We start from the raw sequence: 72,089 nt of genomic DNA, 5'->3' as shown, positions 1-72,089 counted from the left end.
CTCAAATAAGTTGCTGATGCTGATAATATCCCCCCTTTTATATTTAGCTGAAAGGGAATAATAGATCGCCCAGTTTACGGTTTCCTCCGTGTCTCATGCAAACCGCTTTGTTAGATTTCATAAGCTCTTTCAGCTCTAGTTACCAACACATGTATACTCATAAAATATTCATTTGGCAAAAACACATTGGGGAGAAAGCAGATTTACGCAGGTCCACCGAGAAGAGGGAAAGGAGGTATTGCAAAATACATAAACGCCACTGAGCTATACCATAAATAACAGGGGTGGGTGGGAAGGGGGGAGCAGTAGTAATGATTTTGTGCAAAGCTCTGTAAATCTTCTATTAAAATCTATGCATGTGCTTCCATTTCCTTGAGATGTAGTCTTCCAGCTGCTACAATAGTAGCCCAATCCTATAGCTGGGAACCGGGAGCGCAAGTTTGTAGTGCAAACTTCTGCGTGTCTGCTCAGATGTAAGGCCCACTGGGGGGCTTACTGTTAGATAAATTCAGCTCCGGTCGTCTGAGCTGATACGGCTCTTCTTCGCTTGAGCCCAGCAGAGTAGTAAACATCCTTCCGTTTGCGGACTCTGGGTAGCAGAGGATGGTTTCGATCGATAGCTGCGATCCGTTCCTCTGCCGTCCGTCATCTTGATTCCGTCCATCTGGGCCCATAACCAAAAAATGTTAGTAAATTCAGCTCCGGTCCTCCGAGCTGATACGGCTCATCTTCGCTTGAGCCCAGCAGAGTATAATATACCCAGAGTCCACAACAGAAGGATGAGGCAGGTATGACTACATTGCTAAGCTATGCAGAGAGCACACAAATTTACATCTTGTCTCTGTGAGAAGCAGAGAGCAACTCCTCCAAAGAAACAACAGTACGAAGGAAACAGGAAACCAGTAAATGTCACATCCCGTCTCCCTTTCCCATGGGAATCCAACAGTATCTGGAGTGTGGAATGAAAACATAGTCCTGTGACTACCAGCAGCTGCTCAGTGAGGGAAACAGAAACCAACACTTACTGCCAGGGCAGTGGGATTGCAGACTCCTTCCTGTCACCTGGAACATGTGTCCCATGTGCAAAACATCAGAACTTACATTGCCACTGAAATTTCAGAGCAAGGCTGGAGATTCGTCGCTTCTGAATCACCAGAGGAAACCCTACAATTTACACCCCAAAGATGATTCAGTCTGAGCTCACCCATCACCGTGCTCGCTTTGGTGATGTGCATTTTGAAGAATCTTTGAATTAAATGCAAAGAGCTCTGATAATGTAAGTCATATGCAAAAGGAATTGGAATAAGGGCAAGGCTGGTCAGTGTACAAAGTTCAATTGCTAGCATTACTGCTTCCCCACCCATTTAGTGCTCTTAGAATATAAACTTGATGGAGGACTCTCTTTGACTTTAATGGCTTTTAATGAGCTGTTTTATTCATCGAAAATCTTTTAAGTTACTGTATGCCGGTTCCTTCCATCTATCTTGATTGTCTTTTGCTCAGCTCACTCTCTACTATAATCCAATAAGCAGAAAAGAGAGAGATGATTAAATTTCCTTATTTTTAAACTTACCATTGGGGCTTAATAGCTCCCTCCGCCCTTTAAATTCGTATTTTGATATTCATTTCCTGGCTACTATGAGTTACAGATTTAATACACACTGATCATGCAATTTACAGCACAAAACGAATGTTATATATAAAGGCCTATTCACAGAGCACTCTGTATTTGCTTTTCACTCATGAATATTGTTAGTCTCGTTTCATGTCCTATCGGAATAAATTATCAAAGCCTAGCATATGCTGGGATTACAGGACGGCTGCTGAATTGCCACACCAGAATCACAGCTTTCATTGACTTGGAAATGCAGATGAAAACTATGGACATCCCAGGAATGGCTAAAACTAGGGTTGCCACCCGTCTTTTAAAATACGGATTTGTTCTGTTTTGTGGGCACAGAGTCCGCTGTTCCATTTGAGATGCTTTTTGTCCCGTTTAAGTCATTTTTTTAAAAAATAAATAAATAAAAAGCTTGCTTATCTTGCGCAGCCTAACTTGCTAGCACTTCGGAAGTTGAGCCCACCCTCCAAAGCTGGCTGATTGGTGCTCCAGGCTAGCCAATGGAGCTCACCAGTCAGCAGGCTCTTCTGGGTTGGGTGGAGCTCTTGCCAAAGGCTCTTGCCAATGGCATGGCCAAACTTGGCTATCCAGCTGTTTTGGGACTACAACTCCCACCATCCCTAGCTAACAGGACCAGTGGTCAGGGGTGATGGGAATTGTAGTCCCAAAACATCTGGAGGGCCAAGTTTGGCCATGCCTGCTCTAAGAGAATAATAATAATAATAATAATAATAATAATAATAATAATAATAATAATAATTTATTCCCTCCCATCTGGCTGGGTTTCCCCAGCCATTCTGGGCGGCTTCCAAACCAATATTAAAAACAATACAGCATCAGACATTAAAAACTTCCCTAAACAGCGCCTTCAGTTGTTTTTTTAATAGTTGTTTATTGCCTTGACAGGGACGAGGGTGGCGCTGTGGGTTAAACCACAGAGCCTGGGACTTGCCAATCACAAGGTTGGTGGTTCGAATCCCCACGACGGGGTGAGCTCCCGTTGCTTGGTCCCTGCTCCTGCCAACCTAGCAGTTTGAAAGCACGTCAAAGTGCTAGTAGATAAATAGGTACCACTCTGGCGGGAAGGTAAATGGCATTTCTGTGTGCTACTCTGGTTCGCCAGAAGCGGCTTAGTCAGGCTGGCCACATGACCCGGAAGCTGTATGCCGGCGCCCTCGGCCAATAAAGCGAGATGAGCGCCGCAACCCCAGAGTCAGCCACGACTGGACCTAATGGTCAGGGGTCCCTTTACCTTTTATTGACTTGACATCTGCTGGGAGGGCATTCTACAGGGCAGGCGCCACTACCGAGAAGGCCCTCTGCCTGATTCCCTGTAACCTCACTTCTCAAATCTTCAAATATTTCAAATCTAAGTCTCACTCTCTCTCTCATGGGTGTTTAAGGATTCTCTTTGCTTATTTCCACCTCTAGAATGGATCGGGCGGAGGCTGCAAAGGAGGATTTCTTACGTTCAGGGTTCTGTCGTTGAAATTGCCCAGATGAAGGGCGGCATACAAATTTAATAAATAATAATAATAATCTGTCCATCCCTGGGCATCAAAGCATCATAACCTTCATATATTGGAGATCTCATGGGGATGAGGGGTTATGTGAACCCTCTTGAGATGTTGGAGGCAAAGCTCTGTGAGTAAAAGAAGCGGAATGTGTTGCACTCTTTCTCCCCCTTTCTTTTTTTGGCTGAGTTTCCGGGGTCCTCACGGGGTCTCTGCCATAGGAGCGTATTCACCCAGTGCTTTTCCAGCTGCACTGGCTCCTGGTAGATTTAAGGTGCACTGGCTCCAGGGTCAGATTTAAGGTGCTGGTTTTGACCTTCACGGCCTAGGACCCTCGTACCTACGGGACCGCCTCTCCCGATAGGACCTTAAAGTCCATAAATAGCAACACACTAGAGGTCCCGGGCCCTAAGGAAGTTAGATTAGCCTCAACCAGAGCCAGGGCTTTTTCAACACTGACTCCGGCCTGGTGGAACGCTCTGTCTCATGAGACCAGGGCTCTGCAGGATCTGATTTCTTTCCGCAGGGCCTGTAAGACAGAATTGTTCTGCCTGGCCTTTGGCTTGGAGTCAATTTGACTCCTTCCCCCTCTTTCTTTTTCCTTTCTCCTCCTGTGATGAGGCTGCTTTTTAATGTTTTAATGTTGTATTTTAATCTTGTTTTTAAGTTGTATTCATTCAACTTGTTTTTATTATTGCTTGTTAGCCGCCCTGAGCCCAGCCTTGGCTGGGGAGGGCGGGGTATAAATAAAAATTGTTATTGTTATTGTTATTGTTATTGTTATTGTTAATTTGCCATCCTTCTGGCAGGCAGAAATTCATCAGGTGGGGAGCATTTCCTTTCAGTTTTCTAGTTGGGATGTTTGCAGTTATTGAGAGCTTCCATTTGATCATCATAATGGATTGCTTTCAAGTCATTTCTGCATCAGGCAGAAGTAATTTTAGCCTCCTAAATTCCCCCCAACCTGTCCCTTTTTTGGCCCCACCAAAGGTGACAACCTTACCATAGCTAAAACATATACTGGTTCAGCAAAATGCTGCTTGAGTTTCCTTTTGGAGGAAAGTCAACTCAGATGGAGGGACCATGAATCCAGGGAATATTTTGACATGCCCTTGCTCATGGAGCTGCAACATCTCCTATTAGCCTTAAACTGCTTACATGTGTCGCAGGAACCACTCCCCTCCAAAAAAATCATTCAGTTTGTACAAACTCGACACACACACACTCACACACGACATATGCTACGCTTCTGTTATAAATCCATAGAAAATCAACCATACATCGGATTTGCACTGTTCCACTTTTATTTTACTCCATGAAGGAAGGACTACAAAATGGGGAAGGTTTGATACAGGCCAGCCCAGCACATCCACAGGAGCCCTGCCCAGTTGCTATGCCAACCCTGATGGTCCTAGACAGAAGACCATCAAGGTCACAAAGGACTTACATATGGGAGTGGATTCAACACGGACTGGAACAAAGGACAATGATCAGATCTTCCCTCTGGGGGCAGGAAACTGCCAACTCCCCTTTGTCCTCTGGAAATGACTCATGGGGAGGGGAAAAGGAGGAACCAGCCAGGTGACAAGATACTCAGGTTACCTCCACAACTCCTCCCTCAACCCCTCCTTTTTGTGATGTGTCAATGATGTAGTCATGATGTAGTTGTGATGTAGTTCTAGGGGTGTAGTTTGGGGGATTAGTAACGAATAAAAGTTGGGGTCTTCTTTTGTTCTGTACTTCCATTTTGCTTCATCTTGTTGTGGGTGGGAGTCCTGTCGTGACAGTATCCAATAAAGGCCAAGCCTACAGGCTGCTGTTTTGCTCCAAGTTATCCTGGTTGGTGTCTTTGTTTTTGTCCAAGGGAGCCCTCGGATTTCTCCATTAACAGTTGTTTAATTGTAACCTGGGTGGGTATCAAGTCAGTGGGAGGGGACCATTAGATTAGGTCTAATATGCAACAAGTTCTGCACACGAAGGGCTTAGCGGTTTTGTATGATTGTGTGAGCACCGCAGGGCTGACGGATTTCTTGAAAGCGATTCCCCTTCAACAGGAGCATTTCCCTACATACGAGAAGCAGGATCCGTGCCCTCTGAAAGAAAAGCAGAAGGTAGCTAGACTGCCTGCACTATTAATAGGGCAGGAGCAAATATAATGCAGCTGGTGTAATAGAGCCATGGTAACCAATAAGAGAACCAAATAAGCAATTTATTTTTAAGCAGAGATTAGAGAGAAATGTTATCACAGCATGTCTTTGAGGGAGGGGGGGGAAAAAAGCATTTTCAACACTGAACTTTTTAATCTTGTGAGTCAATAAGGTACTGGGGGATGAATGTGTGTTGAGTCATTTCAAATTATCGAATAATTTATAATCATAATAACACCTCTATATACCCAAAGATATTAAAGCACATTATGAGCTTTAATTAATTAGGTCTCTCTTGCAACACCTCTGTGCGGTAACTATTATTATCCCCATTTTACACATGAGTAAACAAAATAATTGTGTGTTTCAAAGAGCTGCCGGTCTTTAGCATTTCTTTTCATGCAGTGGGCAAGAATTCTATTTGCAGCATGGGGTGCAGGAGACAAAATCTAACTTAAGCAAGAGGGGAGACCAAGAATACACAGTAATCATTGTTCCAGTTGTAATCTGTTGCTTACGTGGCAATGAGCATTCGTCCTGCTTAGGTTGAACGGTGTTTACATGCTTTCCTGTTAATAATTTGTTCATCCCACAGTTTGTGCACCACTTTCATAGCTGCAAAAAGTCTGGAGTTGTTGTTGGTTTTTTTTTAAGAAATGGACTTGTTGCACTAGGTGACAGAATATTTTTTCATATTTTTAAACATTACAAAGATCCATTCAAACAAAATAACACTAATACAAACTTGGGGTTTTCTGAACCCCCAGACTCCCCCCTCCCTGTTTTCAAAATGTACATTTTTTAATCTTACCTCATTTGATTACATTTATCTAACTTTAACCCTTTTTAAAAAAGTCTTTTGGTTTTTGGAAATTACAAGTGTTATAAAAATCCTGCTAATTGTTTACAATGTTCTTTAATATAGTCTATGTATTTTTCCCATTCTGTATTAAATTTGTTGTCCTCTTGGTGTCTGATTCTTCTAGTTATCCTTGCCATTTCAGCGTATTCCATCGTCTTCATAATCCACTCTTCTTCAGTTGGTGTTTTCTCTTCCTTCCATCCCTGGGCGTAAAGCATTCTTCCAGCTGTCATCCTATACATAAACAGTCTTTTCATATCCTTTGGTAATTCTTCTCCTATTATACCTCTTAAACAGGCTTCTGGTTTTTTTTAAACAAAAGTTATCTTAAACATTTTTTTCAATTCATTATATATCATTTCCCAGAATGCCTATGCCTTTTTGCACATCCACCACAAGGTGGCAGAACACTTTGATCTGCTTTACTTGCAGCTGTAGCCATGAAATAAAGAAACATGGCACAGAGATGTTTGGGTAAAACATGAGATCGCTTTTATTTAAATGTATGCAATTTTATGCAAGTTAACTGCAGTGTGACTGTATAGGAATCTAGGTGTTAACCAATCAGATGAGACTCATCCTGCCATGTGATAATAATAATAATAATAATAATAATAATATATTATTTGTACCCACATCTGGGATGCGGGTGGCGCTGTTGGTTAAACCACAGAGCCTAGGGGTTGCCGATCAGAAGGTCGGGGGTTCGAATCCCCACAATGGGGTGAGCTCCCATTGTTCAGTCCCAGCTCCTGCCAACCTAGCAGTTCAAAAGCACAAAGTGCAAGTAGATAAATAGGTGCTGCTCCAGTAGGAAAGTAAATGGTGTTTCCGTGCACTGCTCTGGTTCACCAGAAGCAGCTTAGTCATGCTGGCCACATGACCCGGAAGCTGTACGCCGGCTCCCTTGGCCAATAAAGCAAGATGAGCGCCGCAACCCCAGAGTCAGTCACGACTGGACCTAATGGTCAGGGGTCTCTTTACCTTAACCTTTACCATCTGGCTGGGTGGCTTCCAACAAAGATTAAAAATACATTAAAATCTTACACATTAAAAACTTCCCTGAACAGATGTAAGAGGAGGTGGTTCAAATCTCATCCACGTCTTCCACCAGTGAGTCCAGTGGTTCTCAACCTTGGGTCCCCAGTTGTTTTGGGCCTACAACTTCCATGGTCCCTAGCTCACAGGACCAGTGGTCAGGGATAATGGGAGTTGTAGGCCAAAAACATCTGGGGACCCAAGGTTGAGAAAGGCTGCCAAATTAGAGGTGGTTAAAAAGGTAAAGGTAAAGGCGATCAGCCTTCTTTACGGTCCAACTCTCATTTCCATACATCACTACTGGGAAAACCATAGCTTTAACTATACGGACCTTTGTTGGCAAGGTGATGTCTCTGCTTTTTAAGATGCTGACTAGGTTTGTCATTGCTTTTCTCCCAAGAAGCAGGCGTCTTTTAATTTCGTGACTGCTGTCACCATCTGCAGCGATCATGGAGCCCCAGAAAGTAAAATCTCTCACTGCCTCCATTTCTTCCCCTTCTATTTGCCAGGAGGTGATGGGACCAGGGGCCATGATCTTCGTTTTTTTGATGTTGAGCTTCAGACCATATTTTGCGCTCTCCTCTTTCACCCTCAATAAAAGGTTCTTTAATTCTTTCTTTATTTTCAACTATTTCACAGAGAGCTTGCTTGCAAGCCTTGAGGTATGAAATACAGCTGATAAATGACAATAAAGGATTAGCCTGAAATATTTACAGTCTATGATGTTAACAGCCATTTCATCTATATTAATTGGCAGCGTATCTCCACACCAGATGGCCTATTGCAAGGATAGAACATTACCCCAGTAGATTTATCCAGATTGCACATTAGGGAGTTTCAGGAATGCTGCTAACTTCTTTTACTGGTTCAGATTTGGTGGAAATATTTGCCCTGCTTGAGTTCTTACTGCACAAAAGTAATTATGAGTTATAATATATGTTTTACATACATGCCTCTTATCTGTTGCATGGGCAGGAGAAAAAAATGCATGAAGTTTGGTGTAGAATGCAACAGAAACATGGTTTTGCAGTACAGTGGTACCTTGGTTTATGAACCGTTCCGGAAGTCCGTTCTTAAACCAAAGCGTTCTTAAACCAAGATGTGCTTTCCCATAGCAGCGGGGGACAATTTCCAAATAGAACACACTCAACAGGAAGTGAAACATGTTCTTATTCCAAGGCAAAGTTCACAAACCAAAGCACCTACTTCCGGGTTTGCAGCGTTCTTAATCCAAGTTGTTCATAAACTAAGCTGTTCTTAAACCAAGGTACCACTGTAATTGAGTTTTTGGTTGACTTTTCAAAGCCAATGCTAACTTCAATTTTTTAAATGTTTTAAAAAATCTGGAGCTCCCAACTAGCTTTCCAAATTCAGGAGGCACATACAGGTAGTGTGATATGTGGCTTTAGGTGGGACAGGAGGAAAGGCAGAACATAAGGCAAGGGAGACGAGTCCTTTAGGTGAGGACTGGATGCTGTTCATTAGAGGAGAAGCTGGATGAAGATCTGGAGGAAGTTGGGGAAAAGCATCAACTAGGCTACAGTGGAGGGAACCAGTGTTAAAAAACACAGGAAGCTGCTTTATCCTGAGTAAAACCATTGGTCTATCTACCTCTGTAGTTCCCTATTGTCCCTTCTGATGGTCAGGAGTGCTCTTGATGGTTTCAGGATGGGGAGATGCTGCTTGAAAGATGCTGGAGACCTTCTGCATGCATGGCAGATGTTCGACCATTGAGCCATGACCCTTCTCTAAACAGTTGGAAAGATATATGGGATTTAGGATTGCTTGTGGGGGAGGAAGATGGCAGTGGGCTTTTCTCTGGCTCTTTCATTCAGCATTCTGTCTTGAAAAGAAAGTGCAGAGCCCCCTAAAGCAGCATGGTTATGAATGATGTGTCAGACTAAACCACTTGGTTATTGGAGCCCTGTGGGCATGCACCGGCTTCCAGAAGTCAAGGTAGCAACACAGGGGAATGCGTGAATAATTCCTAAGTCAGCATGTTGTTGGCAGAGCCAAATTTCTATTGATGTGGAACTCGGCAATCTTCAGACAGGATAAGGGATATTGACAAGCAAATGAGTGAGAGGCTCCTGCTTTTGTTTTTATTGGGCTTGTGCTGTCAAATCCAAAGGTGGAACTTGCTCTGGGAAGATGAAAGGTCACATCTTCTACACATACGTTTCTATGCAGTCATTGCTGGGGAAGTCCAGCAAGCTGAAACACACAATGTTTATGTATTGACTGTTCATCATTTCTCATCTAAGAAGAAGAGCAGTCACGAGGGAGAAGGCTTTTTCTGTTAGAATTCCTGCTCCATGATTGCAGTCATGGGATTTTTGTCTTTCCCATAACAGTATATGTTTTGACTCCACAGAGTGGAAAGTGAAGGAGACAGGATGTTTGTGTTACTGTGTTCCATGAAGTGGGACTATTGTCCTTTGTTCTTTTTCTCTTTGCTGTCTGATGCTAGAGAGAGAGGGAGCCATGTTGCAGTGCTCCGTGTGTGTTTCTATGTAAATAAAGTAGATTAGCCAAAATGCTGAGTTGCTGAGGTCTGTCACTCAAGCTACGAAGACTCTTTTGATCCCTAAGTGTGCCGATGTCTGTTGGCATCAGTCGCTGTGATGTTCCGGCTGAAGAAAGCTTATGAAGCTCCCCAACGATCAACCAGGAGGGAGAGAACATGCCAGTTGGACATGTGTCTCTGCCAGGGTCCTACTTGAGTGTAGGATGAGCTCCTGACATTTTCATTGGTGGTACCCAGTCATAGGAGCCAACTTCTAGGGGCTGAGGTCCCTGTGGCCTCCCCAATGAAATATTTGAGGGAGCCAGGCCTCTCCCAAGTTGATGGGCATTGACATTCAAGTGGTGCGTGCGCACTGCATCATGTGATCGATTATATGGGGCGGGGCTTACCTGCCCCCCTATATTTTATTCAGGTTGGCACCCCTGTGCCCAGTTATGGAACTCTCTCCATAAGAAGGTTTCTCAAGTACCTGCACTGTTTATTCTCTCGGGCATTTACAATTATTATGATATTATTTATGTTTATGCAGTGTTTCCCCCCCTAAAAAAATGTTTAGGGGTACTCTCATTTTGACTCAAGAAAACGACCATTTTATAGTTCAAATCGGGGGAAATAAATTCAGTAAATGGACAAACGGACAAAGATTCACAAAATGTTTAGGGGTATGCGTCCCCCAAGAAAAATAGCACTGTACTTATGGCTGTTGATGTTGTTGAAAGGGAAGCTCTTTTAAACATTTTGCCATCCATTATGCTGTCTGCTAAATTCATTTTGAAGTCTTATCAAATTTGGACAGTGCTTTTGCTTTAATTGTTGAGGCGGTTGTGGTTGTTATTGCTATTTATTAGTTGCTTTGCTCACAAAAGTGAACTGAAGTGACTTATAGACATAATGTAAACATTAAAACCATCAGATCCAATAAAATTAAATGGGTCAGCAGATGAGAAGAGCAACAGAAGTTTAAAAAAGATTGTCTTAATTCGGAGGGGGAAAGAAACCCAGCGAGGGGCCATATAGACAACCCTAGAGAGGTTAGTTCATAGAATTGTAGAGTTTGAAGGTACCCCAGTGGTCATCTAGTCCAATCCCCTTCAAGGAATCTCAGATAAAGCATCCATGGCAGATGGCCATCCAATCTCTGCTTAAAAACCTCCAAGGAAGGAGAGTCTACCACCTCTTGTGGGAGTCTGTTCCACTGCCAAACAGCTCTTACTGTCACTTATTTTTTCCGAATGTTTAGTCAGAATCTCCTTTTTGTAACTTGAAGACAATAGTTCAAGTTGTACCTTCCAGAGCAGGAGAAAAGAAGCTCGCTCCATCTTCCATGTGACATCCCTTGAGATATTTGAAGATGGCTCTCATATCTCTTCTGAATCTCATTTTTACCAGGTTAAACATACCCAAATCCCTTCACCATTCCTCATAAGGCTTGGTTTCCAGAACTTTGATCATCTTGGTCACCCTCCTCTGCACATGTCCCTGCTTAGAATGGTAAGCAAGAAGATGAACTATTTTAAGACCTGATATTGGTCTCCATAAAGTACACAGAGCATGTTAGTTCAGGTTGCTTCCACTGCCACTGTGTAATTTCTGATTGGTATTGTGAAATAAATTACTGAAATGAAGGAACATTTTAGGAAAACTCAAGTAGAAAATCTATGCTTGCCAAGTTGTATTGGCTTCTTTGTGAATTAAATTGTGACTGGGACAATTTTTTGAAAAGAAAAACAAGTAGATGCTCCACTTTCCTATTTTGTTTTTTAAAAAAGATTGTGGTATTTATAGCCGGCTCTTCATTGAACGTTTTCCATCCCAAAGAAATAAAAATAAACAGAACAAAAGTATACAAAAAAATGAAAAATAGGGTTCAGTAAACAACCAATTAAGATTTTTTCATAAGGTACACAAGCAAAACCACAATGTCAAAAATTAAAATTCCTAATTGAACCAAACACAAGATATTTAAACAGATTAAGCAACCAATGGTCTTTGCAATAGTTCCCATCCTTTTTTCCACTTATTGTAGCCTATTTCCCAACCCACCCCACTTTGTCACACACAAACAGAGGACCCCCACTCTGTGCCAACAGACTCTCACCTTGCAACTTTTGAGCAGTTTAACACATTTTATCCCCCTATTCAACCTATCCAGACTCTCACCCTGAGTGTTATTTATAATTGCCCAAAAGCATCTACAGCAAGAAACTCCCACACCTTGTCCCTCGAAGTTACTGAGCAAGATTTCTGCATCAAACACACATGTATATAACATCAAACTGAATATTTTATATGAGATATATACATTTGTTCACACACGCACACACACATATGCATAGACGTTGCTATTGGATGTGGTGTCATCTAGTGGCTAAAGAAATTAACTGCACCAGTTGCTGAGGTGAGGTAATCAAAGAAAGGCATGCTGGGAGGCCCTCTTGTATTAGAAGACGCCAGTGAAGAAATTGGTGAAAACGGATAGCATTTTTATTATGCAGCTGTTATCAAGCACCGTACGGCTAAAGCAGAAACGAAAGCGGTCTGTCAACGATTTTCTTCAAAACTGCCAGCGGAGAATTTTGATGATGCATATACACCTAGTGGTGCAAAAAATGTTTGATATGCCGCAGGACAGGTTGCTGAAATGTCTATAACAGTTATTTGGTGCCCTCAACCCTAAATCACAAGGATCTCCATGTCTAAATAACAAGGATCTCCATAATACAGAATGAGACCGACAACTCTGAAGTCAACTTGGATTTCTTCAGGTTGATGTGCTCTTGCCGGGGCACCGAGGGAGCCTGTGAACTAACTATCCATCTTAATCTACTTTAGGCTCTGAGGAATACACATCCTATCGTCAGTTATGCTTGAAAAGTTCCCTCTGGTTTCAATGGGACTTATTCATGAGTAACTAGCAACAGGATTGCAAGCTGAGTAATTGGATAACTAAATTGGATCAGGCGCTGTTACACTCTGGTATTGGATATTGCTCCCCTACATTGTTAATAACCATGGCATTCTGTTCCCATCCCACTCGGATCGCAATCTTTTCAACAGATTTCGCCATTTTAGCATTTGACAAAGTACGAAAATTGCAAAGATGATGCTAAAACAAAGGAAAGCTGGCAATTTTTTTGTGTTGTGTCTTGGCTGCCCACTGTGGCCAGGTGTTTGCAGAAAGGAGAACACAATACAGTGGGCTGATCTAGCACATCAGCACCGTAGATGTTTTCAATTTTTTCGTATTCATTTCCTTGGCAAGATAATAGCTCATTCAATCGTGGGGTGGTCCCCCCATGGCCACAATTTTCTCTCCTTGATCTTAGTTGGCTCTTCTACTTTTCTTTTGCCTTCTGTTGCCTCAACTTTTCATTTGCTTTTCCGCTCAGTCTTTTCTCCTTTCTTAGATCACTGAGTTTCCAGCAAGTCAGGTGAGCTTTTCCTCTCCACCAGGAATTCAGAAATCGTGAGCTTTCAGATTCAATTGGATCATGGCTCTCATCATCCCTAATCATTGGTAATGCAGGCTGAGGTAGATGACAGTTGGAGTCCAACCCTTTAAAAGCCAGTATATCCACACTCCTGCTCTGCACCTTTCCTGTATCATTCCCTCCAAATAAAAATTAATTCAACCACATGGTGGACCTATGGAGTTTATAACAGGAGTGAAGAATCACTAACTTTTATGAAAGGATGGATGGGTGTGATGGGTAGTCAGGAGTGGAAAAAAAATTTTTTGGCTCCATGGCCCACATCCTTATTAGGATTGGTACTGCAGTCCAAATTTGATAGGTCTTTCACCTGTCAATCACATTGTGTCACATGATTGACAGGTGGGTTGATTGCATGGCGTTTCTGGTCAGTTGGCAGTTGACTGTCAAGTGGAGGCTAACTATGAACGAATGGAGGTTGAGTTTAGACGTATTGCAAGAGAAGGACCTTGAGGAGGGAAGTGTGACCAGAGAGAAAAACTGAACAGAATAGCTAACTCCCATTTATCCAGTATGTTGTTAATAAAAGGTAAAGGGACCCCTGACTATTAGGTCCACTTGCGGACGACTCTGGGGTTGCGGTGCTCATCTCGCTTTATTGGCTGAGGGAGCCGGCGTACAGCTTCTGGGTCATGTGGCCAGCATGACTAAGCCGCTTCTGGCGAACCAGAGCAGCACACGGAAACGCCTTTTACCTTCCCACCGGAGCGGTACCTATTTATCTACTTGCACTTTGACGTGCTTTCGAACTGCTAGGTTGGCAGGAGCAGGGACCAAGCAACGGGCACTCACCCCATCATGGGGATTCGAACCGCCGACCTTCTGATCAGCAAGTCCTAGGCTCTGTGGTTTAACCCACAGCACCACCCGCATCCCCTTCCATGTTGTTAATACTGGTCTGGTAAAGATCAGAAGGGTGACTGGGTTGCTCTAAGAGACTTCCCTCTCAGAGGAAGGTTAAACTTTCCAAGACATGGAGGGGTGAGGGCAGGGAAGCAGCAGGATAAAGTAGAAGGAGCAAGGTTGCCTGCTCACAAAGCAAAAGTAAATACATAAACAGCTTGGTGAGCTAAAAGCAGAAGATTGGAAAGGAAATATTGAAGTCTGCTGTAGTAGCTGTTGCCTGTGAGCCACTTATAATAAACACTGGGTACACAGAGGAGAAGGAACAATAATCTAATTTGACATACAATTTATGTTCTCTCTCATGGCTATAATGTGAAATAATAACCACAAATTCAGGAATGGTTTCAAGATAAGGCAGCTTACGAGAGGCACATTGAACTAATTTAACCCCAGCCCTAATGTCTGCTCAGGTATTTAAAACCCAAAAAAAGGTCTCCTTCCCCCAATTTCAAATCATAATCACTGTTCAGTGTAGGGTTAACTCAAATTGTGTGTGTGTGTGTGTTGTCCCTGAAGTATATTTGGTATTTCAGACCGACAGGGAGGAACTAAAGCTTTCATTTAAATGAAATTTCTCCAGAGAAGATTATTAAATCTACACCTCATAAATTCTTACAGGCATAATTCAGCAGCAAGAACTATGGAATGGTTAAGGCTAGACGGGCATTTGTGATGAATTCTGAACATTTCACCTGCCTAATCTTTTTCAGAGCAAGCTCTACAGACTAAACATGAGCAGCTAGGAGAGAGAGAGCAAGGAGCTGAATGCTTTTGCCAGAGTACCAGTTATGTTAGTCTCTTTCAGCAAAACCACAAAGAGTCTTGTTGCACCTGAAATGCTGACAAATTTATTATGTCAGAAGCTTTGGTGGACTACAGTGCAGTGATAAATGTGTTGCTCTTTAAGGTGCCACACTAATTTCAGGTGATGTTGTTTTTTTTTAAAAAAAGTTTCATTAGAAGAATGTTGTGCCTCACCTTTCTCTGTAGGGGATAAAAGTTTAGCTATAGTGATGAGAAAGAATCTTGTAGCTTGTTTTTCTGTTTCTTCTTTTTTTGTTTGTTTGTTTGTTTCTTCTCTTTGTTTCCTGTAGTTTAGTTTGCTTCTTTTATTGTACTGTGAAAACTTCAACAATTTCCTCCCATTTTTTTTTCCAAAAAAGGAAAAAATGTTGTCCCACCTCTGTGGTGTAGTGGTTAAGAGTGGTAGATTTGTAATCTGGGGAACCGGGTTTGCTTCCCCGCTCCTCCACATGCAGCTGCTGGGTGACCTTGGGCTAGTCACACGTCTCTGAAGTCTCTCAGCCCCACTCACCTCACAGAGTGTTTGTTGTGGGGGAGGAAGGGAAAGGAGAATGTTAGCCACTTTGAGACTCCTTCAGGTAGTGATAAAGCGGGATATCAAATCCAAACAACTCCTCCCCCTCCTCTTCCTCCTCCTCTTCTTCTTCTTCTTCTTCTTCTTCTTCTTCTTCTTCTTCTTCTTCTCCCTTTTATATATTAAAAGTTGCCTTGAGGGGGCATGGTTCTAAAAGGCAGCCCAGAAATCTCTAAAATGAGGAAGTAATAGAGCATTCCTAACAGAGATGGGGAAGGTGTAGATCTTTTGATGCATCCAAGATATTACTGCTGATTTCCGCTGGTGAAGAAGAAAGTAGGAGTGTTTCACTTCCTTTCCTTTGCTGTGCCAGGTCCAGTTTGGCACAGGAGAAGGGTTTGAAGTTAAGGTCTCTTGAAAAGGGGCAGACTTTGGTCTTTCAAAAGATCTGGGCAGGACAGTTGTGGCAGGAAATCTGCATTAACCTGACTGGATAAACACACCAAAAATATGAGTGGTGGGTATGTGAAATCTGCAGTGAGTTTACTCAAACACAGATTAGGTACCTGGACAGAGGTTGCATTGCTGAGTTAGGCTTAATCCACAAGTGCTGGAGGAGACTCTTGAGAGTCCCATGGACTGCAAGAAGATCAAAGCTATCCATTCTGAAGGAAATCAGCCCTGAGTGCTCACTGGAAGGACAGATCCTGAAGCTGAGGCTCCAATACTTTGGCCACCTCATGAGAAGAGAAGATTCCCTGGAAAAGACCCTGATGTTGGGAAAGATGGAGGGCACAAGGAGGGGGACGACAGAGGACGAGATGGTTGGACAGTGTTCTCAAAGCTACCAACATGAGTTTGACCAAACTGCGGGAGGCAGGGGAATACAGGGGTGCTTGGCGTGCTCTGGTCCAGGGGGTCATGAAGAGTCGGACACGACTAAACGACTAAACAACTAAACAACAAGACTTGCTGGGTTCAGCCTTGGCTGAGTTTTTCTTTTTCTTTTTCTTTCTGGATCCCTGTTAAATGGGATTTACTCTTATGGAAGAACGATGAAATCCCAACGAAAGAACAACGGCAAGAAAAACTGATGAGCTATGGGGAGTTGGCAAAGTTAACATACAAATTACATAAGAAGGACAACCGTGATTTCAGGGAAGAATGGGAACTTTTTACAAACTATTTAAAAAGACAACAAAAGGATTTGGACTCCTTGGCAGGTTTTGAATAAACCTCCACAAATTTATTAGCAGTATATAGGATAGATAAGGTAATGATATGTACAAATTTATAATATGGAGAGAATAACAAGTATAAACAAATCAGAGAGGCGAACTGAGGGAAGTCTCTGGAGGGTGGGAGAGGGAGGGAGCGGAAAAAGGGGGGAATGTAATTGGCTATATTGATTTATAATTTGATTTGTTAAATTTGTTCAATAAATTTTTTTTTAAAGGCATTTAGTCTTAAGCAAGTTTGCATAGGACTGCAACCTTAATGTTTCAGTGTTGACCTGGAGTAAACATAAATGAATAAATAAATAATTTGGTTGCCCTTAAAAAGAATTGTAAAATGGCAAGACATTGCATAGAAAAATGAGGAGAGAACTTTTCATTCAGAGAAGCTCCACGCCGCCACACACAAACCACCTACAGAACCCAACAAAGAAAATCTTCCATTTGTATGAGATTCTAAGGGTTCATTTTCTGAACTTTTGATTTGAGAAAGGCGACGTTCGGAAAGGTCGAGAGGTGAATTTAAGGTGACAGAGGAGGTTACGCAGAGTGGAAGGTGGTGAAGAGAATGAAAAGGCAGGTGAGAATATTGTGAGAGGCAGACAGGAAAGCAATATAAGCAGGCAAGAGGAAGTAGAAAGCGGAGAGGGAAAAGGACTGAGGGACCACGACAAGGCAGGAGTAGATAAGACAACAGGCAGGTAGTTGGCAGTAGAAACAATGGTTAAGAAGGTGAGGTGAGAGAGAATGTGGTAGCAGAGAAAGGATTAGAAAAGTGCCAGAAGGTGGGAAATGATATATAATGAACTTTTTAAAATGTTGAAATATACATTTGGGGGGGGAACACACCTAGAAGTCTTCCTATTAGGAATTATAGGTAGAGGAATACACAGGCAGGATAAAACATTGTTTTTATAAGCTACAACTGCAGCAAGAATATTACTAGCCCAGCAATGGAAGCAGGAAGAGATACCATCGGAAGAAGAGTGGCAGATGAAATTAATGGACTATGCCGAATTGGCGGAATTGACTGGGGAAATTCGGAACCAGCAGGACCAGAATTTCTTGAAAGACTGGAACAAATTTATATTGTGCTTGAAAGACAACTGTAAACACCTGACATCGCTTATAGGGTTACAAGAAGTTTTGTAGGCTTAAATTATCATTTATTACTAAATGCAATTCACAAATTGTTTATTTAAGATCATGATCTAATGGTAATATTAAGAAGAATGCATATTAGAGATAAAGTTGGAAAATTATTAGTTGAGGAAGATGAAAAATTGATCACCTAGCTGACAATTTAAGAACACAAAAAGTTCGGCATATATCACAAAACAAGCATTTGAGACACCCGGGTATAGGGTATATAAATTCAATAAATAATAATAATAAAATAATTATTATTTTGCACTACAGTAAGATGAGTTAAGAGATGTGTCCAAGTATGCTGTTCTTCTTGTATATGTGAAGCATGACAAGAGGAAGAAAGTAAGGAAGAAATGTTATTCAGCAAAGAACTGCCAACAAATACTACAGCAAATAATAATTTCAAAACTTTGGACAGCTCCATGGTAGAAAATGATCTAAAATGGAGCAGCTATGTTGGTCTATTAGTGGATGGTGTAGTTTCTATGGCAGGAAGGTAAAATAGACTGATCCCACTCACAAAGTTGCTCCAAATGCAACCTGGATTCATTGCTTTCTCCACAGAGAAGTGCTAGCTTCCAAACATATAAATGAAGTCCTGCACCGTGCTGTTGAAAAAGTGTGAAATTTGTTAATTTCATCAAAGCCAATGCTCTTAATTCAAGATGTTTTGAAGTTCTCTGCACAGAAATGGGTTCTGAACAAAAAGCAAGCGTTGCACACAGAAATGACATGGGCGTCACAAAGAAAAAGTGCTGCCAAGCTTGTTAGAACATCTACACGAAGTTCTGGGGTTCTTGAGAAATAAAGAGTGGCTGTTATGGTTGGCATACCTTGCAGATTTTTTTCAGTTGCTCAAATGAATTAAATACTTCAGTGCAGGTAAGAAGTCTCTCCCCCTCTTTTTTTTACTAGTTAAAAAATATATGCTGAAACTCAAGTTGAGATGCTTAGCTGAAAATTTTATAGGTTGCACAATTCCTTGAGGAAGCTCAAACGGCAAATTTTGCTTACCGGAATTTCTGCTCTATAAGACACACTTTTTCCCTCCTAAAAAGGGGAAATGTGTGTGCGTCTTATGGAGCGAATGCAGGCTGCGCAGCTATCCCAGAAGCCAGAACAGCAAGAGGGATTGCTGCTTTCACTGTGCAGCGATCCCTCTTGCTGTTCTGGCTTCTGAGATTCAGAATTCTTTTTTTCTTGTTTTCCTCCTCCCAAAACTAGGTGCATCTTGTGGTGTGGTGCGTCTTATAGAGCGAAAAATACAGTATGTCAAAAGAGACATTATGCAACAAGTGGAACAGTTACTTGAACGATTCAGTGCCTATTTCCTCAAAGATCTATGTGAGGATAACAGGAGCCAGGTTCTGCCCTACTTTGGGGGCCCCCGTCACATGTGTGTGACATCACCCTAAATAGCAACTGCCTGAAAGCACCCTTATTTCCAAATGTCTTCAAGATCAGGCTACATATCTCATTGATTTCAGTGAGGCTTAGCCAGCCCACATGTTCAGATTTCACCCTAATGTCGCTTTGCCTTGGAAGGAAGGAAGTCACACAAGGAAGAAGGGCTGAGATTATACCATGGATATGGAATTTGCATATAAAAGTCACATTATTCCTTTAACCTATACATGGAGCTGATTCAGTGAATGGGGTGCTTGGTGGCCAGGAAACCATGGCAACAGAATTAAGTTAGCCATCATGTTAAAGGATGATGCGGAAAAGGAGAATGAGAGAGTGCAATCTTCCTAATTCAGTTTCCAACAACTGTGTTGGTTGTACAAACCTATGAAGTGAAAAGTATTAAGGCTTCATTTTTCTCTCCACTCATATTTCTGAGCATGAGTCACTGTACAGTGGGAAAAGAAACGTATTTTCCCCCCTTTTTTTGCAAGTCACTTCTTTGCAGATCAGAATTGGATTTTAAAGGGTCACTCACACCATCCCGTTCTCTATTAAATCAGTCGCAGAAGACATCGCCTGTGAATAATGCCTTTTTATGCCTGGAGTCACACAGTATTTATAATTGTGTTTCAAAATTATTGCATTTTAATTTCATTAGATTTTATTTAAACCAGATTGATGCTTCAGGCAGCAGAATGACCATACAGCGGGGTTTATGTCGAACCATTTCCTGAGTTTTCCGCTGTAACCGGAGTGCCAATTGCCAAAGAGGAATAGAATAGAAAATGTCATCAGGAATGATTTGCTATTCACATTTAGTCAGAGTTTAGTTACAGAGCTTTGGGCCGAATACCAAATCACCATTTATAAGAACCTTCAGAAAAGAGCTTGAAAAGAAGAATCAGCCTTGAAGTGTTTCCTTGTAATTCCAGGAATGTCTTAATCCAATTTAAAATTAATTACCTCCAAGTCGTATATCAGGATACCTTTGGCTCTTTAAACAGTGGCATTAATCAGACTAGCCACCAGATCTCATTTTTTTTGGACACTGCTTTGAAAATATTATCTGAAACTTACAGACAACTTTCAAAGAGAGTTTCGCAGAACTTTCTTTGGGAACCAACTATTAAGGTCTGGAGCAGACAGATTTGTGTAAATTCAGAACAGGAGACACAAAGCTATATTAAGCCCTGCTGGATCTGCCCAAAGGTCTACCTAGTCCACAATAGCCTAGCAAGGTGAAAATCAGTGGAACCTCAGTTTTCTAATTTAATCCGTTCCAGAAGACCATTCAGCTTCCGAAAAGTTCCAAAACCAAGGATCAATGGGTGGGCTGCAAAGTCAATGGGGAAAAAAATAAAAAACGTGGCTCGGAAGCCATTCAGCTTCCAAAAATCATTTAAAAAACTGGAGCAGTTACTTCCGGGTTTTCGGTGTTCGGGAACCAAAACATTCCAAAATGGAGGTGTTTGGGAACCAAGGTTTGACTGAATATGGTCAGCCTGCAAGTGGGTCATGAGGTCAAGAGTTCTGTCCAGTGTCAGAATTACGTACAGTGGTACCTCGGGTTAAGTACTTAATTCGTTCCGGAGGTCCGTTTTGAACCTGAAACTGTTCTTAACCTGAAGCACCACTTTAGCTAATGGGGCCTCCTGCTGCCGCCGTGCCACCGGAGCACAATTTCTGTTCTCATCCTGAAGCAAAGTTCTTAACCTGAAGCACTATTTCTGGGTTAGCGGAGTCTGTAACCTGAAGCGTATGTAACCTGAAACGTATGTAACCTGAGGTACCACTGTATAAGCTAAACAAATTATAGCTTAGGGCCCCACTCTCTTGCCCGCCCCCCCCCCAAAAAAATCACTTGTATTTGAGTTCAACAATTACTTTGATAAAACACATATTTTATTGTGTACAAATGGCTTTGGATACCTATTAGGTCCATTAATTACCATATAGCACATATTCAACACAAAAAACAGTGACAGCTTGTCGTTGACAAAGGACAGCTGGACATATAAAGGGCCCCATTACCTTCAGTAGCTTAGGGCCTCATCAAACCTAAATCTGGCCCTGGTTCTGCCACATCATGTCCACCATACCTCTGCTTCTGGAGAAAGCATCTAGCCACCAGGACTAGTAGCCACTGAGAGATTTAACTCCCATGCATTAGTTTAATCCACCCTGCTTGGCAGGGGGTTGGACTCGATGGCCCTTGTGGTTTCTTCCAACTCTATGATTCTATGATTCTAAAGTCATTTGTAAAAACCTACTCTAAAGCACAGTTCAATTTCTGCAGGACCAGCTCTGTCCATTTGCTGAGATTAGTGCACTGGGAAGCTATTCTCCTTGCCAGGTTCTCGTGTTTCTCGTTTGGCATTCATTCAGCGCACTGGGGTGCTACCATCTGGACTCACCTTTCACAGGAGGAAGTGTGATCTCGGTTGTCATCCCCCATTTAGCTTTGCATGGCTACCAAGGCAAAACAACAATAACAGGAACAACAGTTGTTTCTGCATATTAATGCTACTGCAGGAATATATATATATAATTGCTCTTTGCAACAAAGGATTACATTGTACCTTAAAACTGGCAGATGTTGCATCTTCTCTAATTGGTCATGTGTGATGTGTAAGAGCTGACTTGCAACAATAATCTGAAATGAGCCAGAAGGCTTTGTTTGTGCAGGCTTCTAAATGAGCATCCTCATCTAAAGCAGTGAGCACAGAATGCCCAAGACTACATAAAGGAAGCCTTAGGGACAAGTTAAGGGAGGCAGGTGACGCTGTGGTCTAAACCACAGAGCCTAGGGCTTGCCGATCAGAAGGTCGGCAGTTCAAATCCCCACGATGGGGTGAACTCCTGTTGTTTGGTCCTAGCTCCTGCCCACCTAGCAGTTCGAAAGCACGTCAAATAGCAAGCAGATAAATAGGTACCACTCTGATGGGAAGGTAAAGAGGTAAACAGTGTTTCCGTGTGCTGCTCTGGTTCGCCAGAAGCGACTTAGTCATGCTGGCCACATGACCCAGAAAAACTGTTTGCAGACAAACATCTGCTCCCTCGCCAGTAAAGCCAGATGAGCGCCACAACCCCAGAGTCGTTCATGACTGGACTTAACTGTCAGGGGTACCTATACCTTTACATAGGGACAAGTTAAACCCCATCCAGAGCTGGCCCAGTCATGAGGTAGGTGAGGACACTGCTTCAGGTGGCAGAAGCACTCCCACCCCATCAAACAGCATGCCTGACACCTCTGCCATTGGCAGAGAAGGGCTGCTGCCACCCGTGCCAATTTTGGGTAAGATCTCACCCCATATTGTCATGCTCTTGGCCCAAAATTGGCAACAACGGCTGTAGTATTTCCCTGCCTGAAGTAGGTCCATGGAGCTGCAGCAAGGCAGGCAGAGGAGGCAGGAGCAGGTAGATGGTAGCAGGAGCTGCAACAGCAGGGCCCTTCTGAAAGAGATGAGCTGCCCTGACCCCAGGGTGGGAAGGAGGAAACAACTGCCCCCCTCTGTTTGCTGAAGAAATCTTTTCCCCAACAATCTCTTTAGATGCAACTCTTGCCGTTTGACCGGAGCGAGAAGCTGCAGGTGCAGCACATGTTTGCATGCGCAGTTCATAAGCACATGTTTGCATGCACAAGTCAACATGTAAATGGATGCGTTCAGGCGTGGGCTGTATCTTGCTTTCCTAACGGTTGCAATGCAAGTGTCTCCGTGCTGATTTCTTTGTTCCTTTTGCACTGCGGTACCTGTTGCATTCTGGAACTGTATTTAAAATCAAAATACCACGATGTCACGGCTGTGGCAGGGGGGCGAAGGCTGGGCGAAGGTAGGCAGCATGCTGTGGTACTCACAACAATTTTTTGTGGGTGCCTGGGCACCCCCTGGAATTGAGGCCAGTTTCTACAGATTAAGCAGGTTTTCCTTATTTTTAAGTAGTTCAAACAATGTAAAAATTCCTCTTTTAGATAACATTTTTTTAAAAAAATTACACGTTCTTAATAAGGCTAATGAAATTTTCTCACATATCCCAGAAATATAATTTTTGTCTCTTCTTTTGTAAATGCTTTTAATTAACTTATTATTACAGCAAAAACACACATGACACTTAGAAAACAAACTACAAATGAAAACACAAAACAAATGACAAACATGTGTCCATAAATCTGCATGTATCTGCACACGGACTTCTGTTATTCAATCTTTAGTTCTTATTCTAATAGACTTCCTTCAGTTTACAAATACAACATATGGAGAAGGGTAGAAAAGACAAAATAAGAAAGAAACAGTTTATCAAGTTTAAAATCAGACCCGTGTTGAGAAGGAAGGAAGTCTATAATTTTTCTCTTTATGTTTCCTTTGTCAAAGTTTGTCTTCTGTAATGTTTACTGTAGTTCTTTGTCTACACCTGCAATGTTCACCCAAAGGCAAGAATAATTTTGTATCTAACTTGACTCTAGCGCTGACCCAATTGCTTTGCATCTATTCCTTCTGTATTAAAAATCCTTGAGAGTTATTTTTCACCAAGGCACTTTCCTTGCTGAGATGGGCCTGCCTGCTGTGAACTGTACTGTCTGTACTTTTCTTTCGTGCCAAATTGTAAAAAGAGGAGATTTGGGCTGCAACCCTACCTACACACACTTACTGGGAGTGAGTTCCATTGACCTCAGCGGGGGCTTTCATCTGAATAGATGTGTATAAGATTATGCAGTCAGTTTTATAATAAAGTATTTAAAAAGTATAATATGTTTAAAAGAGTCACAGACTCAATAGTTAACTTCAGTTAAAAAATCTATTATTTTCTAAATAAACCTATGGAGAAAAGTCCACAGGTACATGGGCTTGTTGGTAGCCTCAGCTCTAGGTCAGGGCAGTGAAGAAGCAAAACATGGAAACATGCTGCAAAATGGAGTCTGTGCTCGAAGGTGCAGGAGATACCATGCCATATCCTGCAACATTTCGAAAATAGGGATGTCCTGTTCCATCATCATTCTAACGATCTCTAGCAAGCAATTAGCCTGATAAGCAGTAACGACTTTGTCAGTTTTATGCAAGTTTATCTACAAGAAAAGACACATTCAGAGCACGGCCTCCCATGTGCTCTCAGTGGTACCTAGGTTCTCAAACGCCTTGGTTCTCAAACTCTGAAGACCTGGAAGTAAGTGTTCCGGTTTTCAAATGTTTTTCGGAAGCCGCACATCTGACGGAGCTGTTGGCTATTGTTTCCAGGGCACCTTCACCAATCAGAAGCTGCGCCTTACCACTTACCTTTTTTCCTTAGGATTCCCTATTTTCATCAGAGAAATGTTGGAGGGGATGTCCCTGTTTTCATCGAAGAAATGCTGGAGGGTATAGAATAGGACATCTCCAGGGCTTTTTTCCAGCCAGAACTTGCTGGAACTAAGTTCTGGCACCTCTCAGGTGGGCACTATTGCCATTATAAAAGAACAAGGGAGGCATTCACAGTGAGCTCCAGAACCTCTTTTTCTAGAAAAATAGCACTGGATGTACCTATTTTCAATGGAGAAGTGTTGAAATGTATGCAACAAATCTCATTGAAATGGACCGAGAGCTGTTCTCAAGTAGACAGCTAACTGGGCAGTGGGAATGTGGTCAGCACAATCTTTTTCTCTGAGTCTCCTGTTTAAATTTTTGTATTGTTTTTATGGGATTGTTTCTGCTTATTTTAATTACGGGTGTTTACATTTTAATGCATTTCTATACTTGTAAACTGCTCAGAAGCCATATTGGCATGAAGCAGTATGTAAACAAATTAAACCACAGTAAGCATGGGCAATGCTTCAACCAGCTATTTCTCACAAAACCTTTTTTTTGGGGGGGGGGTGTTGAGCTAGTCCCTACAACTTGAGTTCCAATTTCTATGTTTTATATTACTTCTGTCAAGTCCTGCCCTTTGGACGCTTGTCAAGGAAGTGTATTAAAGAGTGCATTTTGGAACCGAAAAGCCACCTTCTGTTTTAGTGAGTGCAAACTGCAGTTCTAATTTAGTTGGTGTTGCGGTCTAAGTGGTAAAGAAAGCATTTAAGCAACTGACAACTGGAAAGCACAAAGACGTTTGAGGGGAGGGATTTAGAACATTCTCTAGCCAAGAAAAGAGAACTGAAGCCCATACGTCTTCATTAAGAAACTGGACCTTGTATTAAATGCAATTAAAATTTCTTTTCTAGACTCCAAAGTAAAAGCATTGTTATAAAGTGGCGCAGGCAATGGCCCCAGTAATTCCTTTGCATGTATGAAGCAGATAGTCTGGAAATGTGATGTCCTTTACAATGGGATTGTACTTTATACAGTGGTACCTCTGGTTACGAACTTAATTCGTTCCGGAGGTCAGTTCTTAACCTGAAACCGTACTTAACCTGAGGTACCACTTTAGCTAATGGGGCCTCCTGCTGCCGCCGCACAGCCGCGCAATTTCTGTTCTCATCCTGAGGTAAAGTTCTTAACCTGAGGTACTACTGTGATATATAAACATTCAAACTACTGTCAACCAATTTATATCTCTAATTCTAAGCTGCCACACTATTCTGGGAATGTTCAGGGTGGCAGGAGAGGATATATTGTTTATTAATATGCTTCCTAACTTGCGCTAGCAAGTTCCTTTATGTAGCAGAGTTACATTCCCCCCTTTTACATGCACAGCAAACAGCTGGTTGCAGGCTCGTGTGCGCCTCTCACTATTATACAATTCAGTGTGTCTCAGATTGAATTGTATGTTCCTGGTAAGTTCCCTTGAATCCCTCTTAAAAGAGCAAAGACGCCACAATCTTATTCAAAGTCAATAAAAGAAGTTTACTCACATCAATTCACAGTTGGATTCCTGAAGGCAGACTTAGTTGCAAATATGTACATGCAGATCTACCCCATATGGGGGAATAATCCCAGTGCTTCTGCTAGCTGAGAGCTAGCAGAGCAGTCCTAGCTGAAAGCTGGTCAAACAAAGAAGGAAATCAAAAAGAGGGAAGTGTGCTGCGTGATTCACCCTTTTCTTACCTGGACAGGTTAGGTCATGCCCACCTTCTATCACATGCAAAAGGAAGGATGTTCCAGCCAGGAGGAACAGGAAGTTTCAACTGGCTGGACCAAACATTCCCTCGCATGTCTTCTCTAGCATTACAAGGAATGTTGTACTTGACTGCCTCTCATGGATCCCATCCCACAACTATAAGGTAGGTCATTATCTTTATCCCTTTATTTCAGATGAGGAAGGGATGCAAAGAGATGAGATCTTGGTTAAAGGCACCTTTGGACTTTGGGGGTAAAGTCTGAACCAAGGATGTCCTGGTCCATATATCCATTTGTGTTAGGCAGACTCTTATTTACGTACAGTGGCCTGACGTCAGTGGACTGGGGGGGACTTGGCTAGTCTCCTAAATGTTCCCAATAAATGAGAGTATTAAAGTGTGTACCTTTTACTCCAACTTGTTTATATGCATTCATTTTTATCTCATGATATTTATCACTCTTAAGTGACAAATACTCTGTCCGAGAGCTTTTCCCTTGGTTTATCTCCTGTTCACCCCATCATTGCATGCAAATGCATGCAAATGTGTTTTGTGCAGCCCTGCATCGGTTTCGGCTTACAGTTGGAGCTGGGGAACAGAAAAACAATAGCTAGTACATTGGGTGAAGTAAAAACAAGTGGGTTGCTGGTATTTGGTGCTTTATGTTTAATGTGTCTCCTTGTGTTCTGAAGACAACACCACACAGGTTTTTTCCTGTGGCAATTAAGAGTTTCAAGTCTTCAAGTGAAGTATGAGGTGACGAGAAAGACCACAATGTGCCTCTTTAGTATGGAGAGCTACTCAGTTGAAGAAATGCTTCCCTCCTTAGAGAATGTGCCCGCTTATATGAAGTTGTATTTTGGACCTTCCATGCCACACATCATTTGGAGCCTTACCTTTTTGAAGAGAAACAAGACCTTATAGCAAAAGGTAGGCCTGTGCTGGATATATGCGTACCTACAAAACTGAAGAATTGTGATTGGCTCTTTAAGATGGAATATGGCTTCCTGCTTGCTGGTTAGAGCAACTAGCCCTAACTGTTCCCCTATGAAAATTTCCACCACATGCCACTGTTTATTTGCTTGCGCTTTCTCAGTCCTGTTTTGGCCAACAGTCCGCTGGATTCTAGAAGGCCCTTGCACCTTGCCTGATCTTGTCTGCTTAGTTAAAAAACAGTTGTGGCTCTTACTCTTCATTGCTGGTGGAGACGAAGATGTAATCACCTTTAATGAGAGAACAATAATGGCCTACATGAGATTCCGCTAATGAATGGAATCTCCCATATATATATATATATATATATATATATATATATATATATATATTCCTCTTTATGAATTCCCAGCTGTCTAGACCAGCCAGCTGGAAACAACAGCAGTTATATTAGTAGGACAACATGGAGCATTTCCGCAAGTTTTGCCGAGTGCTAATGATTGGAGCTATTATCGTTGTACCTGGATCATTAATCACAAAGCTGTTCAGTGTACGGACAGTGATGCTGCATGCTGCATATCTTTCACTTTAGCCAACTACAAGTTTTCTTGCCCAGTCGGATTTTGGCTCCAGCGGGGGCAGGGGGGAAGCTGAAATCAAGCAAGCAAGCAAGCAAGCAAGCAAGCAAGGTAAGGTGATGGGTCTCAGAATCTCTTGAAGGTTTCCAAGTCGCGTTTCTGACATGCAGCCAAGCAAGATACGCAGGATTGGAGCATAACTGATGGATGTACATGGAAGTAAGTTTTCCTGCCCCTTCCTTCTCTCTGCAGCCACCTTTCCCCTTAAATGCATCTCTTGAGGTTGGGAAGGCACTCCTGAATAATGTGTAGGGTTGCTGAAGTAGGAGAACCCCCCAAAATTGAGTTTGGATCCTAAGAGGAGCTAAATTAAGGAATCTCATGAAATAAACACATTGATCAGGTCCCTCCTCTTCCTCTTCCTCTTCCTCTTCCTCCTCCTCACAGTCCCTTTCATATCACTGCACATTTTCACATCACTGCACATTTAACAGAATGACACCCAGATTTCCAAGAGGCTCAGGTGAATGCAATGGGAGGAAGCATAGAGAATTTTCCTTCCATGAATTTCCTTAAACCTATAATCTTTTAGAAGGTAGTGCACCCACTCATTTGTTCTTGTCTTATTGTCACTCCTATGCTATACCTTTTGTTTATATCCAAAGAGGATATAATTCCATAATTCCAATGCAATACAGTCGTACCTTGGATCTCAAATGCCTTGGCTCCCAAACAAATCAGCTTCCGAACAATCGGAACACAGAAGTTAGTGTTCCGGTTTTTGAATGTTCTTTTGGAACCCGAATGTCCAACATGGGTTCCACAGCTTCTGATTGGCTGCAGGAGCTTCCAAATATTTTGGAAGTCGAACGGACTTCCAGAACAGATTCTGTTCAACTTCCAAGATACGACTGTACACCAGAAGGGCAGTAAGCGAAACCTTCAAGGAGACACCACAAAGTTTTGTAGAGAAGGCCCATAGCCCAGTGCTGGAACATCCCCTTTGCATACAGAAGTTTCCAGGTTCAATCCCCAACTTTTCCACGTACACCCTTGTGCAAATTAATTGAAACAAAGCATGTTTTCTATGCCACATCGATCAGTCTGTCAACACCCACAAAAGCAGATGTTTTGGGGAATGCTTCAGTTATTATGGTGTCGGAAGCCTGCAGCCAATAGAAGGAATGATGTGCTCACCACAATATATTGAGGTTCTACGAAAGAGTTATTCCGGAGCTGGAAAAGAGGTATCCTGATGGTACTGGGATATCACAGCAGGACCTAGCCCCCTGTCACACATCGAAAGTGGTGAAGAAATTCATGACAGAGCAGCAAACACAGGTACTTGATTGGCTAGGGAATTCCCCAGACGTAAATCCCATTGAGAATTTGTGGGCTATATGCAAAAGTCATCTCCATGCTGTAGACTGTATGACTATGGAGAAGCTCATTTAGGTGCTGATTCAAGCTGATTCAAGTCTGAGGAGACAGGTTTAACATTGGTTAGGAAAGTAAAATACCTGGGGGTTAATACGACTGCTAAGAACTTAAACTTATTTAAAGACAACTATGAGAAATGTTGGTCAGAAGTGAAAAAGGACTTAGAAATATGGTCAAATTTGAAGCTTTCCTTGTTGGGTCGAATTGCTGTTATAAAGATGAATGTATTGCCAAGAATGTTATTTTTGTTTCAATCATTGCAAATTTTGGACAAAATGGACTGTTTCAAGAAGTGGCAGAGAGACATTTCTAGATTTGTCTGGCAGGGCAAGAAACCCAGAATAAAATTTAAAATACTAACTGATGCAAAGGAAAGAGGTGGATTTGCCCTGCCAGACCTTAAACTTTATTGTGAATCAGCAGCATTCTGCTGGTTGAAAGAATGGCTGCTTCTTGAGAACACAGACATTTTGGATCTAGAAGGTTTTAATAACGTTTTTGGGTGGCATGCATATTTGTGGTACGACAAGGTTAAAGCACATAAAGCATTTAAAAGCCATATTGTCAGGAAAGCATTGTTTAATGTTTGGATAAGATATAAAGACTTACTTGAAAATAAAACCCCAAGGTGGTTGTCACCGATGGAAGCAAAGGCTCAGAAAAAGCTCAATATGGAGGCCAAATGGCCGAAATATTGGGAAATTTTGGAGCAAGAAGGAGACAAATTGAAATTGCAGAGTTTTGAGAAATTAAAAGACAAAGTGCGAGACTGGCTTCATTATTATCAAATAAGGGAGGCTTATAATTTGGACAAAAAAATTGGCTTCCAGGTGGAAAAATCAAAATTGGAAACAGAGCTGTTAGATCCTAAAACTAAGATACTTTCAAGAATGTATAATTTGCTGTTGAAATGGAATATGCAGGATGAAACGGTTAAATCTGCTATGATTAAATGGGCACAAGATGTTGGACATAACATTATGTTTGCTGACTGGGAACAGTTGTGGACCACAGGTATGAAATTTACGGCATGTAATGTCCTAAGAGAGAATATTATGAAAATGATATACAGGTGGTACATGACACCAGTCAAGCTTGCAAAAATCTATCATTTGCCCGATAATAAATGTTGGAAATGTAAAGAAAATGAAGGTACATTCTTTCACCTTTGGTGGACGTGCCCAAGGATTAAGGCTTTCTGGGGGATGATCTATAATGAAATGAAAAAGGTATTTAAATATACCTTCTTGAAGAAACCAGAGGCCTTCCTCCTGGGCATAGTCGGCCAATTGGTGCTAAAGAAGGATAGAACTTTCTTTATGTATGCTACAACAGCAGCAAGAATACTTATTGCAAAGTATTGGAAGACACAAGATTTACCCACCCTGGAAGAGTGGCAGATGAAGGTGATGGACTATATGGAACTGGCGGAAATGACTGGCAGAATCCAAGACCAGGGAGAAGAGTCGGTGGAAGAAGATTGGAAGAAATTTAAAGACTATCTGCAGAAATATTGTAAAATTAATGAATGTTAAAATGATGTTGGATTGAAATTAAGTGGCATTAACAACAAGGCCAATAAGAATATGTAAAAATGGATTGATAATGGATGAAAATATATAGTTATAATATGTTAAGATATAGAGTTAAGATAAATGAAAGAGGGTAAGGATTTGCTGAACGGACTATGTGAATGGGAATACAAAAAAGGGAGGTGTGAGGAGGTCAAGGAAACAAGCAAACGAGCTTAAAGATATGGAAAAAAATGGATTTTTTTTTTACTTTTTCTATTTATTTCTTTTTTGTATTTTGTATTTTCTTTTTTTCTATGTATTTTTGTATTTTTTGTATTTTTTCTTTTTTTTCCCTTGTTCTCTTTTTATTCTGTAAATTTCTGCTTTTTGTAAAACCCTAATAAACATCTTATAAAAAACAACAAGCTGATTCAAGTCTGAAAATCGACAGTGACTGTTCAAAACTAGTAGACTCCATGCCAAACAGTGTTCAAATGCTGCTTAAAAATAGCAGAGGTCATATCCGTTACTAATGTACATATATGTGAGTTTTGTATATGTATATGTGAGTTTTGTACAATAAACTCCTATATTGAATTCATTGTTTGTTTCAATTAATTTGCACAAGGGTGTAGGTTTGGAAGGGAAGGCTGCCTGAAATCTTGGACAGCTGCTGTCATTCAATGTAGATTAAGGTTACCAGATTTTTTCCAATGAATCTGGGGACACTTTTCAACTTCAGTGGATTTTGTATGAGGACTGGTTTGTAAATCCAGGGACTGTCACCAGAAAATGGGGATGTCTGGTAATCTTAATGTAGATTGAACTCATCTTGGTGGACTCTGCATAAGGCAGCTGCTTTGCAGCATAATTCAATGTGGGCTGGGCCATGCACAGTGCCCGCAAGCCTCCCCTTATGCTGTTTGAACTGCAAAGGATCAGTTGAATCACTTTATGGATTGTAGAAATTGGATTCACCCATTTATTAGAATGTTGGCCAAATTCAATGACAAGAACAACAACTGTAGACGTTCACTGAGCAAAGGGCTGTTTGAAGCACAGCAAATCTGGTGGAAAACTTTCAGCTGCTCCATGAGAAAATTAGCATGGCTACTGCTTCAATGTGCTCATTTTCATTACTTCCGTTCTTACAAATGTTCTCACAAAATGCTTTCAGCACTTCGTTTGACATTTTAGCACTGAAAATGCTGAATCGTTACTGCCACTAACTATTTCTGGGGAAATGGCATTCCCATAACAAAGATCAAAGGTCAGACAGTTGGGTAGGAGAGGGGAACTTTATATTGCAGATCCAATTATTTTTACAGGTCAACAGCTGGTGTTTTCCAACTATACATCTTCATTTGCTGAAATTAATTTGCCATGATATTTAACACTTCCTTAACTTAGTACACACCATGTACATTATTCTTCCTTGTTGCCATTTAAATGTGGCAGTTTTTGAGGGGTTTCAACATCATTAATAGAACACGTTTTATGCAAGATGCAAGTACAATGACATCCTACCCTCAAAATAACCCCGACAACAGTGGATAATATTTAAAAAGCCATGTCAGAAAACCTGTCCATGATCATATAAGAAAATATTGCTCCAACCTTTTCTAGACATACATCATTTGAATCTTAGGATACAGTTGTAAGGAATAGTCCAAAGCTATTCTCTGTTGCTTAGGGCAGCACATTATTAAAAGAACCGAGTGAATAATTCATAATAAATAGATTCTATGATAAATTCAGAATCGTACTCTTTCACTGGTTTTTTTCTTTTTTTGCCACAGCACAAAGGCCTTCACTATGTTCATAACATTTTAACATTCATAAGAAGGTCCAAAATCATTGTTAATCAGAACGTGTCATGGAATGTATGCTAAATGTAATGCAGTTCCTTGACTGCATGGTTCCTCTCTCACCACCAGCTGGTAGGGATAAAAAAAATTCCACAGCCCATGGGGCCCAGTGCAAAAAGTATGCTAGGTGGGCCTGCTACACTCTTACAGGGTATGCAAGGTGGAGAGCAGGGACATGGGTGGCGCTGTGGTCTAAACCACTGAGCCTCAGAAGGTCAGCGGTTTGAATCCCCGCAACGGGGTGAGCTCCTGTTGCTCTGTCCCAACTCCTGCCAACCTAGCAGTTCGAAAGCATGCCAGTGCAAGTAGATAAATAGGCACCACTGCGGCGGGAAGGTAAACGGTGTTTCCGTGTGCTCTGCTTTCCGTCACGGTGTCCCATTGTGCCAGAAGTGGTTTAGTCATGCTGGCCACATGACCTGGAAAGCTGTCTGTGGACAAACACAACCCCATAGTCGCCTTTGACTGGACTTAACCGTCCAGGGGTCCTTTACCTTCTACAGGGTGGAACTGCTGGTATAAGAGCTCAGACTCCCCGTTCATCACCAGACTCCTTCCCAAGGTTTGTTCTTTAACTGATGCCTCTTTGTACTGCCTTTGTGTTCCATCAGTCTTCTGTTATAGTCTTGCCACTTTTTCTTTTTGTCCTAGACCCTGTCTCCGATATTTGTTTCTTGTTGCATTCTTATTCTCAAAGTGGGAGAGCTCCCCACTCCAAATTTTTTTTCTCCTTTTACCATTTTGTGGGTGTGTGTTTTCTTCTGAAGAACTCCACCCTCTTATCTCTCTCCCCCCCCCGCCCCCAGGCTCACTTTATGAATGGGAGGAAATGTTTTCCAACAATTTCTCTCCTCCCCTGATGGGAAGTTTTGCTTCTGCACATGACTCTGGCAAACCGCTCTAAGCTGAAGCATTCCTTCCTCACCCACCCTAGAATGTTTAGTTCACATTGAGTTCATGAAACATCATACCCTGAACTGTTCTTAATGCATGGTTGACCACATCTATGGAATGCGATAGTTATGTTCTTTTACGTTTTGCTATATCAATCACTAGTAATAGTTTAATAAGGAGGTTTTCATACCTGTCCAATTCTGTGTTCCCTTTCCCAACCTTTAATCTATTGATGATTAATGCCTATATGCAACCTTTGCATTGTATTTGTGTTAACCAATCAGCAACAAGCACATATGTGGCAATGCTGTGATATTCAATAAAAGGGACTCCCTGAGACATGCTCGAGAGATGCCTCCCATATGACACTTGCCATTCGTCTGTCGTTTATTTCAACCCAACACTCCCCCCACCCTCGCCTGCCATCTCCCGCCTTCCTTGGCTTTCCTCTTTCTGCTTCCTCAGCGTCCCCTTAGTGTTTCTGCTTTACAGAAAGGAGAGGGGTGCCCTCGCACTTGATTTGATTTATTGCTGGTGGTGCAAAGCCTTACACAGACAGAGCAGCATTGAGGCTTCCTCCTCACAGCCTCTTTAAGACTTTTAAATCCTTGACTCTCCATGTTCCTTTCATGCTCAGAGGTACACGATGCCTAGCTCCCTTTGCCAGCAGCAAACCATCACTTCTGAGTGATACTACATCAGAGGCAGTGGTAGGAGGTTAAACTGATGACTCACACAGTTCTTCTTCTTCTTCTTCTTCTTCTTCTTCTTCTTCTTCTTCTTCTTCTTCTTCTGATTTTCAATTTTATACATGTCAATATTTTTTAATCATTTCAACATTTCAAAACTTGACTTCCTTCTCCCCCTTTCTGCAGCTCCTTAAATTTATTTTTAATATTTTCTACATATCCAAATTAACTTAATTTACTCATTTATTCATCGACTTTAAATATATACTCTTATACTCACACATTTCTGCATCAGACCAGTACGTCCTTCAGTGCTAAGCAGCAAGAATATAAGAATTTCTTAAAGGTGCCCACCCAGTCCAAGAATCCACATGTTGATGTTGGGTCTGCTGCCAAGTTGAATGTTGTGCAAGCTATGCTTCACAGTGTGGAGATGTTTACCTCACTAGATGTTATTGGGTTCCAGTTCCCCCGTCAGCCTCAGCCAATATGGCCAAAGGTCATGAATGTTGAAGTCCTACAACATCTGGAAGCCACAGGTTGTCCAGGTTTACCATGTTTTAAAACTGAACAGTACATAGAAAGTATTTCTTCTTCTTTTTGTTAGTGCTAATGTTAACCGGCTTAGTAACCTTAAATAAACTGAGCTCTTGTCAAGGCCTCTGTTTCTCTGTAGCAGCTCAGGTTTCGCAAAGTGACTTTTGTCCACCCAAGGTCAATATTATGTTCACAGAAGCATTTTTAAAGGTTAAAAGAAATCAACATGATTAGTTCTTGCCCTTCAGTTTTTATGTGACAGATTGGTATGGGGGGGGGGGGAATACCTTAATGCAATAAGCTTGCAAGTTTGCACATCCTGAAAACCATTATAACGCTCTCACTCTTTAAAATGTCTCAATGAAGAAATAGAACTCTTTGTAAAACTTTCGACCAACTAATATTATTGGCAAAATATCCGAAGAACAGCTTGCTTCCTAGTTTGGTTGAATGGTTGAGAAAAAATGTGACAGACGGTCTTAATGAATCAGCTAGCATGTTTAAAACATTTGCGGCTTTGGAAAACACATTCCGTGGAAACTTTGTTTTTGTAACTTCGTCCCTTTATATTAATTTCTGGAAAAGAGTTAACTCTGAAGGAAATGGCCAGCCAGAAATGCTAGCTATGGTTTAATAATATAAAAGACATACCATCATCTCTATATCAGATGACCATTGCTGTTAGCTCCCATAAATTGCTTGGCACAGACATTGATATGCATACCCGGACAAGAAGAAGAAGAAAAAGAGGAGGAGGAGGAGGAGGAGGAGGAGGAGTTTGGATTTGATATCCCACTTTATCACCACCCTAAGGAGTCTCAAAGCGGCCAACAATCTCCTTTCCCTTCCTCCCCCACAACAAACACTCTGTGAGGTGAGTGGGCCTGAGAGACTTCAGAGAAATGTGACTAGCCCAAGGTCACCCAGCAGCTGCATGTGGAGGAGCGGGGATGCAAACCTGGTTCACCAGATTCTGAGTCCACCGCTCTTAACCACTACACCACACTGGCCCTGTCTTAATCTGTACAGCAGAAGATCTGGATTTTTAAAAAATTAAATCACAAGTGTACACACCTAGGCTTTGTATGCACAGACAGGGACCCTGCCTCTCGTTGGATTTTCAGGTGTACAAAAGAACACAGAGCTGTATGCTCAAAGTCTCTGCTCAGAACATCTACTAAATAAGTGCTGGTTGGGTTCATATCCATAGACACGTCATATCACATGAAATGATTGACTACTGCTGGGATGGAGTCTCTGTCTATGCTACTGTGCTGCTTGATAGCATAGGTGCCAACTCCAAGGACTGAGTCACCTTTCTCAACCTGGGGGCGCCATATGTTGTTGGACTACAACCCCCATCATCCATAGCTAACAGGACCAGTAGTCAGGGATGATGGGAGTTGTAGTCCAGCAACATCTAGAGACCCAAGGTTGAGAAAGGGCATACTAGAGAGTTTGCACTGGAAAAGCAACTTGAACGAGCCACAGAAATAGTCCAATGCAAAAAACACGATTGAAGCGCAGTTCCAAAGAACGGATGAATTTTTCAGCCTATGCATAAAGATTTCTTTTTGTCATTGTGCCTCACCCCTATTATCGTTGAAAGCCAAGTTGAGTTATCAAGTGACTGTATGATAAGTGTTCATTTGCGACTCGGTTTATCTCTCTTTGGCTCTGATCTCTCTCACATGTCTCGTCACAAGATTCCTTTCCGAGAGCTTTCAAATGTGCACTCATCTTCGCTGTACGATATTGCAGTTGTTTCACAGTTAAGGCAACAGAAGAGCAGAAGTTAATCTGCTCAGCTGACAGTTGAGTCCGAAGCGCGGCCTCGAGTTCACGGCACAGTGTTTGACTCTATTAGAGAGCTCTGATCCTCAGTCAATATGCAGCTGCAGAAATCTCATTTTCCTTCCTAGTGTTAAGAGACTGTTGCAACAGTGGCTTGGGAAGAGAGCCTTCCAAAGAGTAGGAGGTTATTAGCACTATATTCTTTAATCAGCTTAACAGCTCAAGGGTGGATTCAGATTTTCTGTTTTAAAATATGCTGCTTGTTCAGCATTTCAGCTCCCTGAATTTAGGCCTGACCTGTTGCAATAGCACACGGCTGGCAGCAGAGTTCAAGCGCAGTGATGCAGCTGCAAGATCAAGGCATGAAGCTCGTTCTTACCCGATCAATAGCTGCCAGGACTTCTGTGCAGCAGACTGGCCTCATATTTTCTTTGCAGGTCGGTGAAATTCTCAAAAGGGTGTCCCTGCGTGTGATTATTTTTCATGCTGATCAAAAGCATACAGGTGTTTCAGCAATCAGGTATGAAAAAGATAAGGCCGATTGCATTGAGAAAGCATATTTTGTTCTGATGCTATTAGATGGAAAAGGGGCATGTGAAAGCTTTGTTTTTATTTTATCCCAAAAGGTAAGGAAATCTGAGTGAAAGTTGTAAAAATACATCTGTTTCATCTAACGTGAAGAAACTAAAGCATGGGTCATTAACATGGCACCCATGGATGCCAGTGTGCCCACCAATACCTCCTTTGGCATCCATGAAAGGTCACCTCAATAAATATCCCCTCAAAAATTTTTCATTGCACAAGAGGCTGCTTGTTCTTCCTACCCAATTTTTGTTTGTATTGCTTTGGTCCCAAGTACATGCTCCCATGGCAGCCATTTTGTGTTATGGCAAACCCCTACAGCAGCCATTTTGTGACTTGTGCCCATGAAACTTCCTCAAAATTCCAAATGTGCCCATTGACCCCCAAAGGCTGGCGGCGCCTGCATGAAAGAATGTCAGTATATGGTCTATGCTACATAGTCAGCAGGTGAGTTTTTTGTGTAATAATAATAATAATAATAATAATAATAATAATAATAATTATTATTATTATTATTATTATTATTATTATTATTATTATTATTATTTATACCCTGCCCATCTGGCTGAGTTTCCCCAGCCACTCTGGGCAGCTCCCAATCAAGTGTTAAAAACAGTACAGCATTAAATATTAAAAACTTCCCTGAACAGGGCTGCCTGCAGATGTCTTTTAAAGATAGGATAGCTGCTTATTTCCTTCACATCTGAAGGGAGGGTATTCCATAGGGTGGGCGCCACTACCGAGAAGGCCCTCTGTCTGGTTCCCTGTAACCTCACTTCTCACAATGAGGAAACTGCCAGAAGGCCCTCAGTGCTTGATCTCAGTGTCTGGACTGAACGATGGGGGTGGAGATGCTCCTTCAGGTATACAGGACCAAGGCCGTTTAGGGCTTTAAAGGTCAGCACCAACACTCTGAATTGTGCTTGGAAACGTACTGGGAGCCAATGCAGATCTCTCCCAGCAGCCACTCCCAGTCACCAGTCTAGCTTCCGCATTCTGGATTAATTGCAGTTTCCGGGTCACCTTCAAAGGTAGCCCCACGTAGAGCACATTGCAGTAGTCCAAGCGGGAGATAACTAGAGCATGCACCACTCTGGCGAGACAGTCTGTGGGCAGGTAGGGTCTCAGCCTGCGTACCAGATGGAGCTGGTAAACAGCTGCCCTGGACACAGATTTGACTTGTGCCTCCATGGACAGCTGTGAGTCAACCTGTGAGTCAGCTGTGTGTAAAGATGCCAACCCCAACCCAGAGGCCATATACTGAACTGAGCAAGGGTTGAAGGCCAGGGTGAGATGAAAATGAGGAGGGCTGACCACCACTAGTGGCAGATATTGGGATTGTCCTGTCCAGAGCACCAGGCTGGGCCTCAGCTCTGAGACTCAGCATAATCCATTGAACTAGCAGCACTGGAAGATAACTCAGGACCTGGCATAGTGACCATGCATGAAGAAGAAGAAGATTTTGGATTTGATATCCCACTTTATCACCACCCTAAGGAGTCTCAAAGCAGCTAACACTCTCCTTTCCCTTCCTCCCCCACAACAAACACTCTGTGAGGTGAGTGAGGCTGAGAGACTTCAGAGAAGTGTGACTAGCCCAAGGTCACCCAGCAGCTGCATGTGGAGGAGCAGGGAATTGAACCCGGTTCACCAGATTATGAGTCTACCGCTCTTAACCACTACACCGCACTGGCTCTCTCGTGAGCCACAATCCCAGCCTGGCACATCACATACCGTCCAACATTTCTCCGATGAAAATAGGGATGTCGTAAGGAAAAGTGGGACATTCTGGGGTCAAATCAGTAACTGGGCGGCTTCTGTAAATTTCAGGGCCATCGCTGGAAAACAGAAGAAGAAGAAGAAGAGTTTGGGTTTGATATCCCACTTTATCACTACCCAAGGAAGTCTCAAAGCGGCTAACATTCTCCTTTCCCTTCTTCCCCACAACAAACACTCTGTGATGTGAGTGGGGCTGAGAGACTTCAAACAAGTGTGAGTAGCCCAAGGTCACCCAGCAGCTGCATGTGGAGGAGCGGAGACGCGAACCCGGTTCACCAGATTACGAGTCTACCGCTCTTAACCTCTACACCACACTACTGGCTCTTGGAGGGTCTGAGATCAGAGGGTGTGGAGTTTGTGATTAAGTGTGATGGCAGCAGCTATGTCTGTTTCACTGCATGTCTGCTTTATTCATGTAATAACTACCTTATTCATGTACATAACAGGGTATGGGGTTAGAATTCAAAAGGGGTGGGTGAGGAAAGCTGAACCCTGTCTTCCCCTTCTCCTTTCCTGTCCATATGCACCTGTCATTTCCAGTCAGGGGGGGCAGGGAATAGAATTCCTGGGACTGTCAGCTGTTGCTTGTCCTTCAAATACTTTGACCTTCTCCAAAAGCATAGAACTTTTGAATGGATGCAGCTCAACACAATTCGGCTGGCTGTGAGCAATCAAGTCATGTACATGGGTGTGCGAATCAGCCCTAAGCAGAACTGAAATGAAGAGCTGAATTATCTTTCTTACGCACACCAATGGGATCTTTTCTCAGTGCCCGAAGCCAGAACAATGCAAACTGTAACTTCACATTTTCCAATGTGTCTAATAGGATGCAAAAGTTATACCAACTGCGCAAGGTGTTTAAAACAGAAACACAATTTGAGCAATTGCTATCTAATTACAAAACATGTTATGCTGCTAATTAACAAAAGAAAACAAATGCTGAAATGTATAAAATTACACCTTTTAAATTACTGTGTGAGATGAAAGCCTAGGTTACATTGGTAGAACCGCAAGATAGCACAACTCATTCTCCCTCCCCCACCCTGATCTATAAATTGGGGTGCAAATATAGCCTTCAGTTTAGCCCTTGAGACAATGCTCCTCTCATAGGCATTCCTCATTGAATGCTTTTTCTTGGCTGGAATGCGCACATGAACTGTGATTATGACTCTTAACAGCCTGGAAGCGGTATGTCCCTGACTTGAATGCAATCTATTGTACAAAGGTAAGAGCCACGTCCATTTGCTCTTTATAGAGAGAAACGACAAGGCTGTTTTGCATCTGGCATTCCCTGTGGCCAGCAAGCCAATCACTCTCTTACATTTTATGATTACATTTACAACCCATTTTTCTTTGAGTTTTCCTATGTGCCCATAGCAAACCTAACTGCTTGGCTCATGTTGCAATCGCCATTTGAGCACAGCCATGCTAACTATGCAAAGCTTTCGTATCCATTCCCCATTTGAGTGGTCATTTGATGTCCTATTTCACGGGAGTGGATGAATGTGAATGTCTAAATTAAACATCCTTGCTGCTTGATGAACTTAAAAGTGATGAACTTAAAGCACAAGCATGCAACTTGTTTGACTAATACCAATAAACAGAAGGAATCCAGTGCTACCCTTTGTATGAGTTAAAACATTAATAGCCGCAGGCAAGCAACTGCAACATCAGTTCAATGACTAATGCAATGACGTTTTTGTTTTTCTAGGTTTCCTCCGCGTATGTCTCTTTGCCACAGAAGACACAGCAATGTCATGGATGTGCTCTGCATACTAAGATTTATCACTCTCCAAATGTCAAAGTTACATATGAACCTTCCTCTAACCTTCGCTAGGAAGGCTGGCTTTCATTGCTACACTTCCTACAGTTCCAGAAAACTAACTTTCAAGGAGTTCTGTTGTGTCATTCAGGCATATTTTCCATTTATACCTAAATATACACATTGTTATGTTTAAGTTAGGGTCCATTTTTATATTTTTTTAAAAATCACTTTTGATTTTTTTAAAAATTGCAAATATAGGAGAAGCTATCTTTGACCATAGGTAGCAAGTCAAGGGTGAGGAACCCATAGTCCTTCATATATTTTTGGATTAGAATTCCCGTCATCCTTGACTGTTGGTCATGCTGGCTGTGAAAGGATGGATGGATGATGATGATGGTGATGATTATACCCTGCCCACATGGCTGGGTTTCCCCAGCTACTCTGGGCGGCTTACAGCACATATAAAAACATCAAACATTAAATATGGAGACCAGCAGCACCTAAAGGGCCACAGGGCCAAATGTTCCTCAACCTTTTAACAAGTAATAAGGGAACACAGTTGACTGGTAGCTTTCCATGGTATCATTACTTGCATTTGGTAAGCTGGTTGTCATTAACATCCTGTCAAGTGGTGAGTAAATACCCTCTCTTTATATTTTTCCTAGATTTCTAGATAAAGGAACCCATGACAGTTAAGTCCAGTCACAAACGACTCTGGGGTTCCAGCGCCCATCTCTCTTTACAGGCTAAGGGAACCGGCGTTTGTCCGCTCCGCAGACAGTTTTTCCAGGTCATGTGGTCAGCATGACTAAACCCCTTTCAGCGCAAAGAAACACTGACACTAGAGCAGTGCACAGAAACACCGTTTACCTTCCCACCGGAGTGGTACCTATTTATCTACTTGCACTTTTTGGTGTGCTTTCGAACTGCTAGGTTGGCAGGAGCTGGGACTGAGCAACAGGAGCTCACCCCGTTGTGGGGATTCAAAATGCCAACCTTTTGATTGGCAAGCCCAAGGCTCAGTGGTTTAGACCACAGCACCACCCGCGTCCCTTCCTAGATTTCTAAACAGGTACAAAAATATGGTAAGGCTTTCCTCCCTGATTGGGAAGCAGGGTGCAGTTTACCAGCTTACAAAGCATTATGCACACTGTGGCAAATTGCCGCTTGACATTGATTTGCATGGCCTTATGAAAGGTCTGCAATGCAGAAATGCAATGCAGCTCCAATGGAAGGGAATTCCATAGCTGTGGAGCCATCACAGAGAAGGCCTTCTTCCTCATACACACCCACCTTACTGACTAAGGAGGTAGGCACACCAGGAAAACAATCAAAGCAGTACTTAAAGTGTGGGCACAGTGTTTCCCAGACGTGGGTCTCCAGATATTTTGGGACTACAACTCCCATCATCCCTAATTAGCAAGACCAGTGGGCAGGGGTGATGGGAATTATAGTCCCAAAACAGCTGGAGACCCACGTTTGGGAAACACTGGTGTAGACTGTCCAATAAGTATTTTGGGCCCAAACTGTTAAGGACTTTAAAAGTCAAACCAGCTCTTTAAATCAGTCGCCACTGCAACTGAGATAATAACGGTGTTACAGACGCAGATTGCCTCACTCCCAGTAGGACTCTGCAGCTGCGTCCTGGACCAGTTTCTGAATGATCTTTCAAGGTAGCCCCACACAGAGCACCTAACAGTAGTCTAGTCTGGACATGACGAGAGCCATGTGCAACCTCTGGCATAAGTTCTCTACCAGTGAGGCATCTGATCAAGGCCTGTATTTTAAAATGAGCTTAAAGATATATTTGCAAATGTTTGTATGTTTCATGCCAGGCAGAAACCAGCTGGCTAAGTACTCTGGCAGTTGTTTATCTTCCTGCTCTCCTGAACAAAGCCCCCCCCCCCCCCGATTTATAGCTGTAGCAGGAGACAAGTTTCTCAAAGTTGTAAAAGGGAAATACAGGCTGGGAGCAAATGTTACATTAACCCTACAAATTACAGAATACAATCAAGCTGCAAAAACACTAATTAAGAGTTGGTAAATAGTAAGATTTATTGTTTAACAGAAAATAATACCATGTGCCTCCTATCAGACTCTAGCCATATTTTCCTAAGGGCAATAAATTTTGGGAAGAGCTAATGGGAAAAGCAGTTGGCTGGGAAAGGGGGGTGTAAACTGAAGAGCCTTATTTTTGAAGCTGTTTTTTACTGAGTTCTTTTTTTACTTTGCAAAGGTCTTTTCTTCTAAAAAGCTATCTATGTTATGTATGAGATTTGTTGGCTTAATGTAATTATGCAAAGGATTTAGAAAGCAAGAAATGTTAGATTCTTATGTTAGATTCTTATTTCATTGATGGTGTGTGAGAATGTGAACCCAAGATCTCTGTTTAGATAGAATTTAATACCATGAGCCATCTGTTTTAGCCATTTGTTTTGGAATGCAGGGGCAACAGGGGCAAAAGGTGATCTGGTAATTAAGGTGCCTTGTCGAGGCAAATGTAAGATATATGGCTACTTGTCTGCCATTTATGGATAGAAGGAAATATAGCTCTTTGTCTCCCATAAAAGGTAATGGGAAATGGGTGTATCTTTTATGATTGGTTCTAGCAAACAGCCAATAGGAATTTCAACGAGGCTGATTGGACAAAGGCAGCCAAAGGAGGAGCAAGGGGGCTGGGCTGAGGAAATATAAGTGCTGGCCATCAGGGCTGGAGTGGGCAGAGCTTTGGTAACCATATACCACTGTGCCTATCATTTATTTGTCTGACAAATAAATTATTATTTTAATTTCTCTATTGCTGCGTTGAATATTTCATTCCAGCTAAGCGTTAACCACAAGCAGGGTGCTACACCAGAACTGGGCATGAACCCAGACCGGAATGGATCTTGTAGTTTTTGTGTGGTGAGAATACATCCATTTTCTCCCACATTTTTGTGGCAATTTCCCTCTTATCTGCTCCTGTTTATTGGTTGTGTCCTGAGCAAGTGGCAGTCTCAGTACTAAAGACCACCAAGATATCTGAGTAAGACACACTGATTCCTAGGAATCTGAAGACATCACAGCTGCAACCCTGCACATATGAGAGAGTAAGCTCCTAATTAGCACAACGAGACTTGCTGCAAACTTGCAGAGGTTTGCACCGTACCTCTTTAAAATCAATGTTTCTCTGCAGCCACAACGGGCAAACTTTATTTAAATAAAAAATAAGATTCTTAGAAATCCAATAGCATCATCAGATTCATAACAAAAAACACGTATGCATGTTTAGTAGTACAACGATATCCACACATATTTATGACCCTTTCCTTAAATTTGGGCATTATGCTCACACTGCCTTTAGGTATCGCCCCCCTCTTACATTTGCCTGCATATTTCTTTATCTTAGCATTTCATCAAGCAACGCCTGCCAAGAAAACCATATGTTCCCATTTCTGTTAACCCGAGTGTTCCTTATGTTCCTTGTTGCTGAAATCACTCATTTGCTCTTGTAAGTTATATGCAGCAGAGACCTGGGCTCCTGTTTGCCTACTATCTTCTATGGATGGGATGCTTGGATGGAAATATTGTACTTCAGAGGTACTATTAATATTAAAAGCAGTGCCTTAAGAACCGCTGCCATTTCTAAAATTAAAATTGTATTGATATTTCCGGCACCACATGCTTAAAAACTGAAAAGGAGCATTCTGGCAAGAATAAAAGAATGAAAATAATAATAGCAGCACTCATTACTGTATATCCCCAGTCTCAGTCGCCACTCAAATACTCACAAGGGTAAGATCATTTAACGTACTCGACCACACATTAGCAAAATAAATATAAGCCCTTACTTTGTTTTGTCCACTTTGCATGTTAAGTAGACACAGATTGTTTGTGTTGTTTAATACCTGCATAAATAGGAAAGAACAAATTTTGTTCATATTTTTATTTTGAGGACCTTGATTTTTCTGTATCTGATTCCACCCACCCACGCCGATCCATTAGAATTTCTTTTTTTTTTAATGAAATATTTATTAAGATTTTTCAAATTCAATACAAAAAAAATCAAAAAGAACAAAAAAATGCAAAGAAAAAAGAAAGAAAGAAAGATTTAAAAACACATGAAATTTACAATTCCATATTTTCATTACCATATTTCCCAGACTTCCCCACACCTCCCCTTCTTGTATTCCAATTCAAGTTGTTTGTTCAACAAGTTCCTATCCCCAATTTTTAACCTTTTTATATTTAATTCATTTTTTTAACTTATTTTAACTTATAAACATCAATATTTGTACCTCAATACACAAACCTTTTCCTAAAGTCGACCCTAATTCCATTCCACGAATTTCCCAATTTTCATATTAATAACCAAACAAACAAACAAAAAAAAAAAAGACAGATCATAATTATACACCCTTTGGATTCTCAAACCCCACCACCCCCTTTCCCGGTTTCGATCCCCAACAAATATCCAGTCTTAATCTTCTATCAGCCTGGAGAGCTCACGTCCGAGGCTCTTAATTCTCTCTCAGTTCCTCTCTGCCGGTTTTTTTGATAGTCCTTAATATTAAACTCCAAATCTCGGAGGAGCTATGTCCCAATAAAGTCCAAATTTCTTCCAGCCAGACCTCCATACTTAAAAGCAAGGTTCAAAAGTCCAATTGTCACAAAAACTCCAGCTTCCACTTTAATCAGATTTGTAATCCATAGGTCTTCAGGTCTCCACACAAAGAGATCTCTCCATTCTTCCGTCACCAATTTAAACCAGAATTTCATCATCCAATACTTATTTTCCTTTGTAGTCATCCTGTCAGGCCTTTGGTTTGGTTTCTTGTTTCCCTTTATGAGCATGATATCAGGCCTCTGGCTCTCCTTTGTCGTTTGCAAAATTACAGCTCCTCCTTCCTTCTCCTCAGAAACAACATATATCTCTTTCTCCACACTTTCAGAATTCTCAAAGTTCTCTTTTTGTCCAGCTGCATGGGCTTCCTGAGTCAAGTCCTTATCAAATTCTGTAATGTTATTTACTTTTAAGCTCAAGGTTGTTACATTTGTAGACAAAACCTCAATTTGGCCTTGTAACTTTCCCAAGAGAACAAATACTCTGTCCAGCCCAGCCTGAATTTTCCCTCTTCCAGCCATTCTTGTAGTGTCCCAAATCCCCCTCTAGAGGGATTTGGTAACTTAGTATTCTTTCCAGTTAAAATCCAAAAGTCAGGTTAATTTGTATCAGTTCTTACTTATTTTCAACAAAATATAACCAAGTTGCAGCAATTGTATCCAGCAGAGACAGCAGAAACAAAGTTCTCTTTTTCCTTTTTGACAGCTAATTTTGACAGCTGTCAAACTTCTCTATATCTCCTCAGCAGGCTCTCTCGCGAATCGCTCCCGGGTCCGGGGGGGGGTGGCACTTCAACTCTCAAAATTAACTCTTATCCTCCAGCACAATTACTTATACTTGTATCGCCAAATCGTGAAATTAATATCTTTTATCGAAAAGACAATTCTCTCGACCTTAGTTAACTAGTCCTTGCTTTAGATCTTTTACAAGGCGGGGAGGCGGACTTCCTGTTTGCGCCTTCCCCGATCGTGCCAAATTCCAAAGAAAATTTCCTTAAAAAGTCCAATTTCCGTACTACTCACGGGTTGTTACTTTTAGGGTCCGATTGTTCACAGGAAAAAGTCAGCGCCCTCCGACCATGGCTCGCGGCTTCACTCCCCAGGAGAAGCAGTCAACTCTCAGCACCGCGCCACTCACCCCGTCCCCCGTTCCAAAGCCTTTAAAAAGGCTTCTTCACAGGTCAGGGGGGCGCAAATGGTGCCCGCCGAGTCACCAAGTTCACAGGCTTCCGCGCCTGTGATTTCTAAGGGTCCCTGCGTCGCCGCAGCGGCAAGACCCCACTCCTGAAGAGCCGATTCCCTCCGGAGCTCGGAGAGAATCCGCCATTAGCCGTTCGCGCTAACCCGGAAGTCTCGATCCATTAGAATTTCTGTCTTGCATTTCCCAATATCTCTTTGCTATTATTTCATATGCAGTAGTTTCTTTTTTAAAAAGATTATTAACCAATTTTCACATAACAATTTATCAATCCTCTTAATCAGTTACATTATTTTCCCCCTTCCTCCCAACCCTCCCTCCCCACACACCAAAGACTTTCCTCAGCTCCCCTCCCTGATTTCTTTACATATATTGTTTTCTGCATGTTGTAAAATTGTACATATCCTTACTTTATCTAGCACATGCTCAGCTAATAAGTTTGCGAATGTTTATTCAAATCCTGCCAAAGAGTCCAATTCATTTTGTTGTCTTTTTAGTTTGTAAAAAGTTCCCATTCTTCCTTGAAGTCACAGTTGTCCTTTTCACACAGTTTATGTGTCAATTTGGCCAGTTCCGCATAGCTTATCAATTTTTCTTGCCCTGGTCTTTCGCTGGGACTTCCTCATTCTTCCATCGTTGTGCTAACAAGACTCTTGCCTCTGTTGTAGCATACGTAAATTATTTACTTTTCTTGGCAAGTCATATCCTACAATCCCTAACATAAATGCTTCTGGTTTTTTTTACAAATGTCAATTTAAACATTTTTTTCAATTCATTATATATCATTTCCCAATTTTTTTAACTTCTCTACATTCCCACCACATATGATAAAAATTCCCTTCTTTTTCTTTACATTTCCAACATGTGTTTGACCCGGTTGTATACATTTTTGCTATCTGTACTGGTGTTATATATCATCTATACATCATTTTCATATAATTTTCTTTCCAAAGAGAACAGTCTGTAAATTTTAAATCTATTTTCCACAGTTTTTGCCAGTCCTCAAATTGTATATTACAGTAGTACCTCAGGTTACATACACTTCAGGTTACAGACTCCGCTAACCCAGAAATAGTGCTTCAGGTTAAGAACTTTGCTTCAGGATGAGAACAGAAATCGTGCTCCGGCGGCGTGGCAGCAGCAGGAGGCCCCATTAGCTAAAGTGGTGCTTCAGGTTAAGAACAGTTTCAGGTTAAGAATGGACCTCCAGAATGAATTAAGTACTTAACCCGAGGTACCACTGTATGTCCTGTATCTTGTGCCCATATGCAGTCATTTCAATTTGCATTTTCCCCCACAATAGTTAGGTGATGCTAATTGTGTCAGGAGAGATCAATGAAACATGCTGTATTCTTGAACTTATACTGCACAGCCAATAAAGAGATATATGTTGTTTTCATGTGCTGCATTGCTTTTCTCCCCAGCTCCATCACCGAGGTAAGGAGGTATCTCCAGGTTTTGTCCTTTAACCATTGAGAAATCAAGACAAGGTCCAGTTTCCCTTTGTAACATGAATTCTGCAAGACTTTGAAACATACCAAGTTGGTGTAGATTGGGGTGAGGAGACCATCAAGCATGGCCAATGGTCAGGGATGTCCAATGGACATTGTAGTCCAAAACAATTGGAGGGCATCTGGTTGAAGGAGGTTGAAAATGCTTGTTTTGCTTCTGAAATGTTTACACTGAGATATAAACTTCACTCCAGACTTGAAAAATCTTAGCTTTGTTTTAACTTGGATTTAAATGGATGCCTTTTTGGTATTCCCCACACTTCGTTATGAGTAAACAAATGGTCTAACGTAGCTCAACTGAATGCCAATGAAGCTAACTCATATTTTTTTTAATAAGAGAGAATTTGGGCTGTGTAAGAGTCCAATGACTGTGGGATTTCTGTTCCCCCACCAAGGTTTCTCGTCTTATCTCTCTCAAACCACCTTTCGAGTTTTGTCTGATTACACATTTATTTGAAGATTCTTTTGAGGGTTGCTGGTTGTGTTTTTTTGTTGTTTTTTTACATTTAATGAATAAACAGTTTGTTGAATGGTAACAAGGGAACAACCCAGGAATGTTATTGTGGGAACAAACAGAACTGGTCACTGAAAGTAATGATCAGGGAGAATGCTCTAATGAAAGTTCGGGTGGGGGGGAGTCTCGTTGTGATAAGACCTAATGCATTACAATAAATTGCTGTTTCTTGCCAATAGTTCTATTCTAATTTAAAGATCCTAAGCCCTTTCAAGTGAGGAATAATTTGATCTGTATGCTATTTTCATCTTGGCGCTCTCTTTTGAAAAGAGACAAATTGTTATAAATTATATGTAGTGTTGCACTCGTTTGATTGATTGCTGAGGAAATCAAGCTATTTCACTTAGATGTTTTTTTTGTGGATTGAACCGTGCTCCCAGAAATAAGACAAATACTTCACACTGAGCCTTTCAATCCCTGTTGCTTTGTCTGGAGTCTACTGGGATTATTATTTTTTAATCATCCTGCCACCCCCATTTCTCCACAGGATACCCTCGTTTTATTTTGCAGGTCTGCCAATGAACAGAAGCAGTCGTTGAGACGCTAATAATATATATTCCAGAGTTTAATTTACCTACAGGAAAGCAGATTATCATGGGCAGATTTGATAAGCAAGCAGGTATTTAAGATTTAATAGATCTGGAACCATCTGAAATGGTTGATTATATTGGGCAATTTATTACCTCTGCCCAAACAGAATATATATTTTAAGTAATATGTGTATTGTATTTTTTTTAAAAAATCTAGGCTATGATGTTATTGACAGAGTTGATATGCAAAAAAGGAAGGAAAGATGTGATGATCAAAAAGGAAGGATCAGGAAAAGGATAACAAGGAATGGGAACTAGACTGCCTTGAACCCATGAAAGAAAATCCACCATAGCACAAGAACATTGTAAAACAAACTAAAGTTGAGGTGTTGGTCCCACAAAGGTGGTAGTCCAGGGAATTAGTGGGATCCAGCAGCAATGAAATAATGTGATATTTTCAGTAAAAGAGTTCTCCATGCGATATAAATTGTTATTTCTGGCCGAATCGTGTCCAAGCAGAAATAAAACAGAGGCACACAAACAAACTAATCTGCCTTCTATCAATAAGATAAGCATGCCAAAGTTGCAGTATCTGAAAACTAAGGATGTTGTGGTGAGCTTCTTACAGCATTGTAAAAATAAATCAAAATTATATTATAGTTTACAAGTTACAATTACATTACAATACCATCTTTGAAATATGTCATCAAGGGGTTGTTCTGTTGTGAATGCATATTATCGATCTAACTAATTCCAGAGCGACTTTCAGAATTTATCAGAAGAGACACAGTCCTTAACAAAATCTAGTCAATAGTGATAATGCTGCCTTTGTACGGACCATTTGTTTCCTCAACATATAACGAAATACCAAAATAATTACAATGGGGAGCGGATAAGCATGTTGTATAATATAGCTGTCAGACAGCTTGTGTTCTGCTTAAAAAACAAACTATTTCACAGAAAAGCTCTTTACGCAGCTTAACCATTTGCCATTTCAAAAGCAAGTTTGACAAAAGAACTCTGCTGGAGGAAAATACTCAAAATATGAAGATCAGTCCAAATGTCTGGTGATAGTAGAGGCTGTGTACATGGCATTTATGAACGCTTCTGGCAGAGTCTAAGCACTGTGCTGCACTTATAAAAGCGCAAGTTCCACAGAATGAAGTGATCGAATAGGCATGTAAGGGGTTAAGGCGATCCATTAAGTAAGCTGGTCCCAGGCTGTTTAGGGATTTATATATCAATAGTCATATCTTGACCTTGGCTTGGTAACAAATTTCCAGGCAGTGCAAATCTTGGAGTACTGGAGTAATATGCCAATGGTCTCACACTCATGTCAGAAATCGTGCTGCATGATGATGATGATGATGATGATGATGTTATGCAGCCCATCTGACTAGGTTGCCCTGGCTCCCAACAAAATATTAAGAACACAATAAAACATCAACCATTAAAAACTTCCCTGAAAAGGCTGCCTTCAGGTGTCTTCTAAAAGTCAAATAGTTGTTATCTGTTTGACCTCTGAAGGGAGGACGTTCCACAGGGTGGGTGCCACCACCAAGAAGGCCCTCTGCCTGGTTCCCCGCAACTTCACTTCTCACACTGAGGGAACCACCAGATGGCTCTTGGTGCTGGATCTCAATGTCTGGGCTGAACAATGGGGGTGGAGACTCTCCTTCAGGTATACAAGACCAAGGCCATTTAGAGCTTTAAAGGTCAACACCAACACTTGGAATTGTGCTAAGAAATGTACTGGGAGCCAGTGTAGATCCTTTAGAACTGATGTTATATGGTTCCAGTGGCTGCTCCCAATCACCTGTCTAGCTGCTACACTCTGGATTAGTTCTCATTTCCAAGACTCCTTCAGAGGTAACCCCACATAAAGTGCATTGCAGTAGTCCAAGTGGGAGATAACTAGAGCATGCACCACTCTGGCGAGACTGTGTGCAGGCAGGTAGGGTTTCAGCCAGTGAACCAGATGGAGCTGGTAGACAGCCACCCTGGACACGGAATTAATCTGTGCCTCCATGGACAGCTGTGAGTCCAAAATGAGCCATAGGATATGCACCTGATCCTTTACCCCATTCAGGACCAGGGAGTCTCTCATACTTGCCTGTATTCTGTCTCTCAGAAGTATCTGGATCAGTCACAAGGGAAGCCCCACAAAGAGTGCATTGAAGTGATCCTGTCTTGAAGTTAGGGTGACCCTGGTTTCTACCAGCAGAAAAAGCCCCCCTTAACTTTTAAAGGGAGAAACGTACTTTAAGGAGATAAATGGATTCAGCTAATAATGTTGGACTTGAGTGAATTCCCCCTCCCCCTTTTAAATTAGATTTTCCTTAGCATAGATCCCGTATGTCATTATCACAGAAAGTAACATATTAATTATGCAATTACTGTGTTTCAGAATACTCTTTTATCTGCATTTTCTTCACGCAAAACACGTCCCATCAATTAAATGAAACAAAAGGAGAGAGAAAAGATAATAGCCCCGGTGTTTCATCCTTGACCTACAGAGATTAAATATTGCCTGTGTCATTTCCCTAACCCTTTCCATTAATACATATATACAATGAATGGATCTCTATTAAATATTTCTCTAGAGAATACAGCTCACTCCCATTCAGCTGTTAAACATGACACTTTTGTGTGGCATGTGCTTTTCTTGATGGAAAGAACAGGGTAGGTTAAGAAGATATTCTCTTTCCTTCAAACCTCAGATGGGAGAAAGTGGAGGCATTAGCTGTCATTTGGAACAATTTTCTGTCCTTGTGTGTTCTGCGAGGATGTGTAATTCTAGGAAATCATGGGCTTAACTTCTTCTGTCAACATTCAGGATCTGAAAAACCGGGACCAAAAACACTGAAGGAGATAAGATAGAGCATCTTTCTCCTCGTGAGAAACTGGATCTATAACAGGAAAATTGGCTTTCAGGTGGAGAGATCAAAATTAGAAACAGAATTGTTGGAACCCAATACTAAGAATTTGTCAAGAATGTACAACTTGCTGTTGAAATGGAATACACAGGATGAGACGGTTAAATCAGCTATGATTAAATGGGCACAAGACATTGGTCATGAGATTATGTTTGCTGACTGGGAACAGTTATGGACCACCGGTATAAAGTTTACGGCATGTAATGTCTTAAGAGAGAATATTATGAAAATGATTTATAGGTGGTACATGACCCCAGTCAAGCTTGCAAAAATCTATCATTTGCCCAATAATAAATGTTGGAAATGTAATGAAACTGAAGGTACTTTCTACCACCTTTGGTGGACGTGCCCAAGGATCAAGGTCTTCTGGAAAATGATCTATAATGAAATTAAGAAGGTACTTAAGTGTACCTTTCATAAGAAACCAGAGGCCTTTCTCCTGGGCATGGTAGGCCAATTGGTGTCAAGGAAAGATAGGACGTTCTTTATGTATGCTACAACAGCAGCAAGAGTTCTTTTAGCAAAGTATTGGAAGACACAAGAACTACCCACGCTGGAAGAGTGGCAGATGAAGGTGATAGACTATATGGGACTGGCTGAGATGACTGGCAGAATCCGCGACCAAGGAAAAGAGACGGTGGAAGAAGATTGGAAGAAATTTAAAGTTTATCTTAAGAACTGTTGTAAAATTAATGAGTGCTAAAATGTCATGGGTAATGTAAAACAGAATTGCAGTGACAAATAATTGGGTAAGAGAAAAAGGATTAAAGAAAGTGAATTATAAGTAATTGAAATTAGGGGTTGCTGGAAAAGTTTAAAACAGGGATGCAGAAAAGGGAGGTATGGGGAAGTCGTTGAAATAAGGTTTAAGAAAAAGAGGTTATGAAATTATACGTGTTTATATGTTTGTTTGTTTATGTATTGTCAGTTGTATTGTGTTTTAATATATGTTGGAAAATTAATAAAAATTTATTCAAAAAAAAAAAAAAAAGAGAAACTGGATCTATAGCTTCTCTCCTCAGCCAAGCTAACTCTTCTGCAGATTTAAAAACATTTGCGTGTCGGGGTCCCCAAGCCACCCCTCAAAATAATTCACAATTCACACATAATTTTTGTTTAAGGTTTTTGGCATAATTTTGGCCACAACTTTATTAAAATACATAATCTGTGAGTGGTTGCTTAGGCATTGGTTAAGGCTATCTGTCCCCCGCCTGGGACAGAACTGACTTCCAAACTCCCTTGGAAGCCAGTGAAGGGAAAACAATATTGGGGAGCAATGGAGCTGAGTCACAGGCCCTCACCACTCACCCAATCTGCTCCCCAGGGCTTGCCAGCCCCGGTCCCATTTCAGGGATTGGATGAAATCGTGGCAAGCCCCTGGATTCCTTTAACGGAATTCCCTTCCACACCACCATTGGAGGGGCAGGCCCAGCCTATCCTTACCCCTCCTCCAACCAATTTTTATAACCAATGCCTATCCGCAACCTTACAAGTTGTGACAAATTGCTAAGTAGTAGGCAAAAACCAAATGGCAGCAGCCAATCAGCCAAATGGACAAAATTCCTACTAGGCCCCTGCCCCAACGGCAGACGACCCCATGACAGGCATAGCAAGGTCAACCAGAACTCAGGGCGGGCGGGCGGGTGATCCGATGCACTCAGCGAAAGAGAAAGCAAAAGCTGAGCACCCCAATATTTAAAGCCTTTGGTCCCACCCACCACATTGCAACATGCAATTTGCCCCAGCAACCCGGCCATCCAATCGTTGCCCCAGGCCAGCTCACTTTTACCTGCCTGGCAACAGAGGGATGGAGAACACGCATTTCCATGAGTTTCACAGTTCCATGGAGAACACATTTCAAGGAGAACACGTTTTCCATGAGTTTCACAGGAAAAACAATTTTAAATGTACACTTTTATGCCCATGATAGTTTGCTAGCATTTTTCTTCAATTTGTAAGAGATAAATTTACCTCCATTGGAGGGCCCGGAATTCTATCATTAATAAAGTAAATTTTATGTCAATCTTAGGGAAACTCATTTTTGTTCAGAAGCAGGAAAAAAGGGAAATCTGTTAGTTCAAGCACTTATGCTTTTCTCAAAGCCCAGTAAAATGTTGAGAAGAGCAATACTTGTTCTCAGCTCCAGTAAATAAAAACAGAGAGAGAAGAAATGTATCTCCAAAATCAGCAGGAGAAGTCGATTTTCTGACAGTTTCATAAACTGTTGGATGGCATTTAAATATTGAGAACCGTAAGGCCCAGACTCACATGCTGTGAAGTCTTCATAACGTTAAATGCTAATATCCATAAAAAGACAACAGCTTCAACCATTTATGAATTGCTATTCATAAGTCCTTTCGCTCAACCATTATTGCTGCTTTCATGTTCAAAACCTGAGAATGTTTTGATTTCTGCATTTCATTTTATCTCCACAAAGCATTTTGATTTCACTTGTCCCACTTTCTGACTTGCATTAAACAGTGACAAAAGTCTAAAGGCTTAGTTTAGAATTTGCTAGGTAGATTAAAAAATATATATAACTATGGGAGGGAATGCAAGGATAGGTTATTTTTCTGTTCTTTTGTAATGTAGCACAGCCTACCTAATGCTTGTTGAATAGGTGTGTTATGGGTTTCTTTTAAACCCCTGCATCTTCGAAACAACAAATCATGAATATACTTAGTTTTCTAATGAAACTATCTGCAAATACACAAATACATACAAGCTTTTTGCTATCTTATAATCAAGTTAAGAACCAAACCCTGGGAAATGTCTTTGTTTGGCTCCTTGGGAAAAGCATTCCATAATGAAAGCTCCACTATTAGAAGGTCCCATTCTCTCATTGCCACTTTCTACACCTCTATTGGAGGGGGAACATGGTGAAGGGGCTCTATTAACCATTTTAGAGTCTGGGTAGGTACATCGTGTGGGAATGTCCAGGGAGGCAGGCAAGGATATATTGTTTATTAATATCCTTCCTAACTTGCACTTGCAAGTTCCTTTACTTAGCAGAGTTTTATATTCCTCTTTTAAACACACAGCGGGTAGCTGGTTGCAGGCTTGTGTAAGCCTCTCACTATTAGGTTCCTGGTAAGTTCCCTTATAAGGGACATGGATGGTGCTGTGGGTTAAACCACAGAGCCTAGGACTTGCCGATCAGAAGGTTGGCAGTTCGAATCCTCACGACGGGGTGAGCTCCTGTTGCTCAGTCCCTGCTCCTGCCAACCTAGCAGTTCAAAAGCACATCAAAGTGCAAGTAGATAAATAGGTACCGCTCCTGCGGGAAGGTAAACAGCGTTTCCGTGTGCTGCTCTGGTTTGCCAGAAGCGGCTTAGTCATGCTGGCCACATGACCCGGAAACTGTACGCTGTCTCCTATGGCAAATAAAGCAAGATGAGCGCCGCAACCCCAGAGTCAGTCATGAATGGACCTAATGGTCAGGGGTCCCTTTACCTTTACCTTTAAGTTCCCTTATATCCCACTTAATTCCAGGAGGCCAACATTTTGGAGAGGACACATTCACACAGAGAGAATGGTTTTGGGCCATGACCAGCATTTGTCTGTTAGTATGATACGATACGATACGATACGATACGATACGATACGATATCTTTATTGTCATTGTCCCTTGCGGAACAATGAAATTGAAAAACTACATAAAACTACATAAAAACTACCACAAAACTACATAAAACTACATAAAAACTACATAAAAACTACATAAAACATTCAAAAACCCCTAAAAACTCTAAAACCCCATTTTAAAATACACTATACTACAGAGACCAATTATGCTGCATTTAGAACCAGAATTGCATTAGCGTAGAAACTGTTTTTCAGGCGGCTAGTCCTGGCCTTTATAACCCTATACCTTCTTCCAGAAGGCAGAAGCTGAAAGAGATCGTTTCCGGGGTGTGTACTATCATGTGCTATCTCTGCCACTTTCTTATGGCACCTGGCAGCATAGATTTGATCTAAGGTGGGAAGAGTGCACCCAATAATTCTCTCTGCAGTCTTTACAACCCTGGATAGCATTGTTTTTTCCCTGGCTGTGTAGCTCCCAAAACACATGCACAGACCATAAGTTAGTATGCTCTCCACAGTGCAGTGGTAGAATGCCATCAACAGGTCCTTTGAGAGATTGTTTTCCCGGAGGATTCTCAGAAAATATAACCTCTGCTGTGCTCTCTTCACCAGGTCTTTGCTGTTCTCTCCCCAGGTTAGGTCGTCTCTCAACTCCATTCCCAGAAATCGAAACACTGAGACCTGTTCCACGCACTTCCCCTCAATAATAAGTGGCTGAATATTCAATTTACATTTCCTAAAGTCCACAATGATCTCTTTTGTTTTCTTTAAGTTAAGCAGTAAGTTGTTTTTCCTGCACCACTCCCCCAACTGCTCAACTTCCTTCCTATAGGCCGTCTCCCCCTCTCCAGCCATAATTAAACCAACCACCGTTGTATCATCTGTGAACTTAATGTTCTTATTACTGGGGTATTTGGGGGCACAGTCAGCTGTATAGAGCGTGTATAAAAGCGGGCTCAACACGCACCCCTGCGGCGTCCCCATATTCAGGAGAACAGTATAGATTTAGAACAGTGGTTTGCAGAAGGGCATAGTTCAGAGGCTGCAGAGGGCAGAAGCTGGGAACTCTTGGAAGAGGAACAGCAGGAAGAAGAAGAAGCACCAGGAGAGAGACAGCTGACCGACTCAGTGTCCTTGGAAAGCATTCCTGACCCCCCGCTCCCAGGAACAGGAGGGCATTGCGAATAGTAGAACGAAGAGCCTAGAGGCAGAAAGCTCAGATTAGCTGGTGCAGGAGTGATGTAGAATAGGGGAGACAAAAGGGGGGTGGGACTTTACTTGGAGCAACGCCATTATTAGGGAAGGCTGCATTCCTTCGTCGCTCTCTAGAATTATTGAATAAATTGCTTGGTAAGAACTTTGATCATATCTCTGATTCTTGGCTGCCACTGTGGAAGGGATCTGATTCCCCGAAGCCTGACAGTATGGTTCATTTAGAGGTCAGGACCCTGGCATTGGCAAACAATTGTCACACCATTCTGACTATGTTTTCCAATACTATGGCAGTTGGGGTTGTCTACAAGCTGTTGCATACTGGAAAGTGAAGGGGAAGAGCGCTAAAAACGATTGATAAATGGGAGCGCAAATAAGCACTACACAAGCAAATCTGGGTGAACGCTCATTGTCACATAATCTCCTAGGAAACAAACCAGAACAAAGGCTTAGTAAAGTCTGGATCTAGCTACCACATAAGCTTTGTGCAAGCAGATCATGGTTAATGCTCAATAAACAGTTCTTCTGGAGGAGGTCTGGATGACTTTGCTTTGTTCCCAGCCTCTAATATATCATTAACAACTTGGAGTCAAAGTTATAGTACGAGTACTTCAGTTCAATTGTGAATTGTACTTTACCAAGCTCCCTCATTAAATTCAGGTCAGCCACTTTGCATTAGGGATTGCAATCCATAAAGCATGCTCCAAAAAGAGATTGAATCAAGCAATGGAAAACTCCCACTGACATTTAGTGACCCAATTTTCCAAACTTTCAGCCATTTGAGACTTAAGCACAGAAAGTCCGTTCTGTAGGACTCACTATACTTTCTAGAGGGGTAGCTCTGTTCACCTTTTACTGCAAAAACAACAGTCTTCTGAGAAATAATAATAACATGCATTTGTTACTACCACAAGTCACTTTGTCATAATTAGATTAACTTCATAAGTTTACATGGACTAAAGTCTATAGGAGAAGTACTAATTTTAATTTCTTAACCCTGGTTAAGGTATCATGCATGGGCAACAAGCTTATGCATTCCTTCTCCAAACATCTCTTCCACTGGCATGAAGAATCAGTCCCCCTCCTTTTCCTTCTAGCTATGGTTTCACATTACACCCGCACCCACCCAAACCATGGTTAACTCAGACTATATTCTCACTTAAACAGGGTTTGAAAATCACCCCAAGGCCTGGTTAAGAAATAAATTATCATTAAGCGATCAAACCCAAGTGTTTGAAATTTGCTCTATTATACAAGCAACCAGTAAACTTCACAAACAAGCAGCAACTCAAACCCGGAACTCCTTGATGGAACCTTTGACTGTTGAGCAGCAACTGAGGACAGAGGGGCCCCATGCCTTCTTGTGGGTCTTTCATGGGGGAAATAGAGACAGGTGCAATTCTCTGCAGCTTCATGCAAATAGCACATAGTTGCTGACTGGCCTGTTTCTAGCATGATGTAATCATTGGTCCATTCTAGAAATGGTGAGTAGCCACACAAATCATGGTGGACAGGATTAAGCTAATGAGCCTTGTCGGCAGAAGCTCAAGCAAGAACTTCTGCTGAAGCAATGGGCCTTTTATCTTCTCTCCTTCCCCTGTGCCTCCCCAAATTGGCTAAGGTGATCAGCCGGACTCCTGAATAAACACATGAGGGGGAAGGAGAGGGCAGTTCAGACAACTGAACGATCTGCTTAGTGCTATGTTGAATTCCTCCCAGTGCTTCTGTTATCACTCATACGTTTGTTCCCACCAGATGATGTCGACCAATAAGAGTATGACAGGGGTCAGCAAACTTTTTCAGCAGGGGGCCAGTCCACTGTCCCTCAGACCTTTTGGGGGGTTGGACTATATTTTGAAAAAAAATAATGAACGAATTCCTATGCCCCACAAATAACCCAGAGATGCATTTTAAATAAGAGGACACATTCTACTCGTGTAAAAACACACTGATTCCCGGACCATTCGCAGGCCAGATATAGAAGGCGATTGGGCCAGATTTGGCCCCCAGGCCTTAGTTTGCCTACCCATGGACTATGAGGTCCCCACTCAGTAGTGAAAACTGCTTAGCACCTTCTACCTCAGCAGCTGCTACTGACTATACCGCACTGACCTGACTCAATAATAGCTGGTGTCAGTGCTAATATTTTAAAAATAATCTTACATTAAATGAAACCTGCAAATGAATACTGGAGAGGGGGAAATGTTTTACATAGCATCCTATAATAAAATACCAGTAAAATACAGTGTATATAATCTCTGGATTTGTATCGTATTTTACACGCCGGTACTTCATTTCATTCCAAATTATTTCAAAATTATTTGTTTTTAATGGGCTATTCTCCTAGGGTCTTATTACAGTTCCTAGAGGCCGCCGTCCCTGTTAAGTCCAGGAACAGAGAGCAAATGCAGTGCATGTACAAATCAGCTTAGAGCATGTATTTTGTTTCCAGATATGCTGAGGATGCAACACTAACCTTTCTAAGATTTTGTGTGAATTCCTACTACATTCTATTTGACAGGTTTGCCATTCCTGCTTTTCCATCTGGCATTTGACAGAGCTATCCCCAGGTTAGGATCTTACTGAATACAGATCCGTGCTGCACTGTTTTTTTGGTGAGATTAATTTTTTTGCATGGCAGAAGTTGTTCAGGTGTCTTTGTACGGTGTCTTTGTGTGTTAGCATCAATCCAACTTCCATCATTGTGCCTTTTATTTTCACTGCTATTGCCAAGACCACTGCCACTCTTGCCCTATAATTGAACATTGCTAACATGTAAATATTGCTAACATGTAAATATAATTAAACATTGCTAACATGTAAGGGACGCGGGTGGCACTGTGGGTTAAACCACAGAGCCTAGGACTTGCTGATCAGAAGCTCGGCGGTTCGAATCCCCATGATGGGGTGAGCTTCCGTTGCTCGGTCCCAGCTCCTGCCAACCTAGCAGTTTGAAAGCACATCAAAGTGCAAGTAGATAAATAGGTACCGCTCCAGCGTGAAGGTAAACGGCGTTTCCATGTGCTGCTCCGGTTTGCCAGAAGCAGCTTAGTCATGCTGGCCACATGACCCGGAAGCTGTCTGCTGACAAACGCCGGCTCCCTCGGCCTATAGAGCAAGATGAGCGCTGCAACCCCAGAGTCGGCCACGACTGGACCTAATGATCAGGGGTCCCTTTACCTTTACCTTTTAACATGTAAACAATGGACCTCAGGGTAGCTGACCAGTACAGCCCTAACCTGCCACCACACACCCAACTAATCAGATAGAGAGGCTGAGGAAATCGTGATGGCGACAACAAGGAAAGATAAAAGGAGGCAGGGGGAAGGGTGGAGCAGCTAAGAGAGGAAGTGAAATGGCTGTGTGTTGAGAAGGTGGCTTGTCTGGGGCACTCCCAAAACTGGCAGCACTTGTGCCCTGATTGTTTCAAATGAAATTGCCAGTGATTGAACTTGGAACTCTCTACCATGCAGTTGGTCTCTGGTCCAAAATTCGGGCAGGGTGGAACCACCTGCTTCCTAGACTCCAAGGTATAATGGCTCCTTTTCTATCACAGTCAAAATGAATGGTGTGCAGCATGAGAACTGCTTGCCACGTCATGCCCCTGGAAGAGAAAGCAGTGATGATGATGATGATGATGATGATGATGATGATAATAATAATAATAATAATAATAATAATAATAATAATAATAATTTATTTATACCCCACCCATCTGGCTGAGTTTCCCCAGCCACTCTGGGTGGCTCCCAATCAAGTATTAAAAACAATACAACATTAAATATTTAAAACTTCCCTGAACAGGGCTGCCTTCAGATGTCTTTTAAAAATAGGATAGCTACTTATTTCCTTCACATCTGAAGGGAGGGTGTTCCACAGGGTGGGCGCCACTACCGAGAAGGCCCTCTGCCTGGTTCCCTGTTCACTTCTCACAATGAGAGAACCGCCAGAAGGCCCTCGGCAATGGATCTCAGTGTCCGGGCTGAACAATGGGGGTGGAGACGCTTCTTCAGGTATACAGGACCAAGGCCGTTTAGGGCTTTAAAGGTCAACACCAACACTTTGAATTGTGCTCGGAAACGTACTGGGAGCCAATGCAGATCTCTCAGAACTGGTGTTATGTGGTCCCGGATGCCACTCCCAGTCACCAGTCTAGCTGTCGCATTCTGGATTAATTGCAGTTTCTGGGTCATCTTCAAAGGTAGCCCCACGTAGAGCGTGTTGCAGTAGTCCAAGTGGGAGATAACCAGAGCATGCACCACTCTGGCGAGACAGTCCGTGGGCAGGTAGGTTCTCAGCCTGCGTACCAGATGGAGCTGGTAGACAGCTGCCCTGGACACGGAATTAACCTGTGCCTCCATGGACAGCTGTGAGTCCAAAATGACTGCCAGGCTGTGCAGGACCAGGGAATCCCCCACACCCGCCCACCCCGTCCCCCAAAAACAGTACTTCTGCCTTGTCAGGATGAGGGATGCCTGCTTTACAACAAGCACCAAACATCTCTGTACTTGCACCAAGGAATGCAACTTTCAAATAGAAATCTGATTCATTAACAGAAGGAAAAGCGGAGTGTTTGTAAATTTCCCTGCGATGGGAAAGGAATATTTTATGCACTCTTATTCCAAAAGTCATGTGTGTGTCCCGCAGAGCTAGTAAATCAGATGTACATATATCTGTCTCTGACATATTTTCAATTCTGGTGAGAATAAGTCACGGTTTCAAAGTTGACTGCAGGAAGAGAAATTTTGCTGACAAAGTATCTAGGGGTTATTTGAATAAAATGGGGGCATTGCATTCTTTTCTGCAGATTTAAGTGATTGCTGACTAGATTTTATGTCGCTCCCAAAAAGGGAGGGTAAATCTTCTCTAGAAGAAAATCATAAGGAAGAAATGTTTGCACTGTACTTTTGAGAGAGAGCAATACACACAGGTTTAGTTTCAAAGCTTAACTCATGACCTTGCTGCAAAGTAAATTAAGGCCTCCCTAGTTCAGATCAAAGGTCCATTTAATCCAGTATCCAGTTTCAACAAGCACTAATCAGATTACTCTGGGAAATGTGAAAGCAATGATCACCCTCTCTCATTTGTCTCCTGAATCTTGAATTCACTTGGGGTGTGCCACAGCTCTGAATTACAAGGTGAACAGGGTTGATTCAGGTGAGGTTTTCACGTCCTCCAGTTGGAGTGGATTGTTAACAAAGCATCTCAAGGCATAGTGGGAACTCTCCAAGGTCCTGAATAGATCTGTGGGCTTGAGTGTTTAAAGCAACCACTTCATTTTGTCAAAGAGAAATCTAGGTGACATGGGAAATGTCCTGAACCTATGTGGGGAGGGTGGGGAGAGATGGGGGTTGATTCATTTTGACTGATAAATCTAGGTTTTAATCGCAATCTGCTATTTTCTCAGAGCGTTCCATTCATTGTGATTTGGGTGAGGGATATTAAAATTCTGTTTCTGTGGATCTATGCAGGGGGGGAAACCCATTATAGAAAGTTTTAGTGGGTGGCACTGAATTAATACGTTTCAGTTGTGAAATTATTTCTCTCCTCCCTTTGTTTTTGCTCCATCAGAATCACTGCTGCTATCTAGAGCAGCTCCTTTTAATCCTGATGCTATTTTACAGCTCTTCCATATAGAATACATAACACGGTGGTGCCCACCCCAATGTCTGAATGGCGAAAGACTCCATGTCTTGAAGATATATGGGGGTTTTTTACATCAGAAGTCATTTTAGGTGGTATGCCTATGGAAGCTATAATATGTGATCCAAGGGCTTATTTACAGTATAGAGTTAAACTGGTTTGAAGAAATATTCTTTCTCCCCTGAAAGCCACGGGGACTGTGCTGTGTTTGAAGAGGGGAAGCATTTTCTGATGATAAAAAAATATCAGTAGTGTCACAAAACCACAATTCCCAGGATTCTTTGGGGGAAGACATGAACATTTATTTGGTATACATCTGATATGTAGAGTAAAAAAAAGGTAAAGGACCCCTGAGAGTTAAGTCCAATCGCGGACGACTCTGGGGTTGCGGCGCTCATCTCGCTTTACTGGCCGAGGGAGCCAATGTTTGTCCACAGACAGTTTTTCCAGGTCATGTGGCCAGCAAGACTAATCCGCTTCTGGCAGAACCAGAGCAGAACATAGAAATGTCATTTACCTTCCCGCTGGAGCGGTACCTATTTATCTACTTGCACTTTGACGTGCTTTCAAACTGCTAGGTTGGCAGGAGCTGGGACTGAGCAATGGGAGCTCACCCTGTCGTGAGGATTTGAACTGTCGACCTTCTGATCGGAAAGCCCAAGGCTCAGTGGTTTACACCACAGCACCACACGCATAGAGATGCCCCAATTGCCGGCACACCTGGAAAGAGACTCTCACATTAGCAATTTGGAGAAAGGTTATGCTTATTGAAATATAACAAAATCTGAGGCTCTGCAAACCAATATCCTAATTCTCCAAATCAGAATATAGTCCAGGCAGGGAAGCTGCCTAATTGAGGGTTAAATTCCCTCATGAGTCATAGGCAGGTTGACATGCTTCGCCTGTGGTGTTGGAAGAAAGAATTGGAAGGAAACGGTCCCTGGTAATCTGGTCTTGGCATGCACTTCAGTCTTCACCCCAGGGCACATGTCAAGAATAAGGGCATCACCAATGCTTGAGGGCCCTGCTCTTGCCACTTACCATTTGGCCTGGGGCGGGGCCTGAAGCCTCACAAGGACTGCGTGCTGCTTGCTGCCTGCTGCCCAGGAGGACTCCCCTGAGTGAGTGCCTGAGGGCCCTGCTCTTGCCACTTACCATCTGGCCTGGGGCGGGGCCTGAAGCCTCACAAGGACTGCTTGCTGCTTGCTGCCTGCTGCCCAGGAAGACTCCCCTGTGTGAGTCAATATGCGGATGATACCCAGCTCTACCTCTCTTTTAAATCAGAACCAGTGAAGGCGGTGAAGGTCCTGTGTGAGTTTCTGGAGGCGGTTGGAGGATGGATGGCGGCTAACAGATTGAGGTTGAATCCTGACAAGACAGAAGTACTGTTTTGGGGGGACAGGAGGCGGGCGGGTGTGGAGGATTCCCTGGTCCTGAATGGGGTAACTGTGCCCCTGAAGGACCAGGTGCGCAGCCTGGGAGTCATTTTGGACTCACAGCTGTCCATGGAGGCGCAGGTCAATTCTGTATCCAGGGCAGCTGTTTACCAGCTCCATCTGGTACGTAGGCTGAGACCCTATCTGCCTGCGGACTGTCTCGCCAGAGTGGTGCATGCTCTGGTTATCTCCCGCTTGGACTACTGCAATGCACTCTACGTGGGGCTACCTTTGAAGGTGACTCGGAAACTACAACTAATCCAGAATGCGGCAGCTAGACTGGTGACTGGGGGCGGCCGCCGAGACCATATAACACCGGTCTTGAAAGACCTACATTGGCTCCCAGTACGTTTCGGAGCACAATTCAAAGTGTTGGTGCTGACCTTTAAAGCCCTAAACGGCCTCGGTCCAGTATACCTGAAGGAGCATCTCCACCCCCATCATTCTGCCCGGACGCTGAGGTCCAGCGCCGAGGGCCTTCTGGCGGTTCCCTCATTGCGAGAAGCAAAGCTACAGGGAACCAGGCAGAGGGCCTTCTCGGTAGTGGCGCCCGCCCTGTGGAACGCCCTTCTAGCAGATGTCAAAGCGATAAACAACTACCTGACATTCAGAAGACATCTTAAGGCAGCCCTGTTCAGGGAAGTTTTTAACGTGTGATATTTTACTGTATTTTTTGTTTCTATGGAAGCCGCCCAGAGTGGCTGGGGAGGCCCAGCCAGATGGGCGGGGTATAAATAATAAATTATTATTATTATTATTATTATTATTATTATTATTATTATTATTATTATTATCACCCTCTGTCATCAAAACAGTGTGCCAGAAGTGGACTTCTGCCGAAACAATACGAATAACTAACTTTTGTTTCCCACTGGCCCTCTTTTGGGTAGAAAGGAGAGCTATAAATACAAGCACCCATGAAATCAATAGTGCTTCTTCAAACTGAACCTGCTAATTCCATCCACTCACACCTCTCTCCTTCCCTTCCCTCATTCTGCTTTAAGATGCAATCACGGTTGCTTTTGTGTCCAAAGATACTTAAATCCATTGTAAATATCACCCCTTTTGTAGTTACCTTGCCATAAACATGTCAGAAACTACTAATGGAAAATATTAAAAGACTCCATGAGGTGAATATACCCACGACTCTTTAATTTTTGCTGGCACCAAAAGTACAAATCTAATTGGACTGAGCTTACTGGTAAGTAAATTTTATTAGGAACCCAGAATTTCAAAGCTATCCACAAAAGTATATTTCTTTCTTTCCTAAAAAATGTAATTACCCGCTGTGCAACAAATTAAATGTTTCCTTCATTGGGTTACTGCCTAAGGAAGACGTACTCCTCACCAAGGAGTTTAGAGGGCTCTAGCCAGAGCTATATTAAGACCAGGCTCAATAAAAATATGTCAGTCAACTTTTTTGAAGAAGGGCACAAGGGGCTATTTAGTTCCCAGCAAATAGATTTTTCAAGGATAATACGTGACACAGGCTTAACCCCTTTCATCCACTTATCTTAGAAAATAATACACAATATATTCCTCGTTTTTATAGTTGGTTTGTGGCATTAAAGAAATGACTCTGAATTAACTAAACTAGGACCAGTATGTATTGTATATAAAGCCATATCATGTCATAAACACGATTTCCCTCAAAGAAGCCAAGGATTTGTACTGGGAGTTCTTAGATGACTCCTATTGCCCCCACAGAGCTACAATTCCAGGAGTCCCCTAAGAATGACTTATTGTTAAACCACTCTGGAAATTGCAACTCTCTGAGGGCCAATTTTGGAGAACAGTATTGGGTGACTGTGCCTCAAGTCCTTGGTGGCTGATCTGTGAGGTGCCACAGGGTATGAATTTGTCCGTAGTAGTAGAAGTAGTAGTAGTAGTAGTAGTAGTAGTAGTAGTAGTTGTTATTATTATTATTATTAATAATAATAATAATAATAATAATAATACCCTGCCCATCTGGCTGGGGGTAGTCACAATGAAATCTGGGTCAAGATGTCAGTATATTGATGATGTCCAGCTCTATTTCATATGAAGCAGGAGAGGCTAGCATGCACTCAGCTGGTGCCTTGGTGCCTTGGTGCATTCATGGACTGGATGATCTTTTTTATAATATTTTTTATTAGTAATTGCAACATCATATTTTATCAAAAAACAAAAAATCCCCCCTATTTTTCCCTCCCTCTCCCCAAAAACATGACCCACCCTCCCCTCCCCCCCCCAGACTCTCTGGTTTATCAACATACGTTATTTTCTGCATGTTACAAAACTGTACAGATTCTTAATTTATCTATCTGAATGTTATCAATAAAAAGTTTGTGAATGTTTATTCAAAACCTGCCAAGGAGCCCAGTTCATTTTGTTGTTTCTTTAAATACTTTGTAAAGGGTTCCCGTTCATCTTTAAAGTCACAGTTATCCTTCTCATGTAGTTTGTGTGTCAATTTTGCCAATTCTGAGTAGTCCATCAATTTCTCTTGCCATAGTTCTTTGGTTGGGATTTCCTCGTTCTTCCATCCTTGTGCTAGTAAGACTCTTGCCACCGTTGTTGCATACATACAGATATTTTTCAGTTTCCTTGGCAGGTCTTTTCCTACAATCCCTAACAAAAATGCTTCAGGTTTTTTAACAAATGTTAGTTGGAACATTTTCTTCAGCTCATTATATATCATTTCCCAAAACTTTTTAAATTCATTACAATGGACTGGATGATCTTAATCTTGACAAAAGACTCTATCGCACTGATATTTCCCAGGTCCTGGAATTAGGGTGTGTACCAGCTCTGGATTGGGTGAATAGCTTGGGGACATTCCTCGACCCATTTTAAGTACTTTAGAAGCAGATGAAGAAGGGCACCAAGAAACACAGCGAAGATGCACTAATTATACTTCTTCTACTTGATTTATTGTTGTACAGTATAACTTTATGCAAGAATAACCGATAATGCCAACTCTGATTGTGATCCATACAAAATGAGGTAAGACTTGTTGAAAAGAAGAACACTGACCTTTCAAACCCTTCTGGACATGAGCGTGAAGTGTTTTATATTGCAGGCAGAATTTTATGAAGTAGAAATGAAACATAATTATCAGTGATGTCCTATCAACCTGCTAATAGCCAAACTTCATCATAAAACACTTTTGCCAAGAAAATTTTGTGCTTCAACAGGCAAATATTAATCTTACTGCAAGGCAAATTTCTCTGCTGTATGTCGCCTTACAAAATCATATACCAGTCTTTGCAAATGTAATACATGGTGTCACAATGACATTTATGTTTGGAGTTAATTTCTTTCTTGGTAAACATGAACCCATTCCATACACATCCCTGCCCTTTGATTTCCTATTAGAACAGCAGTGAAACCACAAAGAGAGTTTTCAAGGTCGCTCTCTTTGCCAGGTCACAGCTTATACAAAGTCAAACTATTGGTCCATTCTGCCAAGGCTGCTGCAAGACATTTTGCTGCCTTGTATCTATGGAAGCTGTCCAATCAAAGTTTCTAAGGCAAATCTTTTTGGTACCACCCTTTGTCCCAAACGCATCATTGCGCCTAGAGGCCAATCTCCCTTTGGTAGAATTACGGATCTGGAGCAGGACACTTAACTATTGGATTTGTCTAAACTCAAATCCCCCCGGTCTAATATCCATAGGACTACAAGACTGTCACAAGAGTGCCTGGTCTAAAATTGTCTATCAAAAACTTCACTCTTGTGGTTTATCACCACAGCAGCTACTCACCGTGGGTTATAGTAAAGCAAACAGTCTAATTTGTCAACGCCTAAATGAGTGCTCACTGGAAGGACAGATCGTGAAGCTGAGGCTCCAATACTTTGACCACCTCATGAGAAGAGAAGACTCCCTGGAAAAGACCCTGATGTTGGGAAAGATGGAGGGCACAAGGAGAAGGGGACGACAGAGGACGAGATGGTTGGATAGTGTTTTTGAAGCTACCAGCATGAGTTTGACCAAATTGTGGGAGGCAGTGGAAGACAGAAGTGCCTGGCATGCTCTGGTCCATGGGGTCACGAAGAGTCGGACACAACTAAATGACTAAACAACAACAAAATGATATCAAGCATCAGAACAACTTGGCCACTACAAGGTATTTTTGCCCGTGGTATGACCACTTTCTACCTTCCCACTTTAATTCTCTGGCACCCTATCTGCATAACCTAGGAATTCCAAAATACAGACGCACTTTTACCCTCAGAAGATTGAATGTATTGCCCTCAGCTGTACTTGAGGGGTGATTCCAACAGATTCCATACAAAAAAAGCTTACGTCCCTGCGGAGATGGCAGCACTGAATCAGTGGCACATGCCCTCCTGGCTTGCACTCTTTACAAAGACCTGAGGAATGATATTATCACCCCTATTTTATTGTCTATTCTGGGCTGTCCATCCACCGCCGTAGTGTCTTCTCTCCTGGCAGATCAAGGGGAGCAAATAACAGCAAAGGTTGCAAGGTTTTTAGCTGGGGCAATCAGAATAAGGTCCACTGTTCGATGGCTGATTCAGGACTCTAAACTGTGTTTTATACAATCAACTTTTTATTTTGTTCTTTTGTTGCTACGGCTGTTGGCTGACACAAATAAAGTTTCATTCATTCATTAATTCATTTTGCTGCCTGAGGCAAACAAGATGGCAGCTCCATTCCATGTAAATAGGACAGCATGGTTCACCACAAGAGAAGGCTTAGAGAGACTAGACCAGGCTGCATGGCAAACATAGATATGCGCTTCATCACCTCACTTCTCCCTACGCACCTGAATTTGCTGCCTGACGAGGATTCCTCTGTGTCTAATGATATACACCCATTTCCCTAGACTTGTTCTGTTTCTGTTGTGTACTATTTTTACCTCTCCACAAAATTCATTATCACATCAGTGTTATATCTGCTCTTGGTGGTTGGAAAAAAAAGGAAGGGGGAGATGGTCGAATAGATATCAGTGTGATCTTGGCCACATTCACACCATACATTCAAAAGCACTATGATACCAATTTAAACAGCTTTCCACAAAGAATTCTGGGAGCTGTAGTTTGTTAAGGGCGCTGACAGTTGTTAGGAGACCCCCATTCACCTCACAGAGCTACAATTCCCAGAGTGGTTTAGCCTTCAATTCCTCTTCACAGGGAACTCTGGGAATTGTAGCCCTGTGAGGGGAATATGGTCTCCTAACAACTCTCAGACCCTTAACAAACTACAAATCCCAGGAATCTTCGGGGGGAAGCTGTGACTATTTAAAATGGTGTCATAGTACTTGAAATGTATGATGTCAATGTGGCCTTTGTCGTTTGTTACCTTAACAATTGCCATTACAGCCTCTCAGGAATTTTTTATTCTCCCAACTATTTTCCATCACTTTATTTTCAAGGCTAAAAGAGCCTTTAAGTTCTCATTTTTTTTTATTTTATTTTTTTTGCCATCTCTCCTGCCTTCACTTTTTGTTCTTGCACACAGACAAAAACTTACCTCATGGTGCCTTTTTTATTTATTTAAAGGTTCTGCTCAATAGCTGTAATTGAATAAAGGGTGAGACCTCTGTATCTTCTACAATGCTCCAAGCTATGTATTAAAATCTCCATGTGTTAAAATCTCCATGTTTGAAAATGACCTTGCAAAGGTCAAATGGACTGAAATCTGCCTCTGATTTAAATGTGTTTTTACCCCTTTATTGACATTGTTGGCTGATATCCTTTGATATTAAGGTTGGAAAAGATGTTATCCATTTATCATTTGTGTAGCTGCTTGTATTCACTGGTCTGCTTTGGTCCAGACAAGTAAATGCTTTGGGGATCATTTTAAAAACCTTAGAATCTGGATTCTAAGAACCAAGAAAATCCTAAATTCCCCCCCACCCCATCCTCTTGGAATGACACCTTGATGATGTAGGGCAGTTCAGTTATCCTAGAGCTTTTCCCTAGAAACATGCAATAACAGATGCTGTTGATTAGCAATTTAATCAATTTTTATTATCTGTCCTTTCCAACTCCTATCCAACAGATGAGAATAGAGAAGAAACCCAATGCGATGGAGAAAATGGGGTTCCATTATGTGCATGTAACCATAACCAGAAATGGAGCCAAAAATGGACACATTTCTGGCTCCATTTCTGGCTACGGTTACATGCATATAATGTATTTATATATTTATTTGCATTTATAATTTTCCAAAGATCTCAAGGTGGTGTACATGGGTCTCCCCCTCCTTACTTAATCCCCAAAACTACTCTGTGAGGTAATTTTAGCTGAGAGTCAGTGACTGGTCCAAGATCACCAAGTGAGCATCATGCTCAGTTTTGATAACACGTGAATATGCAAACAGCTACAATTTCCGCATCCCTTTCTGTTTTTTTTTTTAATAATTTTTATTAACTGGCCAATCACATCAAATTAAATCACATCACATAAATTCCAAATTACAAAGCCAAATTTTTAAATTTTGTTGGGGGAACCCATACTTCAAGATCCAAAGGGGAATTCAGATCATCTTCTTATTACTGCGTTAATGTCCAAATCAGTCCCAATCAGTCCAGACAAAATTCATAATTCTATCCAGTCTTATCTTGGTGTTTCCACATCATATCTTGTTCATATAATTTCTATTTTTCCTTTACGATCTCTTCTGTTAGTCTCCTTAAGCCGATAAGCAAAATAATAATCCTGTGTGGATTTCCCGTTCCTCCACTAAGTCCAGATGGTTTCCATATATCTCCTTTGTAGATAGCATCGCTCTTTCCATCACAAATTTGGCATTTGTCGCTCTTAAGTCCCACCGAGAAGTTGATCCACGATATGTAAACAACTCTATTTCTCTCTTTCTCCTCCCAGACCCAAGAGCTCCAACAATGCCTCCCAAAATGGCGACGGCATTTTTAACTGCGTCATTCCAAAACTCTTAGCTTTCCAGCTTCATCTTGAAACATTGCTTTGGTTCAAAAGTTTATCTCCACACAGCCTTAAATCCACAGCTTAAGTCCTTAGTTTCTGACTCATTAGGGGAGGGGATTCTTGTTAAATCACATAAGAAAAAGGAAGGCAGGTTTTTCCCCCTCCCCCCTCAGTCATTTGTAGTACCGTATCTTGACGTATCTTCTCATATTTTTTTCTTGTCTTGTTATCAGAGATCTCTTCTGTCAGCAGTCTTTACTCCCCTTTTTCCTTGAAGCATGTGCAATTTATCTCGTCCAAATTGTTTCTTTTGAAGATGCTTGCAACTAGCGGCGCAAATCAGGGATGGCGTCCAGGAGTGCCGGAATCCCACAGGAGGGCTTTGTGCCTAGTGCCCCCACCCCCACAAATTTGGGGGTGGTATAGGCCACAGCAGGCAAGGGCCGTCCCCCCCACAATCCTGGGGGGGTTAAGGAGGCTAATTACCCCCATCATAGCCTCCAAATTACCTCGTGTGGGTCGGAGAGATGTTATTGTCAGCCATCTTCCGATGCGCCACCTAGTGGCCCCCTTCCGCATCCCTTTCTGTTTCCATTGGAATTCTCCAACATCCAGAATCCCAACACTAAACTGTTACATATCCTGACTAATGTCCACAAACACTGCCTGAAAAATCTGCTGTTTCAGGAAACTGCTAAAATATGAATATTAAGTCAGAAAGGACATTTATCTGGATGGACATAATTGCATTTTCTCAATAGTGCAACGGGTAAACAAATGCCTGGACTTGTTTTCACCCCTTCAACCCCACTAAAGGCAATTTTGCTTTTTGGTCAATAGGTCGGAAAGCATGCTCGTGACATTACTAAAAATAAAATATTGGTTGCATTCGGTGGCATAAAATATGAGTTAGAAATGGGGGGAAATAGGTCAGGACTAGTGGTGCAGCAAAATGTTTGGGAATCTGGCGTCTTGAACTTACATATTACATATTACATATTTGTGCTTAGTAATTCATCTCTTCTGCTCATATACATTTTGCTCAAGGATTTTTCTTCCTACAAAGCATTCTCCTCCAATTCAACAGCTGTGGGCCTCTTTGATCAGTGCAGTGTCCACAGCAATCTAAGTCATTTTCTCTTTCCTGTAGTCCTTTCACATTGCCCTAGCATTCTTTTCTATTATAGTTAAAATATATCCTTTGGCTTAGGGTTACCAGACGTCCCCGGTTCCTGGGGACAGTCCCTGGATTTGCAAATCCCCCCCCCCCCATACTTCTTCTTAATTGTATTTCACCATTCATATACTTCTTCTTAATTGTATTTCACTATTCATATACTTCTTCTTAATTGTATTTCAGTTCAACAATTACTGTGATAAAATACATATTTTGTCATGTGCAAATGGCTTTA

The sequence above is a fragment of the Podarcis filfolensis genome (assembly GCF_964270895.1).
Source record: "Podarcis filfolensis genome assembly, chromosome: 10".
Taxonomy (NCBI): domain Eukaryota; kingdom Metazoa; phylum Chordata; class Lepidosauria; order Squamata; family Lacertidae; genus Podarcis; species Podarcis filfolensis.
This window is presented reverse-complemented; position numbering follows the sequence as displayed.